The following is a 72,089-nucleotide window of genomic DNA, read 5'->3' on the forward strand; positions in this document are numbered from 1 at the left end:
CCCCCCTCCTGGGCCACTTCTAGCCCCAGGGACCCCATCTCCCGGGGCTGGCCCTCTTCGTTGGGGACAGTGGAGGGGTCCCATATCCCCCCACGGTCCCTGCTGGCTCCTTGCGTCCTGCGGGAGCTGGCGTTGCTTTTATATGATTTTACTTTTGATTTTCTCAGGAACTACTGAACGGATTTACACCATTTAACAGACAGCGTGATCTGTGAACCAAACTCTACATTTTTGCCAAATTTGATATAATTAAAGTTCAGCAGCTCGGGCTGTAGCCGCGGCTAAAGGTCCCAAGGGAAAATTGCATGGGAAAACATGTCTTGGGACCCCCCTTTTTTCTCAGCCCCCGCTTGACTAATCACCCCAAAACTTTCAGGATCGGAGCGGAGCGGAGCGCCCCATCTTCTTGGGGAATTTTGTGCAGATTTCGTTGACCGGTGCCAAAGTTATTCCAAATAGAATGTTGTGGATTTCCCTTGGAAACTAGGTCCTAACTATATCTACCTACTGGTGACCGCCAGTAGGTCATATATATATGACCTACTGGCGGTCGCCAGTAGGTAGATAGAGGTAAAACCTAGTTTTCATAGGAAATCCGCTCCATTCTATTTGGAATAACTTTGGCGCTGATGGACGAATGTTCGCGAATTTCTCCAAGACAATGGCGTGCTCCCCTCCACTGTACTACATGCCACTCCACTCTATGACACGTCATTCCACTTGAAAACTGTCCACTCCATGTTACAACAGTCCATTCCACTCTACGACACTGCACACTACTTTACTCATTGACACACGATTCTATTCTATGACACACCACTCCACTCTTCCACATGCCACTGCACCCCACACTGGTTCATGACACTCTATGACACTCCATTCCTCTCCACTCTACGACATGCTGCTCTCCTCTACCACCCGGCACTCTACTCTAGGACACACCACTCCACTCATCTCTATTAAACTCCACTCCACTCTGCAGTATTCCGCTCCACTTTGAGCCACCCTACCCCACTTTACTGCTCTCTACTTAATAACACCCTACTATTAGACTATACTCCACAGTACTAAAGTACTCCAACCAATAGCACACCACTCTGCATCAATGTATTCCACTACACTCTATTGAGCAGTCTATTCCACTCCCATCTAAGACAGCGTACAACATTCCATTCCATTCCACTCTACACTACTCCACTTTATAACCCTCTTCTCTATTTTATGTGCATTCACCACTGAATGCCACTCTGACACCAATGCACAGAATAGCATTGCACTTCACAGTACGATACACCACTCCACTCTATGACATTCCACTGAATTTTATGACAGACCACTAAAATGTATACTATTCTAGTCTGCAACACTCCAGTTTATGCCACTCCACTCTTTGCCACATATTTCACAAAACAATACGATATGACACTCCACTCTATGGCAACAACTGTATACCCATCACTCCACCCTATTACATGTCACTCTGCTGTATGATATGCCACTGCACTGTATGGCACTCCACTCCACTCCACTCTATGACACTCCACACCACTCCACTCTGCGAGATGTCACTCCACTGTGTGACAAGCCATCTCATTCTACGACATAAGATTCCATTCTATGGTACTCCATTTTATACCCCTCTACTCTAAGACACTGTATGACATCCCCAGCTATGATACACAACTCCACTGTACTTTATGACACGCCACTATGCTCTATGCCGCTCCAATCTACTTAACTACACGAAACCTGACAATAAGCCACTCCACTCCGCTCTTCTCCACTCCCCTCTACACCATTCTACTCAATGTCACTCCACTCTACGCGTCTCCACTGTATGCTATGACACTCTAAGCCAAGGCATTCTATGTCATGACACTCTCTGCCACATCACCTATGACCCTCCACCTTATGACACTTCATACCACTTTATGCCCCTCTAAAACACTGTTCAAGGACAGTCTATGGTATACTCTCCATGCCCACTTTACTCCACTCTACACCACCACTCCACTCTACGACAGCTCACTGCACTCTATGCCTCTCCACTGTATGACAGTGCGCTCAACTGTAAGACATTCAACTCTTCTCTATGAATCTCCACGACACCTCGATCTATGTCATGACACTCCACTCTATTACACTTCTTTCTTTGACATGCAGATCCTCTGTAACATACACCTCTCGAGTCTGAGACATGTCAATTCAATGTACTCTACTCAAATCTATGACATCCCTGTTCACTCTGCACCATTGCACCCTGTGCCCTTCTACTTGAAGACACTATAGCATATGCCACTCTATGACATGCTACTCCACTCTACTGTATGACAAAGCACTGCACTCTATGCCACTCCACTCTACAACACTCTACTCCACTCTATGTCCCTACACTCTATGCCAATGCACTCCACTAATTGAATATGTACAACCCGCCACTCTATGACTCTCCAGTCCATTCTACTGTATAACAAACTACTCCACTCTGTGCCACTGCACTCTGCTCTACTGTATGCCATCACACTCTTTGCAACGTTATTCCACACTAGAACACTGCATGACATGCCACTCCTCTCCACTCTAGGACACATCCCTCCACTCTGTGACATGCCACACCACTCTACATACTCAACTCTACAGTACCACCAGCCACTCCAATCTACGACACACCACTCCACTCTACGTTACTCCACTCTACGATGCACCATGCCACTCCACTTGATGTCACTTAACTGTATGTTGCAACATAACGCTGTACCCCACTCCTTTCTATTCCACTCTATGACACTCCACTTTACATCAATACACTCTTCATCACTCTCCTTCAATGTAATCTACAACACTTCACTGAATGACACTCTACCTGAAAACCTTCCACTCTGATTTAAAACACATTTTTATTTTAAAAACACATTGAAATTGAGGGAAACAACCTCATTTTAAAGCTTAGTTATATCTATTCTTTCTATACACCCCCAAAGTAAACTACACAGACATTAGAAATTCTAAAGTTGCAGTTATAACTTAAGTTTATAATTTACTCACCCCCGTCATTTCAGTATGAATGGCGCACCTCTACACACTATGTTTTCAACTCACTAGGCATACTACATTTAATATAGTTAGCACTGTACCATGACAGTGTTCTCATAAATAACATCATATGAAATTATTCCACATGGTATAAGTAATGTATTATGAACGGGTGTAAGCACTTCATCTTAATAGCTTGACTTATAGGTACTATAGAATTGTAACTACAAGATATGAGCCCTAGCTATCAGAGACAGTAAAGATATTTGATGCAAGTAACTTTCTAGGGTCCAGTACAATGCGCAATAGATCTTCATTAACTGCCTGAAATTCTGTTAGAGGCATGAACTTAGTGCTGAAATTTCATGTATCTAATGCCGTCCACCATTATCTCTCTTAACATAATAAACTAAACTCTTTTATAAAGTATTGAGAGTTTACATTTCAGGATAGACTTTCTGTCCATTATTATAAATGCTGTAAATTTTCAGGCACTACCAAGTTGGAAAGTCAGTTACAGGATACCAAATGCATCAAACTTTGCAGATGTCTTCCTTTTTTCTCTTCATTGACCAAAGATGCAAAATGTCATAGTGATTCATTGAGGGGGTGAATAGAAAAATGGGGGAGGGGGGCTAAAATACATTTTTTACCAATGTATTTTCCATAGTCTATTGAGATATATGTAGTGCCAAAATGCAAGTCAGATTTCTTTTAAAATTGGCAAGAATATAGTTTATGGGGTAAAAAAGGGTAATTTAGGAAGTAGATGTCATATGGTTATGAAGTTTAAACGTTTGAAAACACAAAATCTTAGTAATATATTTGGGAACAGTATAGGGCAGCATTTTTGCGCTATACCGTGGAACATGCCAATGGCAAAGCTGTATATGATTGGGTAATAAAAACCCTTACTAAATGTTATAAAGCCATGTTTGTTAGCCCACACTTATGGGCTGATTAAGATCTCGGTTGGTAAGCCTCCGACCGCTAGTCAGAAGCTTTCCGACCAACACAGTTGGTTTCCGGTCTGACCACGGAATTACGATGTCAGTTGTCAGGGCATGAACCAGCTGGTCATTCTGACGTTGTTCCGACTGACTCTCAGAGTCTTGTGGCTGGTCCGAACCACAACATAATCCCCTTTGGACTGTGTTTCCACCATCAGGATTATGATTTCGGTTTTCCACAAGCTTTCCATGCCGGCCTTTCCAACACTGAGAGGTTGTCAGAAGGCGACTTTTGGGGCCCCTAGCACGGCCCCCTTGCCTCTGCGGCCTACAGTTGGTGACCAAAGAGGTACCTCGGTTGCCCCTCTGTTAATCCATGCACTGTGTGGCAGGCACCATGGAATGCCTGCCACAGGGTGCAGTGTTTTAAACCCCGCCCATTTCTTCATGGGAGCCTGTATTACTGTTGGTTTATGGCCTTAACACATGCTCACATAGAGAAATGTGGGAGTCCAACTGAAGAGTGTTTGGTCATTTTGTAATCAGGTGATCGAAACCGTCGACCCGAGGTCAGTCAAGCCCAAGACCGATATGGTGTCGGACAGAGGCAACTTCGACCAACATCTTAATAAGCCCCTTAGTCTGTGATATTGGGTTTAAGTTGAATTATAGTGTACTGCGGTTTTATAAGTACATAGGAAGGAACCAGGCACTCTAGGTAGGTCAGTAATTATAGGGAAAAGTAATCTCCTTACTTTACAATTATTTTGAAAAGTTTAGAGTACTGTGGTACACTCTAGAAATTAACATGGCAAGTAAAAACTAATTAAAAAAAGTATACACATGGAAAAGTTTAAAAGACATATTATTATACTATATATCCCCTTGAAATCCAGAACACAGACTATGTGGTCTAAACAATATTTCACCCCTACAGAATTAAAAGGCAGCCATATTGTTTAGACCACACTGTCCGAATTCTGGCTTTAAGAGGAAATGAAGGGCCAGATGTATAATGGTTTTTTGCAAGCTTAAATGGGTTTAAGACCTGTTTGCGCCCTCAAAACAATGCTGGCCCGTGTACTAATCCTATTTTGCGAGTCACAAATCACTTTTCGACTCGCACAATAGGATTAGCGACTCGCTATTAGGAAGGGGCGTACCAAGAGCGTCCCTTCCGAATAGCAACTCCTTAAGCTATGCAAGAATGTTTTGCGACTGCAATTGTAGATGCAAAACACTCACAGTTTACCACCCATCTCAGAGGGTGGTAAAGCAGTCGCAAACGGGAAGGCATCCCCAGGGGACCCTTTCCTATTTGTAAATGCATGCACACATATTTTAAGGGCAGGTAGTAGTCCCAGGGACTACTGCCTGCCTTTAAAAAATGAAACTGAAACTGAAAAGTTGAATTTTTATTTTTTAAATGCATCCCGTTTTCATATAAGGAAAACAAGCTGTTTTAAAAAAAATTACTTTATTTAAAAGCAGTCCCAGACATGGAGATCTGCTGACCCCAGCATGCCACCTTCCCTGGGAGTGCCACCCATTCCCAATGGGGTCGCAAATTGCGACAGCCTCATTAATGTGTGTTAGACTTGGTTTCTTTTGGCCTGTTTCCCCTGAGTTTTTGCTTTCTGACCTACCGTTCTTGCTGGGGTAATGATTCTGCGCACTTTTCTCACTGCTGTCCAGTGGTAAAGTGCAAGTGCTCCTGTATAAAATGTTTTATGGATTGGCGTTTCCATGATTGGCCTATTTTATTTATGTGTCAGTCCCTTGTAAAGTGCACTGTGAGTGCAGGGGCCTATAAATCAAATGCTGTTGGTGGGCTGTAGCACTGGATTGTGCCACCCCCCACGCAAACATCCCGTAAAGTGTAACTCTGGCCTGCCTTCGCAGAGCCTTTGTGCAGCCTGGGGCTGCCATGTCGACTTTGCAAGTGCACATACTTGCAGTTCCCTAACCCTTCCCTTTTCTCCATGTAAGTCGCCCCTAAGGTAGGCCCAAGGTACCCACATGGGCAGGTTGCATTGCATGTGAAAGGCAGGACATGCCCTGGTGTGGGTGGAATGTCCTGATAGTGTATAACAGCCTACTTCGTTTTTCACTATTGCAAGGAGACCTGTTCCCCATAGGCCAGAGTGGGCAGTTTGATTATAACATCATATAATCCTAACTCACACTGGGAACATGGTAGAAATTCGAGTTTAGTATGCCTGAATAGAGAATTATAAAATACATATTTTAGTGAAGTTGGCTTTTACATTCTGCGTTTATAAATGACACTTTTAGAAAGTAGGTATTTTCTGACCTAACCATCCAGCCTGCCTCTGCTAGCTTGTGTATTTTGTGTCTGGTTTGTGAGTGACAGGTGCTGGAGGAGACTCCAGGAGACAGGGTGAGTCAGCACAGGGCTGAATAGGCACATCTACACATAGATGGGTGGGAGGAGTAGCACCTGGGTCTGAATAGGGCTGGGCTCGCATCCCCACAATGCTAGCTCCACCTCCTGTGGTGCTTCTGAGGACCCTGGCCCACACTGACATAGTAAGAAGTTGCATACTGGCAGAATGCACCCCAAACTGGTTTGAATTAGGTCCAGGCCCCTCTGCCTTCAGAGGACAAAGGAATTGCTGGTATAAATATTGGGGCCCAGACCCCAAGACTTTAGAACTCGGTGGAATCAAGGAACCTGCAAAGAAGAAGAGCTGAAAGAGCTGCCAGGAGGAGTAGTGCCCCTTTGCTGTGTTGTTGCTTTGTTGGTTTGTCCTGCAGCAGCTGCTTCTGCCTTGAGCAGTGAAAGTACTGGAATTAACTTTCTCTACTTGTGCTGAGTATCTCCAAGGGCCTGGAACTGAGCTTGCCTCCTGTTATGAAGTCTCAGGGACTGCAAAGACTTCACCAACCTCTGGGTACTTCTCCTGGAACTGCTGTTTCAGTTGCCACAGAGAAGAGGGAACCACGACCGACCCCGTCATCCGACTCCACCGCTGATCTTGTGTCCTGAAGGCATCGCAGGCTGCACCGGCTCACCCTGCACTACTCACCTTGGTCTCACCGAGGCCGTCCCCATGATTGTCACCGAGCCGCTGCCTGCACCGCATCGAGAGGCACCTCAACCAGCACCGGCTCACTTCACTTTGCTGGCCTGGTCTCCTTTACACTGTTGCCGCTGGCTCCACACTTTTCACCTCCTCATTATGCACAGCTGTCCGGCTCGGCCAGCACCGATTCCCGCCAACCGGCTCTGTCGCTGCATTGCAACTTGCCAGCACCTCATCGAGCAACGTTTTGCCCTGCACCACCCACCTTAGTCTCACCGATGCCATCTGGACAGTCGTCACCGAGCTGCTGCTCGCACCGCATCGAGGGACACCACACTGTGCACCGCTTCCATTTTGCACCATAACCGGGACGGATGCCACGACCAGCTCTGTCACCTGCACTGCAACCTGCCAGCACCAAATCAAGCATCATCTTGCCCTGCACCACCCGCCTTGGTCTCATCAACGTCATCTGGACTATCGTAACCGCACCACATCGAGGGACATTGCACCATGAACCGCTTCCACTTTGCATCGCAACTGCGATGGATGCCAAGACCGACTCACACCTCCGTGTGAGCCTCACTAAGAAAGGTACTGTTAACGAGTCTGTCCCACTGTTGCTGGTCCATACCAACGCTGTCAGCTGGAACTGTGAGACTCTGTTGTTTTCAGCATTGTGGTAGACTCGGACAGAGCTACCGACTCCTACGAACTGTGTTTTCAATGTATTTTTGTCATTTAAAGGCATCTGGTGAAAAAACTATTTTGAAAGTACTGTTTTGTGGATTTTTATTGTATGTGGTCTTGTTTTAAGTATATAAAAATAATGGTTATTTTTCTAAACTGGTATGGTGTCCGTTTGTGGTGCTTACATTGTATTACTGTTGGTTTCGTGCAAATGCTTTACTCACTGCCTCTAAGATAAGCCTGCCTGCTCCTGCCAAGCTACCAAGGGGGTGAGCAGGGGTTATTTTAGGAGTGTAACTCCCTTATCCTGACTAGAGTGGTGGTTTCTGCCTGGCTTTGGTTCAAACCTTGACCAACCTGGAATCCCATTTCTAATAATATGCATGAGGCATGCAATTTGCAACCCCATTGGGTATCGCAAATAGTGTCTCAAATGCAACGCAATTTGCGACTCGCTAATTCAGGGTCATACATCTGGCCCATAGTGTACTAGAGTGTATTTTTTACATTTGTTTACATATTGTTTTTTTCAATTTCTGAAACTACTGTGCTACTTTCTGAGAACTAGCAGGGTACACCATAATATTAAAAAAAATATTTAAAGTTAAAAAAAAAATACTTTTCAATACCGTTCCAAAGGTACCAAAACTGTTATTCCGTACTATGCACTCATAGTACATTAGTACTAGCGGTGGGTGTAATTTCCCCCCACAGAATTCCACAGAGTTACAAAAAAAGTCAGCATGATTTGTGGAGTTTCACTAAGGAGAAGAAATAGGTATGTCTTGCTGCTTGCTCTGTGATTAACAACAAATGGCGCCACCAGGTGTGCCAGAGGGCGCACCTGCTCAAGTCGGGTTTGCTACCATGCGAGTAGATTTTTTACTTGAGCAGCAGCTTTCTGACTTCGAATGGTTGTGACCACTCGTGATGCCTGTGTTGGAAAAATCCCACCAAGGTCTCCTCCTAGTGACCAACCATAGAACAAGGGGGCACCCAATCTCGCTTGCACTCTCCAAGTTAGAGGAAAAAAAATCTGGCACTTGGTGGATTTTTGTGTTACAAGTGTAATGCGGAGTTATCAAAATTCAGATGATTCCTCCAGCAGAGCGAAATATTTCGCCTAACCTAATTAGTACATTATATTTCCACTGTTTACTGTGGAGTACTGTTTTTAGGGGAATATTTGGTGAGTGTGCTGGTATACAGGCCTAGTGTTCTCGCATGTCAAAGCAGAACACTTTTCTACTGCCATTTTAGGTGACAGTCTAGTCGCCGAAGTGGGATACCATTTAGATGTGACTCTTGGGCGGTCAAGTTTAGGTGGCAACCTGCTGGCATGCCAAAGGCAAGCCTGTGTGCGCCTATTTGTGCTCCGACCATGCTCTGACTCAGCACAGCACCAGACCCCCTGATGGATTTGTCTCCCATCACATCCAGATGTTAAGTTATGATAGAGAAGAGCTACTAGTCCAGAATACCACAAGTAAGGATGCTACCTGAACTGGACTAGATCCTGGTGCTATGGCGCAAGCTTTTAAAATGGCATGTCTGGTATGTAACTTCTCGATAGATAGCCCTGGGACACTTAGTTGTAGTAAGATGCCCGTAGCTAATATGCGGACTGATCCCCTCTATAAATACAGGGAAGATAAAGTTACTTGTGCTTTCAATAAATCAAGGTAACTAGTGAAACATCAAATAGAATTTCCAAACATTCTTGAAAATCACAAACTAGATTTTGTTTATTTAACTGAAGCCTTGGCTGATCCCTTTTTGGGCCCAGATATGGTCACAGAAATTCCCCTGGTTACTCTATGAATAGATTAGATAATACCCAGAAAAGAGGTGGAGGATTAAATGTCATATATCAGAATAACATGTCAGCAATCTTTTTACCATTTCCTTCCTTTGACTCTGAAGCACTCTCCTTCGATATCGAACTATCTAAAACACAATTTTTTAATGGGTTGCTAGTGTATTGTCTTCCTGGGTATCAAAACACGTTTGTACAGGCTGTCAGCTCTTTCTCAGAACTGTGTTTATTTTCTTTGGATTATTCAGTTTTAGGCGATTCAATTTTCACTTGGAGGCCCTTGCAGAAAAATATAAGGAGGTTTTAATTGATGGCAGGTCTTTCCTTGGCCTCTGTCAAGAGGTGAACGGCCCAATCCACTGAGTGGGTCACACTGTAGATGGTGTTTTCACAGATAACCCGCCTTTTAACTCAAACAAGAGCCTTAACTTTGACTTGGTCAGATCACAAAGCAGTGATGTTTGAAATAAACATCTCTCACAAATGGCCCTTTGCCATTCCCACACACTGCCTCCAAACTTCACGGACTTGGCATAAGGTTCAATGTGATCAAATTAATTAACTTTTGCCTGGATTTCAGCCCGAGTGTGCAGAGGAGCATGATCAACAAACTCTTAATTATACAAACTGGCTGAGCTCCACTGTACTCTCGCACGCACCTGAGCAATCATCTTAGAAGTATACAATTGACACCGTGGTTAAGGACAAACTGAGGAGCCAGCAACAAGAGCGTATGAGACAGGAGAATAAATGGGGAAAGGAATATATACATTTAGAGAAAGACAAATATAAGTAAATCGTTGAAAAGTATAAGATTCTGCTGAAGAAAGAAAGTTTGCTACTTTACCCCAAAAATGTAATCATCACAGAATTTGGTGAAATAACTATTCCATCCAGTTAATAATCTCACTAATGTCCCTATTAATAGCATGGTAGGGAGTACTCAATCCTTATGCAACACCCTTACTAATATCTTTCAAAATAAAGTTGAACAGGTATATTACAGGTTCTCCTCAAACATCAATACTAATTTGGAGGAAAATAATCTAACCCTTTTAACTCAGAGAAGTACACCTTTAGTTAATTTACCCCCCTCTAGCCGAGCAGGTAAAACTGCAAATTTATTCAATGAAATCAGGTGTCCCCAATTGATCTCTGCCTCCCATCGGTTGTACAATTAGCGCCTGATACCATTGCAAATCATATATTTGGAATTTTCTATAAAATGTTCATATCACGATACTTCCATGAACAGTGGAAAATAGCTCCAATAATTCCTTTATTAAAAACTCGAATTTTCATCCCATTGATTTAAATAGTTATCATCCAATTTTTCGGTTTTTGCTCCTGGCAAAGATCATGGAGAAATCTATGAATCAGCAACTAGCCACTTTCATACATAATGACCATCTCCTGGATCCCACTCAGTTCAGATTCAGGAGCGGTCTCACCACCAAAACTACCATGATAGTGCAAACTGAGGAGACTAGGGCAGCCCTTGATCAGGGAACAAAAGCAGCACTTATCTAATTAGACCTCTCTGCTGCATTTGATACAGTCAATCACAAATTACTGATTGACTGTCTCGACAACATTGGGGTCAAAAGGGCTGCACTGGCCCTTTTAAGATCATCAATCTTTAGCACTGAAGAAGTTCATATTGCAACTCTTTTCCTTACCCTGCAGGATCCCTCGGGTGTACTCACTGAGTCCAACGTTGCTTAACATTTATGTAACCTCTTCTGCCATTCTGATTAAATCATTTAGCTTTTTCTTGACATCGTAAGCCGATGACACTCAGATAGTCATCTCCCTTTCCAACAACACCATTAATACTGGAAACAGATTCCATAATTGCATGCAGGCAGTGAGCAACTGAATGAATAATAATTAGTTGAAATTAAACTCTGGGAAGACAGAGGCCGTCCTGTTTGATAAGCTGTTCTCTTTTTGGTCCCTGTCATGGTCGTCTCATGAGACAACTTAAAAGTTATACTAGATACCAACCTAGTCTACGGAGATCTAGTGAATACTATTATATCATCTATTTTCTATGCTCTAATGCTTATAAAGAAAATTCTCCCTTACATTCCACTTAACAGAACACTGTTGTGAAAGACTTAGATTTGTCCAAAATAGATTATTGTAATCGTGTCTATCTAAACATGCACCAGCAGTTATTGAATGAGCTCCAAACGCTGCAGAATGCTGCTGCATGCATGTTGCTCACGATACCCACATTTCATTTGCCACCTGAAGCTTTACTTAAGCTTATTGACTACCGTTCAAGACACGGATTACCTTAAAGGCCTGGAGCATTGCCAATAAGGTTCTTCTCAACACAGGCCGGGAGTATTTGAAACCTTCATAAAACGTGTTGTTCATAATGAAGTGATTCGGAAGAAAATTCTTAATGTCTTTGGAATTAATAAAGGTTTTGAGTACTATCCTAGCAGGTCTTTACGTTGTACTGGGCCAAAGTTTTCCTGGCTCCTAAATTCAAACACTCTTTCTGTGGAGGGACACGTTTTGTCATTTGTACATCTAAATTATGGAAAATCTTCCCCTAAAAATCAAATCCATGACCAATCTTCTATCTTTCAGGAAGGTTCCAAAAACTTTGCTCTTCAGTAATCAGTAATGGTTTATTTTCTTGACCTCTTTGGACAGAGGCAGTGCCAAAACAACTCAGAGTGTTTACGTGCTTTAGCTGTATTAATAATATGACATAACATAACATAACACTTAAATCCAAGCTTGCAGACTAACTGTGGACTAAACAATATGGATTATTTTTTATTTTATAAGGGCTTAAATAACCCAATCAAATTGCTGTTTTGTTATCACAATGTACCCTGGTATACCATGAAATTACTGCAGTATGCAGCTTCCTAATATATAGCTAAGTTTCGTACCTTATAACTTTAAAACTCTGAACCAGTCTAGAACTACTTCTAAAAATGACCCTATGAACACCAAAATCTATATTTTGGCTACATTTCATCTATATTCATCTAGCCATTTTCTAGCAGGGTCTATTTAAACAACTCTCTACGACACCCTACTCGACTTTACTGCACCACAGGCCACTCCACTCTATGACAGGTCACTCCACTTGACAACTGCCCACTCCAGTCTAAGACAGTCCAGTCCACTCTACGAAACTACATACCACTTTATTCAATGACACGCCACTCCATTCTACGAGATACCACTCCACTCTAACACACGCCACTCCACCCCACACTAGTTTATGCCACTCCACGCCACTCCATACCCCTCCACTCTATGACACACTGCTCTACTCTACCTCCCGACACTCTAGGACACACCACTCCACTCAACTCTATTAATCTCCACTCCACTCTGCAATATGCCACTCCAATTTTGGCTACCCTACACCACTGTACTGTTTTCTTCCCTATGACAACCTACTATTATACTATACTTCACAGTACTACAGTACTGCAACCAATAACACACCACTCTGCACCACTGTATTCCACTTTTCTCTATTGAGCAGTCTATTCCACTCCCAACTAATACAGCGTACAATATTTCATTCCATTCCACTCTACACTACTCCACTTTAGAACACTCTACTCCAATCTATGCCCCTTCAGTGCACGTCACATATTTCACATTCCACTCTATGCCAACACTGTAGACCCGTTTCTCTATCCTATTACATGCCACTCCACTGTATGATATACCACTGCACTGTACTCCACTCCACTCCACTCTATGACACTCCACACCACTCATCTCTGCGAGATGTCACTCCACTGTACAAGAAGCCATTCAATTCTACAACATGCCACTCCACTCTACCGCACTCCATTTTATACCCCTCTCCTCTAAGACACTCTTTGACATCCCCAGCTATGACACACAACTCCACTTTATGACATGCCACTATGCTCTAAGCCACTCCAATCTACTCAACAACATGAAACCTGACAATAAGCCACTCCACTCTTCTCTACTCTACACTATTCTAGTTAATGGCACTCCACTCTACGCCTCTTCACTGTATGCTATGACACTCTAAGTCATGACACCTATGTCACGACACTCTATGCCAAAACACCCTATGACACAACAGTCTATGACACTCCAGTCTATGAGGCATCATCTATGAACTCCACCTTACGACACTCTACACCACTTTATACCACTATAAAACACTGTTCTCCAGTCTACAACAATCTATGGTATACTCTCCACTCCCCACCACCCACTTTACTCCACTCTACTCCGCTCTACACCACCACTTCACTCTATGACAGGTCACTGCACTCCATGCCTCTCCACTGTTTGACATTCCACTGAACTCTAAGACAGTCAACTCCACTCTATGACTCTCCATGACACGTCACTCTGTACCATACCAATTCTCTTCATGATACTTCTTTCTATGACACGCAGCTCCACTCTAACAAACGACTCTCAAGTCTGAGACATGCCACTCCAATATACACTGCACAAATCAATGGCATCCCTGTTCACTCTGCACCATTAAATCCTGTGTCCTTCCACTTGAAGACACTATGCCATATGCCACTCTATGACATGCTACTTCACTCTACTATATGACACACCTCTGCACTGTATGTCACTCCACTCTACAACACTCTTCTCCACCCTATGCCCCTTCACTCTATGCCAATGCACTCCACTATATGAGTATGTACAACAGACCACTCTATGACCCTCCAGTCCATTCTACTGTATAACACACAATTCCATCTGCGCCACTGCACTCTACAGCACTTTGCTCCACTGTATGCCATCACACTCTTTGCCACTTTATTCCACACTACAACACTGTATGACATGTCACTCCCCTCCACTCTAGGACACATCCCTCCACACTGTGACATGCCACAACACTACAACACTCAACTCTACACTACCACCAGCCACTCCAATCTACGACACACCACTCCACTCTATGTTACTCCACTCTACGATGCACCATGTCACTCCACTTGATGCCACTTAACTATATGTTACTCCATTACACTGTACACCACTCCTCTTTATTCCACTCTACGACACTCCACTTTACAACAATACACTCTACAACGATCTCCTTCAAAGTAATCTACGAGACTTCACTTAACGACACTCTACCTGACAACATTTCACTCAATGATTTAAAGCACATTTTTATTTATAAAAAACACTTTGAAATTGAGTGAAACAACCTAATGTTAAAACTTAGTTATATCTATTCTTTCTATATGCCCCAAACAACTACACAAACATTAGACATTCTGAAGTGGCAGTTATACTGTAAGTTTATAATTTACGTACCACCTTCATATCAGTCTGCATGGCGCACCTCCACAGACAATGTTGTCACCTCGCTAGCCATACTACATTAAATATAACTTATCACTGTACCATGACAGTATTCTCATAAATGACATCATATAAGATGTCATGAATGTTGTTATGAATGCTATGATTTCACATGGTATAAGTAATGTAATATGAAAGGGTTTAAGCACTGCATCTTAATGGCATGAGTTATAGGTAATATAGAAAAGTAACAACGATAAATGAGCCTTGGCTATCATAGAAAGTACTCCCATCACATACTCACAACCCATATTTAAAAAAAATGTATTTGATGCAAGTAACTTATTAGGGTCCAGTACAATGAAAAATGGATCTTCATGAACTGCCTGACATTCAGTTAGAGGCGTGAAGTGGGTGCTGAGATTTCATGTATCTAATACCATGCAAGAACATCCCTCTTAACACAATAAACTAAAGACTTTTATAAACTCTTTTATAAAGTATTGAGAGTTTATAATTTAAGATAGTCTTTCTATCCTTTACTATAAATGCTGTAAATATTTAGGCACTCTAAGGTGCTATGAAAGAACTGTGCTAACACGGTTCAGCTTAGTTTGAAGTTCTCTAACGCCTGAGATGAGAGCTTTGAGAGCAACACAGAGATTGGCCTGAGTGGGCTGATTTGATTCTCCACTCAGGACAGGGAGTCTGGGCTGTTTCGTAAACGCGGCTGTTCAATACAGCCTGATTGGAGAAATCTAACTGCACAAGTGTGTTTTGCTGGTGGACAAACACACATGCACATTTATAAGTGCACACACCAGTCTTCCTTCTCCCTTCGAACACCCTGGCCTTTCCCCTCCCTGCAAACGCTGGCTCAGAGCCGGTAAATGACAAATAAAATGATTATAGTATACCGTTTTATCTCCTCCTGCTGTCTCTGGGACAGTGGGGTGATGCTCCTCCACAATTGCGGAGGAGCTGCCCCTACTAAGCTAGCTCTTAGGGCATGATTACCGTAAAATAGCGTTCTTTGTGCAATTGCAATTCCTGATTGTGAATGAATTGCAATGTTACTAAACCCAGTAATTACCAGAAGAAAAAAAACTGCACTTGCAGTTAAATTTCAGCCGGTCAACTTCCACAAGGGGAAAAGGATTGTATTGTGGTGAGCAACAAAATCCACATCATTCCTCAGAAACACCTTGGTGTCAAATGTTTATCAGAGATGATAGTCATTGCATCCAACCGGGCTGACTTGTATTCAAACCCTTAAAGTGTTATTTGGGAATTTTTATTACTGCAGTCTAACTTTTGCAAGCCACAAGTAAAAGCTGCACTTTTCTGCTAAGGTGATGTTTTAGGTTACTATGAGCAAAAGAGGTCAGGAGATTGGCAAAATAGGTCATTAGTGGGTAAAAGAGGTCAGGAAGAAATTGTATCTAGTTTGTGAAAAGTTAAATGTGAGAATTGATCGGGAGACCCTACAAGTAGACGTAAGAAAGAGCGAACTCTGAACTCTAGGGAATGAATGGTCTAATATGGAAGACATGGTGTATTTGAGAAAGAAAGAGTCAGTGAAATTTATGATAGCTAGTTGGGAGAAAGAAATTTGGTTCCCCTATTTGGACATATTACCCAATCAATGGCTTAGATCGAATGTTTTTAGATTGAGACTTAGTTTTAATTTTGGTATGATTAACAGGGAAAGTAAAAGCAGAAATGAGGCAACCCGATGGTAAATGTAAATGTAGGCTGGGCACAAAATGCGATAATTTACACCTATTAGTGGACTGCTCAAAAGTGCAAGCCTTGCGGAAACAGTTCTTACAACCGATGTTTTTTAAATATATGACGTGCACAAGCAATTGAACGTCTCACTGATGTGACAAATCTTGAAATTTCAGTAGCCATTGCCAAAGTACATGGAGGCCGCCAAAAGGTTTTTCATGGAACAGGTAATGGATGACTGAGAGGGGAAACAACAGTTACAACGCAACTGTTACAACTGACTACTTTTACAACGCAACTACTACAATGCAGGATCCTTTACAACGCATGCCTTTACAACGCATGCCTTTACAACGCATGACATTACATAGCAGATGCTATTACAACGCATGCCATTACAATGTAAGTATAGGTAAGTTTATCTTTTTTAAAACATTTATTTAATTTGGGTTTTGAGGTATAGGGGTATTTTTAGAGTTCAGGGCTAGGTTTGGGTTATGGGGTACAGGGGTATTTTTAGGGTTCAGGGCTAGGTTTGGGTTATGGGGTACAGGGGTATTTTTAGGGTTCAGGGCTAGGTTTGGGTTTTGGGGTACAGGGGTTCAGGGCTAGGTTTGGGTTTTGGGGTACAGGGGTATTTTTAGGGTTCAGGGCTATGTTTGGGTTTTGGGGTACAGGGGTATTTTTAGGGTTCAGGGCTAGGTTTGGGTTATGGGGTACAGGGGTATTTTTAGGGTTCAGGGCTAGGTTTGCGTTATGGGGTACAGGGGTATTTTTAAGTGTCAGGGCTAGGATTGGGTTATGGGGTACAGGGGTATTTTTAGGGTTCAGGGCTAGGTTTGGGTTTTGGGGTACAGGGGTATTTTTAGGGTTCAGGGTTAGGTTTGGGTTTTGGAGTACAGGGGTATTTTTAGGGTTCAGGGCTAGGTTTGGGTTATGGGGTACAGGGGTATTTTTAGGGTTCAGGGCTAACTTTGGGTTATGGGGTACAGGGGTATTTTTAGGGTTCAGGGCTAGGTTTGGGTTATGGGGTACAGGGGTATTTTTAGGGTTCAGGGCTAGGTTTGGGGTTTGGGGTACAGGGGTAGCTTTAGGGATTAGGGATAGGTTTTGGGTATAGGAGTACAGGGGTATTTTAAGGGTTCAGTTTTTTAAAAAACGACTCTAAATAAATTAAATTAATTAAATAAAATTAAATAAATTAAATAAATTAAATATTTATTAATTACAATTTTTAAAAAAAAGATATACTTACCTATACTTACGTTGTAATGGTATGCGTTGTAATAGCATCTGCTATGTAATGACATGCGTTGTAAAGGCATGCGTTGTCAAGGATCCTGAGTTGTAAAAATCGCGTTGTAAAAGTTTGCGTTTTCACGTCATACATCCACTGAGAGATATGATGGAAATTAGAATAGCTTCCTTTATAGACAAAGCCTTATGTGTCTTATCTTATTAAAGGAAAATATTTTATAATAGAAATGCGTATTGTTTTTAAAAATGTGATGTCATTTTATAAATGTGTGCATGTATTACAGTAAACTAGGGAAAACATTCTTTGAAATTGGATAATTCAATTGGAAGTTATGATGAATTGAGCACATTTTAATATTTATTGTAAAGGGCAATGTTTTATGGGTTTAAAGACCTAATGGTCCAAATAAACTTCATGTTTGACTGACTAGGTTACTATGTGGATGAATACCTTAAGCTATAATTACTTCATTGGGGCTGGGAACTGAATCTCATTTCAGAATGGGGGAGGGTGAACCTAAAACAAAAGGTGGTAGTGCAACTGGTGCTCTATATAGGATTCTGCTGACAGTTAATCTGAAGTCGCAAAATGACATGTACTATCTACTTTCACAGAGACAACCTTTGCTCCATGGGGTTAACCATTATGATTTCAAGGGAGTGAAGACAGTGTTTTAATATTCATAATCTTACTTACAATTGAACAAACACTAAGGCCTGATTTAGAACTTGGCGGACAGGTTACTCTATCACAGTGTTGATGGATATCCCGTCCACCGAAATCGAAATGCCATAGGATATAATGGGTTTTATATTTCGATGGACGAGTTATCCGTCACCACTGTGACAGAGAAACCCATCCGCCAAGATCTAAATCAGGCTCTATGTCATAGACAGACACTATCTCATGGGGTTAAACAGGGTCCAGCTGGAACAGTAAATAGGCCTGGGCCACCAAAATAAAAGTGGCCCGTCAATAGTGAATTAAGTAGATAATTAACGTCCAATGTTTGTAAATTGGGCAGTTTTGGACACCCTGTATAAGCAGTTTTGCAAGGTATGGAAGACTGCATGGATTTGAACTTGCTGAAGGCAATGTTTGTTCAATCCCAGAGAAGTCAACAATAAAAAGTTGTCCGCAAACACCCAAAAAACACCCACACACAATGACCTGTCTAACTAGCCCATCAGGCACTGCCTGTTTGCCCAGTGGGCCAGTCCAACCCTAGTACTAAACAAGGGTTCGGAAGAGCCAAGCCAAATTATACAAACCAAAGGCAATAGGTGCTCAGTTCTCACATTTTTCTTGGGAGATGAAACTGGGTTGATCCTTCGGATAGTGGATAGTGTCTTTAGCAATGGTCAGTGGATCAAATTGATGTGAGATTCTGCAGATTTATTTTTGCAGGGCACTATCATTTTGGAGGCTTCATTTGTCTCCTCAGTCCTATTACAAGGCAGCCTACTGGAAGAGGTTGAAGTTAAAGTGTCACTTGCCAAAGGCTAATTGCCAAGATCAGCCTCATGTTGTTGTACGTATGATTCCTGCATGTATGACATCACTTTTCAATAGAGAAACAGGTTAGGACACAAATCCAAAATATTTTCAAATATGAATGCAACAGGAGATTTCATAGTTTGAGAATCTTCCTCTCTCATCCACTCCAGTAACACATAAATCAAACTTCAATATAAGTAAAACAACCAATCCAATGACAGCTTTATAATGCACATCTTTTATACATGAGATCAAAAAAACGGAAAAGATTCTTACTTGGCGGTTTGAAGACAATCATCCAATGTAAAAACCAAGTGCTCAATAGCATATTTTCCCCTTGTGGGCACTATTATAAAGGACTTTCACCAAATCAGAATTGCCCAGGCTTTGACAGGTATGGAGGCTTGACTTGTGTGTGGCACAAGGACATTCAGGGTTTGGAGTCAGCACAAACAAATCAATCATGAATGTAACATGGGGGGAGAAGAAGGGCTCTAGTACAATGTCCTCTCTTATCACTTGTTCTACCAGTGCCCACGCTGAATGCAGCACAGCCATTTTATGTAGAACTTATTCACACACCCCTGAAATAAGGATTGTAATGGAGGAGTGTGTGGGCAGAGGCTTTTGGTGCTGGTAATTCCTTGAGCAAGCAAAATAAAGATACCATCGAGCAGGTTCTCCAAGCCAACATGCTTTTAGCTATTTTAGCTTAACTTCTTTAGTCTGTTCTATTTTAATTAGTTAGCTTAAACTGCTTTAAAAGAAATGCTAATTTTCTCAAAATTTTTAAAAAATAGTTTTAGAAAAAATACTCATGAATACGAACACCAGTTACTCATTTAGTGGACTGGTAGAAGAAAGATCTTGGCATATAATCAGCAATAACATTCAACATCCCTGGCACTAGAGCATTCTTTCCACCAGAGATGTTTGTGCAGTTAGAGCAGTGATGGCGCACAATCCAGCCCTGGCATAGGATGACTCCAGGTAAACAGAGCCCCAGAAGGCCAAGGGTCCCTGTGATTCAAACCATCTCTCGATGAAGAGCAGACCTGGCACATAGAGCGTGGCTAGTATATCAGCTGGTATGGGGCTTGGAATGCCGCAGGCACCAGAGACTGCCTGGCACATAGAGCTGGGTTAGTACATCAGATGGTAGATAACTTGGAAAGCCCATTTACCAGAGACTGCCTGGCATATAGAGCAGGGTTGGTACATCAGATGGTGTGAAACATAGAACACCCCGGGCACCAGAGACTGCCTGGCACATGGAGCAGTGTTGGTACATCAGATGGTATAGGAGTTGACATGTTATGTTATGTTAGGAGTATTTATAAAGCACATGGCTGCCCCAACATCGGGGCGTCCCAACGGTAGCAGACAAAGGGGTTCAGAGCGAATGAGCTAAGTGGAAGAAAAAAGCCAGGGTGTAATAAATTTCCTAAATGCCCAATGATCTTGTGTGCTCTGCACAGCAAGAGGGGCTTCATTCCATAGGGCGCGGGCCAATGCCTTTAAGGAGCGTCCACCCGCTCTTTTCCCTCCACTCTTGGAGTACTAGCCATGTGCAGATTGGCAGAGCGCAGAGCCCACCCTGGAACGTATTAAGAGCAGAGCCCTTGCAGGATTTGAGGGGCTTGGCCATGTAAGATCCAATGCGGGGTGCAAAGAGTCTTGAACTGGGCTCTCAGAACAATCGGCAGCCAGTGTAGACAGCGGAGATGATGGGAAGCATGACAGTGCTTCGGTAGGGCAAAAAGGGTACGTGCTGCCGGATTCTGTGCCCCTGGGAGTCTTTTGATGACAGCTTTATTAACTTCAAGTAGGAGCCCATTACAGTAGTCCAGACAGGACAGCACAATTAATTGGACAATTGTTTGGCGGATAGATGCATCAAAGAATCTCAGGATGGGTTTCAGACTGCGTAAGAGGCGGACACAAGTCACCTCACTTTTTTCACGTGGTTCTGGAATGAGAGGGTATTGTCCATAAGGACCCCTAAGTTCTTAACTGCAATTTTCGGTTAGGGAAGAGTGCCTATAGCCTTTGGCCATGATTGATTGTCCCATGGATGGATATCCCTACCTACCAGGAGCACCTCTGACTTGGTAGAGTTCGATTGTGGGCAGTTGTCTGCCATCCAGTCTGAGATGGCCAGAAGGTCCTCTTGGAATTTCACTTGATCCTGTTTAACATTGTTTGAAAAGTACACACCAGCTGGGTATCATCAGTGTATGATACCATCTTGATGTTCCATGCTTTTTTGCCAAGAGGGCCAATGGGCGGACATAAACGTTAAACAGCATGGGGCTCAGGGCAGAGCCTTGCGGGACACCACAGCTGAGGGGGCAGACACTGGATCGATAGCGAGGGGTGTGGATCTGAAAGGTGCATTCAGTCAGGAAAGATGCAAATTAGGCTAGAGCCTTGCCTTTGACCCCATTCTTCCCCAGCCCTTGAAGTAAGATCTCATGGGAGACATTATCAAAGGCTGCACTGAGGTCAAGTAAAACCAATGCTGAGGTGTTACCTTCACAGTGCAAAGCTCGCAACTGCTCTATTACTGCCAGTAGGGCAGATTCCGTGCTGTGTCTGGACTGGAAGCCATTTTGTGATCCGTCCAGAATCTCATTTGCTTCCAGATAGTGAGTCAGGAGGGTGCTTACATGGGACCACAGGCAATGGAGACTGCCTGGCACATAGAGCTGGGTTGGTACATCAGATGGTATGGCACATAGAACGCCCCATGCCCTATAACCTGTCTGGCAAATAATGCAGGGTTAGTAAATCATATGGTTTGGCACATAGAATGCCGCAGGCACCAGAGACTGCCTGACACATGTAGAATGATTAGTATATCAGATGGTGTGGCACACACAATGCCCAATGCCCCATCGACTGCCTGGCATATATTCATGGGTTTGTACATCAGATGGTGTGGCACGTAGAATGTCCCATGCCCTATAACCTGCCTGGCACATAGAGCAGGGCTAGTACATCAGATGGTGTGGCACGTAGAACGCCCCATGCACCAGAGAATGCCAGGCGCATAGAGCAGGTTTTGTATATAAGATGCTATAGCACTTTGAATGCCCCTGGCACCAGAGACTCCCTGGAAGATAGAGCAACTTTGGTCCCGGAAATAGCAAATCCTGCAGGAGCACAGCTGGAGAAAAGAGCAGCATCTGGTGCCTGCCACTCAGAGGAGCTGGGAACAAAAATGGACCATCATTGCCATAAACACTGGGGCATTTCTAAAGCCTTACGGGATACTACTGCTGGTCATGTAGAAACATCAATCAGAGAACCTACTGCTTTTTCAAAATCTTTTTCATGATTTTACCTTTTTAACCTTTGCAGTAACGAGCAGAATCCAAACATTACTATCACAACAGGCAGGCATTGGCATCTTAAAAGTATAGTCACATGGACATGTTAAACAGTCAAGCATGAACTCTAATATCTTGATTTTCATGTAATGCCTTCAAAGCCCATATAGATTTACATCAACACTACACTGATTGATTTCGGATGTATGTCGTTACAACGCATACTTTTACTCCGCATACCATTACAACGCGGTTTTTACAACGCATACCATTACAACGCATAGCGCTTTGAGGTGCTGGATAGTGGTAAGTATAATTTACTATTCTAACTCCAGTCCCCGTGGACCCTAGGGAAGGTGTTGGATAGTAAATTAAACTTACCTCTTATCCTAGAGCGCCCCCCAGCGCAATGCGTTGTAATGTCATGCGTTGTAATGCCTGCGTTGTAATGGTAGTGCGGAGTAAAAGTTGCGTTGTAACGGGTGTATACCATTGATTTCACCTACAGCGATCTACTGTTAGGTGAAAATATTAGGATATTGTCCTGCTCAGTTTTATCACCTCTTCTTGCTGTATACAGATTAATATCTTGAGTTTCTGCCCGTTCTTGCTCATCACTTACCACATATCCAAGTTTGAGGTCATTATTAAAAACCATTTACCAGCTGTTCAACTTGTCACTAACAATGGCTCTAGGGACATCAATGTGATATTAACATTCCTAGATTTAGTTTTCAGTCCCTGTAAACATGATCTGAGCTGCCTACCTAGTTCTGTCCTATGCTTTTTGTTTATTCTACTATAGTTATATGACCCTCCCTTAGTATTCATCGGGGCTAATGTAGGTCTGTTAGTTATAGTGCACTGAAACAGAGAAATGGTAGTGGCGAGCATTAAAGAAAAGAAAATTATTATGAATGCCCTGGTCCTTGTGAAAAGTGGGCCCATGTGATATTTCAGTTGCACTTGCATAATTTTGTTTAACGTCAGTAATTTTGAGTTAGGCTTGCTGTATGAATTCCAGAAATGATGTTATTATGCCACACCACATGATTTCATGCCATTCAAAAGCCAGGTCTTGAGGAGTCTTCTGAAGGTGAGTAGGTCTTGGGTCTGCCATAGGTGGGTAGGGAGGGTGTTTCAGGTCTTGGCGGCGAGGTAGGAGGATATGCCACCGGAGGTTGTTCATTGGATGTGGGGGGCGGCAGCGAGGGTGAGGCCGGCGGAGCAGAACTGGTGGGTGGGGGTGTAGAAGCTGAGTCTGCTGTTTAGGTAGGCTGGTCCGGCATTGTGAAGTGCTTTGTGTGCGTGGGTGAGGAGCTTGAAGGTGATCCTTTTGTCAACGGGTAGCCAGTGTAGATCTCTCTGGTGGGGGGTAGAGATGTCAGCAAATGTGTTCAAAATCCCAAGAACAAGATAGCTTATGTTTCTGAAGAGACACCCAAAATATGTAAATGCACTTGTGTTACTGGGACTTCTAGTATTGAGGAGAAAAAGGGATTTGTTGATTATCTTACTGAAGATGTTTCTAACCTCAATGACTCTGTTGAAGATAAGTCTATAAAGAAACCCATATGTGAGATGTTTGTGTTGGGACTTAAAATTGATCTTATGGCAGATTTGGTTCGCCGTGGACGATAATCTCTAAGGATTATTTTGATGAGCGTTTAGGTTCTGTTCTGGATTTGATTGATATTTTGCCATCTGATGTATGTCCTTTGAGCTTTAATGGATCTAAAATTGACATGATAGGGTTTTTCCTGGTTGATCTTACCTTCAGATCTAGGTGTGTTAAAGTTAAACTATATGTTGCTGTCAAGGGTGTAAATGTCATAGGTTGGAAAGACCAGTGGAAATTTGGGAATATTCTTAATCCTAGTGCAAAAGATCCGGTTTCGTTAGATCAAACACTTGTTTTTGATAATATTTCTTCCATTGTATCTGAAAAGAATACTGATAACATCAAATCTGAATTCGAAGATGTTTTTTCTGACAAGTTGGGAATGATACAGAATTTTCCACACAAAATAAAACTCAAATTGGGTGTTTCTCCAGTAAAACAGAGGTTAAGGGGGGTACCAATTAATGTTAGAGAAGAACTAAAAAAAAGTCTTTTCCACCCTCGATCTAAGATCTGCCTATCACCAGAATCCCCTGACTGATGATTCAAAATGTCTTACGGCATTTATCACTCCTCAAGGGCTGTATCAATATACAAGAATGCCGTTCGGTTTAGCATCGGCCGCCTCTGTTTTTCAAAGATTTATGTTTATTATTTTTAGGGATGTTGACCAATTCGTCAAGTGTTTTCAGGATGACATTCTGATTTATTCTGGTACTACTGAGGAACATTTTTTACATTTGCACTGTGTTTGTGAGAAGTTGAGGAAAAGTGGTTTGACTTTAAAGTCGAGTAAAAGTAAACTGTTTCAAGACTCCGTTGAATATCTTGGTCACACATTATCTAGAAATGGGGTGGTACCAAAGAAGTCCAATGTAGAAGGTATTAGTAATGCTCCTCCTCCCTGCAACAAAGAACAGTTACTTTCTAGCGCAGGTATGTGCGAGTATTATAGTAAATTTTTTAACAACTTTGCAGCAAAAATTGGAACCCCTTAGGAAACTTCTCAGACATGGTAATGCTTTTGAATGGGGAAGTGAACAATAGTATGCTTTTGAACATATTAAATCAGAGATTTTACATGCTCCCACACTTAAGCCTTTCTGTTTAAATAAGACATGCATCATTACGGTGGGTGCAAGCATGTATGGCATTGGTTCAGTCCTATCTCAGACATCTGGTAAAGAAGAACGGAATATCTGCTTCGCATCATGAACTTTAAATGAAAGCGAACGCAGATATGCTGTTATAGAAAAAGAACTTTTGACCTGTGTTTGGGCGATTGAACATTTCATGAAACTACATTTGGGGCAGTAAATTTGTTTTGAACACGGATCACAAACCGTTAGTCAACATTCTTTCTCCAGGAGGGGATTGGAATTCGACTGCACGTATTGCCAGACTGACCTCTAGATTACAAGAGTATTGCTTCACACCCAAATTTGTTCAAGGAAAAAAAAATGTGGTTGCTGATTTCATGTCTCGCCTTCCTTGCCAAATCTCTTTCAATAATATTCCTGATGACACTGATGTTGTCACATGTTTACAAGATGTTTTGTTGGGTACGTTTGAAGATATTTCTGAAGGGGCCTGGACTCTTGCAGATAATCAAGATCTTTCTTTGCAGACCATCAAAAAATATATTTTGGAAGGTTGGCCTGATAAGAAAAACATAACAGAAAATGTCATGCCTATGTTTAAGGTATATAATGAATTGGAATTAGAAACGAATTTAGTGTTCAAATCTGTAAAATGTGTACCACGATTTGCTATCTAAAATGTCATTTTAGAACTTGCTCATAAGACGCATCAGGGAATGTCTGCAATGAAACGTTTAATAAGAAATTATTTTCGGTGGCCAGGTTTAGATCGCATGGTTGATCGAAAAGTAAGAGAGTGTGAGGTTTGTATGGGTAGTGAGAAGATGTTAAAAGTGAATGTTCCTCCGTTGAAGAATAGGCCCTGGTCCACTGATCCCTGGAAAAAAATTAGCATTCAATATTTCAGGTCCATTTATGTGTATACCCAATGATTCTCGTTATGCTTTTTTCTCATTGACTACCACTCTAAATGGCCTGAAGTCAAATTTTTTCTGCTGCTTCAACCAGTAGTGTAATTGAATTCTTTAAGGAAGTCTTTTCAAGAGAAGGTTGTCCTTCGACACTTGTCACTGACAATGGGGTTAAGTTGACTTCATTAGAAATGGAGGATTTCCTCAAACGACAGAATATAGTACATCATACTGTTTCTGTTTATGAACCCCATGAAAATGGTTTAGTTGAGCGTTTCAACAAGGTTTTGAAAGGATTTATATCTGATGCTATCAAGTCGGGGTCCAATTGGAAAAATCTTTTGAGAGAAACGCTTTGGCTTTATCGCATAAATCCACACTCAACTACTGAGGTTAGTCCCTTTCGTCTTCTTAAAGGGCGATATCCTGCTTCTAATATTTGTCCTTGGTGGCTCAGGGAAAAATGTTCTAATAACTCTTTTTAAAAGGTGCTTATTAAGGATGTTGCCCATAAAGTTGAATATAAACAAGCTAAAACAAAGAGTGGTATGATAGTAAGTGGAATACTAAAAACTTCCAATTTGTCTGTGGGTGAGTGGGTTAGGATTCGAAGGCCAGGTTTCCTAACTAAATGCTCAGATAAATTTGGTAAACCTATGAAACTGGTTAAAGTTTTTAGTAACAGTGTCATCACATAAGATGGTAAGTTGTGGAACATCAAACGCGTTGCTAAGTGTCCTGATGTTCATTATACTAAGTTTCTTGATCCACAACGGAAAACTATGGAATCTATTGCATCTTGGGTTAAGTCTTTTTTCCGACCAAAATGTGTTCCAAGGAAATTTGCTGACTATGATTCATAACCATCTTCTTTGACTATATTTTATAACCATCTTCTTTCCCAGAGTTTTATTTTGTATTTAGGTTTTGATATGTTTACATTAGTTTTTCTTAATGAAGGGAGATGTGTTACATTCTTCGTTCACATGTATTTTCTTACTCTGTATCTTTAAATGGTTATGTATTCATTTGTATGCTTAGAGTTCCATTTGGAACTCAAGGGAGCTGCAAGGCGACACAGTCAGTTGCCTGTCTCTTCCTGCACTGTGGCTGTCTTCATCTGTTGATGTGCCGTTTTTAAATAAACCATCTGATTTCACCATTTGTTCCCATCTACTTTATAACACTGCCCACTGTAATTTTAAAAAGTGCACCTCTTTAAAATAGCTCTGTACTTCATTTTTTTAGAAGAGATACAAATTGAGTACTTTGCACACCTACCAGATTGCGCACTACTCCCGGGGTCCCTATTAGTAGTGCAGAACCGCCATCTTGGGAGAACTCAGGGTAGCGGGCTAGTCTGTTACCCCCAGATTATATTTAAAAAGAGGCTTGCGCAGGCGTGCTCATTGAAGCCCTCCTGGGGCTTGAGCCGGGAGTGCCACCGAAACGATATTGTTACATTTTTAAAATGCACCTTTTTAAAATTGCTCAGTACTTTATTTTATTTTTTAAAGAAATACAACTTGCGTACTTTGCACACATAACAGATTACTCACGACTCCCGGGTCCGCATTAGTAGTGTGGGATCGCCATCTTGGGAGAACTCAGGGTAGCGGGCTAGTCTTTGCCCCCCTGATTATATTTTAAAAAGAGGCTGGTGCGAGCGCGGTCATTGAAGTCCTCCTGAGGCTTGAGCCGGGAGTGACCATGGAAATGGTATTGTTAGCCCTAGTAATTTTAAACTACACCTTTTTAAAATTGCCAGTACTTTATTTTTTTATAAAAGAAATACGTTTGTATTTTGTACACCTACCAGATTGCTCACTACTCCTAGTCTTTGGCCCCCTGATTATATTTAAAAAAAGGCTGGCCCATGCGTGCAGAGGACGAGCCCATTCTGCTGCTGGTAACACCATTTTGACGACTACTCTAGCAGCATGCTAAACAGTCTACCACTTGTTTAAACCCCGAATGCATATGTATTCAGCTCGGCACCTGGCCTCCACATGCCCGATTCACCTGTCCCGGTTGCAACACGGAATTACGGGAGCTTCTGTTTCTGCAGGTTAAAGAGACACAAAACACAGGTATGGACAGAAGAGGCCCTGGGGATGGAAATACATTGAAATCTGTTCTTTTTAACGCAAAATCCTTTGTTAAACACAGTATTGACTGCACCTCACTTACTGAGGAAGAGGAAATTAATTTCGCATTAATTACCGAATCCTGGATGGACAACGCTTCCGGTCCGGATTTTATTAAAGTAACACCACCTGATTATCTCTGTTACACATTAAGTAGGCCTTACAAGAAAGTTATCTACCGCAAGTCAGTAACTGTATCTTTTTTCTCTTCGTTGAATGCCGAATGTGAAGCTCTGGATTTTTGTTTCTATCTCTAGGACATTATACCTTTAGAGGCATTTATAGGACACCAGTCCCCAGAAGCCCATTCATAACACAAGTTGGCAGTATGCTCTAAAGTATCTTAGTGCCGGCTCACAGACTATATTAGGAGACTTTAACTTCCATCAGGAGGCGCTTGCTGATCCAGATACCATAAACCTGCTGGACCTGATGAGCAATCTTGACTTAAAGCAATTGCTCATTGGCGCCACTCACAAGGCAGGCCACACATTGGAAGGCACACTAGGAAACGAGCAACTTAACAGCTGCTGAGCAGAGCATGAAATAAGGTAAAAGCTGAGAAATTACAGGAAGTGTTAAATTCCACATCATTCACTCTATCTACAGATCTTAATGAGGCCACACTTCTTAATACAAATTGCTGGAAACAGCTGGTAATAAGCTTGCTCTCAAGAAACTCTGTCAACCCAACAGGACACAACCCTCCTCTCTATGTTATACCCAAGAACTTAGAGATCAAAAACTGGCCAGGAAGCACCTTGAAAGAATCTGGAGGAAGGAGGACAATGATAAAGGAAAAAAAATATTACATAATAGGTCTACCTCAGTACAAACAGATGCTTCAAGAAACAAAGCAAACATTTTTTGCTAAGATAATTCATTTGGCAAAGAAATCTATTAAAGAACAGTTTAAAACAGTAACCACCTTAGCACATCCTGCCCCTCCCCCCATTCCGGCTAGCCAAGAACTTTGTGATAAAATAACAAAATCTTTTGTTGACAAAGTAAATGCCATTTTTGCCACATTCATTAGCTCAACAATGAAAACGTCCTCGGACCACACACCCGATCCTAAGTTAAGAACATGCTCTGGCCCACAATTTGATAACGTTGCCCCGGTTAAAACATCAGACATTCCCAATCCTCTTATGACCGTGATATCAGGCTCACCATATGTCCAGTTTCTATACTAAAGATAGCGCCTGTACCAGACATTTTAACCTTGACTTCCATCATAAATGCCATGTTCACGGAAGGGTATTTTCACTCCAATCATTTTATACATATATCTAGACTCCTGCTCCCTGCCATATTCACAGAGAAAATCATGAATGATCAACTTAGCTCTTTCCTGGAAGTCGCTCAGGTGTTGGATCCCACACAGTATGGGTTCCGAGGGTGGCACAGCACGAAGACCGCCCTGTTAAATCTACTGAAGAGATCAGGGCGACACTTGACCGGCGAGGCAAAGCCACTAAGATTATGTTGGACCTCTCAGCAGCCTTTGATACGGTCCATCATGGTTTGTGATGGACCGGCTGCAAGAGATTAGTGTCCAGGGCTCCACCTGGAAACTAATCAAATCCTTCCTGTCAAACAGACTAGAAATTGTCTCCTTCGGCGAATTCTCTACCAAACCATTTTCTTCGCCCTGTGGTGTTCCCCCGGGGTCATCCTTGAGCCCAACAATTTCTAACATTTATGTGTCACTGTTGGCTCCCCTGATCAAATCCTATGGCTGCAGCTGATACCCAAACTGTGGTCTCGCTGATGCCAGGTAAGCTGCAGGGCACAGCGTCCCGATTCCATAACTATATTACTGCTGTGGGTAACTGGATAGCCCGAAATTGCCTTAAATTAAACTCCAGCAAAATGGAGGTTGTGTTGTTCGGAAATGATGCCAATTTCTGGACCCTGGCTTGGTGGTCTGATACATTGAGTCCCCTTTCCTCCCCTATCAAAAAGGTAAAAAATCTAGGAGTCTGGAAAGACAACAAACTCAGTTTTAGGGACCAAGAGAATACGGTGGTCTATTCTACTTCGTATATTTTAAGATATTACAAGAAAATCATGCCATTCTTACTCAAAGAATGAATGAATGAATGAATGAATGAATGGAGTCTTGTAATGCGCAACTTAGCCCAAGGGCATCAAGGCGCCGGAAAGATCGTACAACTTGTAAATTTTCTAATGCAGAACTACGGGTACGCCTCTACAAAGAGCCAGGGTTTTAGTGCTTTACGAAAGAGCATAATAGAGGGTTGTTGGACCAAATCAGGGAGAAGAGTGTTCCACAGCCTGGGCGCCAGGGAAGAGAAGGCTCTCCCTCCCCACCTCGCTTTGTGAAAGCAAGGGATTACCAGAAGATTTTTACTGGAAGAGCGAAGAGATCTACAGGGAGAGTAAGCATGTAAGAAGGACCTGATGCCCTCTGAGCCTGAGCCATACAAGGCCCCATGGGCAAGACACAGGATCTTAAACGAGACCCTAGACTGGATGTAAAGCCAGTGTAGATTCTTCCTGGCCAAAGAGGCTGAGGAGAGTCTAGGAAGATTAAGAACCATTCTGGCCACCACATTTTGTACAATCTGTAAGCGCTGAATAAGATTCTTATTAATGGCTGAGTAAAGTGCATTACAATAATCAAGTCTCGAGGAGACGAGAGCAACAGTGACTTGCTTCCGAGCTTCAGGAGAGAGGTAATGAGCGATCTTTCTCAAAATCCTGATGATACCACAGCAGGTGGAGACCGTCCTTCTGACCTGACGATCGAAGGAGAGCGAGGTATCTATCATCACACCCAGGTTCCTAGCATATTGAGAGGGAAGGGGACAAGCCCCAAAGGAAGATGGCCACTAGTCACTCGACTAGATATCCTGGTCGCCCCCAAAGATCAGAACTTCTGTCTTCTCTCCGTTTAACTTCAAGGAATTCTGGATCATCCATTGGGAGACTGCATCCATACAATTCCTGAAGTTAAGAGCGGAGGAACTCACCGAATGGGAGAGGGAGACCATGATCTGGGTGTCATCGGCGTATGACAGTACCTCCAACCCAAAAGATTTTACAAACCTGCCGAGTGGGGCCACATAAATGTTAAAAAGAGTGGGGCTCAGGGAAGATCCCTGGGGCACCCCACACTAAACAGGTTTGGAGGGGGAAAGGAATTCGCCCAGCTTCACCCTCTGTTCTCTTTGATTGAGAAAGGAGGTCAGGAGGCTCAGAGCTGCACCTCCGACACCAATCTCCCTGAGACGAGTGGCCAGGACAGAGGGAGACAAGGTGTCGAAGGCTGCCGTAAGGTCGAGCAGGACCAAGCGGGTAGTCTGGCCCATGTCGACCTTCGAGCGGATGTTATTGATGACCACCGTAAAGGCGGACTCAGTGCTGTGAGCTCTACGAAAACCATGTTGTGATGGATCCAGCAAGCTGGAGTCATCCAAAAAAGAACTTAGGTAAAAGTTAAGGTGTGACTCCAGTATATTTGCTGGAGCGGGTAGCAAAGATATAGGGTGAAAGTTCTTCATCACCCCAGGGTCCAACGAGGCCTTTTTAAGGAAAGGTTTAATCACCGCCAATTTTTAAGAAAGTGGGAAAGTTCCTTCCAAGATTGCTAGGTTCATCGCCTTTAAAAGAGGAGGAATTAACACCTCCCTACAATTCTTGAGTATCTTAAGAGGGCAGGGATCCAGAGGGGAGCCCGATTTGGTTTCATCGAGAAGCAGGTTAATCCTTTCCAGGGTAAGAAGAGGGAATTTTAGAAAACTGGGGCAGGAATCCTTCGACCGACAGTCAAGAGTGGAAGGGGCAATAGTAGGGGGTGCAGGCAAATTAACATTAAGTGATTGTAGTGATGTATAGATATCAGCTATTTTAGGATGAAAGAAGATGGAAATCTTATCACAGAGCTCCTGAGAGCCCACTAAAGGGTCCGATATCTGAGGAACGGAAAGGGAGTCTATAATCTTGAACAGATCTCTGGGAGAGTGAGGGAGGCTGTCAGATTAAGAAAATGAGCCGTCTTTTCCTCCATTATGGCCAGTTTATATTCTTTAAGGAGGCGTTTGTGAATATCTCTCTACTTAGGATCAAAATGAGCCCACCAACACCTCTCCTGTTTTCTACAGCCCTGCCTTAGCAACTTAAGGGAGTCGGAGAACCAGGGTGCTGAGGGACTCTTTCTGGCAGAGTAATGCTGTTTAACAGGGGCCAAGATGTCTACTGCTCCAGAGATGGAGTTGGAAACTTCGAGGGCAGCGGCATCAGTATCCCTCAGGATGAGAGGCCTTAGTCTGTTCATAAATTGAGCAAGTGTCTCGTTGTTGATCTCCCTATAGCTCCTTCTTATTTCCCAGTTACTACAGTCGGTAGAGATGGGGACAGAAGGAGAGAATTTAAGCTCCAGGGGAACGGCCAGGTGATCTGACCACACCAAAGGGATAGGGGAACCCATCTTTAGTCTGGGATCATTAGAGAAAACTCCGTCCAGCGTGTGGCCGGCAGCATGAGTGGGACTGTCAACAAGCTGGCTCAGGCCACACGAGGCTAAAGTTTCCTCCAAAAAAGAAGTGTCACTGGAGTTTGAGTTTTCAAGGTGAAAATTAAAGTCACCCAGAAGGTTGATGTTGGGTCTGTCAATAAAAGATTCTAACATCTTTAGTAGTTCGTGGCTAAAGGCTGACCTAGGTCCAGGAGGCCTATAGAACAAAAGACGGGAGAAAGAAACTGTGGGGGTAGAATTAAGAGAGAAATACATAGCCTGAAAATAATCTGTGGGGGGTGGACAGGTGTTTGGTACAGCAGACGGAGGAACTTTTATGTAATATACCCAGTCCTCCTCCCCTTTGCCCAATTCTGTCCATCCGAGATAAAGTGTAGCCCTCAGGAATAGCATCAACAAGCTCGGGCCTGGGGACTCCGATGCCCAGATTTCCCTAATAAATACCCAGGACGGTTTCCTGGAGGAAACGAAGTCTTTAAAGGCGATGTTATTTTTAATTAAGGACCTGGTGGACAGGTGTTTGGTACAGCAGACGGAGGAACTTTTATGTAATATACCCAGTCCTCCTCCCCTTCGCCCAATTCTGTCCATCCGAGATAAAGTGTAGCCCTCAGGAATAGCATCAACAAGCTCGGGACCTGGGGTTTCGGATGCCCAGATTTCCGTAATAAATACCCAGGACGGTTTCCTGGAGGAAACGAAGTCTTTAAAGGCAATGTTATTTTTAATTAATGACCTGGTAATAATAAGAAAGCCCTCTTCAATAACCAGAGGAGGGGAGTCAGGAATCTCAGTGGTAGACTTGATCTTTAGAGTACTCAGTATTTTAAGGCAATTGTATTTGTCTTTACAGCTGCAAGTAGGAGCATGTAAAAGTGCCTATGGGGAAAGTGAGTAGTGGCAAGGCTTTCTGGGGGGATTCAAGGCCAAGAGAGCTTCGAAGGAGTAAAGCGCACTTACTTGGGAACAGAGAGAAATAGGGACAGCATCCGTGGCCCCTGGCGCACACTCAGAGCGGATGGGCGCAGATGGGCTGGACTTAGGCAGGACCTCGGGGCGTGCCCGCTGCACGCGTCAGAAGCCATAGAGCCTAAATAAGGTTGGGCCTGAGTGTCGAGCCCCGTGTGACCGTCTGAGGCCAATGAGGGCAGGGACACCAAATGTTTGCCGGCGCCCTCCACAGCAAACGGGAAAACCCGTGGTGGACCGGGGCGCTGGCAGGAGGAACGTGAAGCAGGTAAGAAACACGAGGGGATGTGCAAAAAGGCAAAGTAACGACACAGTTTTTAAAATATACCACTAAAACAGGACGACATAGTAATCATGAAGCCAAATGCAATTTTTAAAAGCAGCTCTGTTAAAATCAGCAGCAGTGTTAAGATTGAGGCAGCATTATCATGGACTCAAATTACAAGGGACCGTCAACAAACTACTTTAGCCATGTGTTAGAAGGGGCGATCCCAGAGGGCCAGCATATGCTCTCCCGACCACTCCGTGACCCACCTTTCCCAAGAACAAGGCCGAGTCTAGGATTGTATACACTGAGCGCACACCACACTTATGAACGAACACTACACCGTGGATTTCAGTAAGCAAGTTCTTTATCACACAATAGAGATTTAGGAAAAATGAACACGTATTTACAAGTGATCAGGGGATCGTAAAGTCTCAGTGGCAGGGAGGAGGGAAGCGGGACAGTCTCAGTATTAGGCCAGTACGAAGCGTACCCTGCGCACAGGTCTCAATCCTCGAGCCGGGGGATACGGAAGCTGGTAATCGTACTGGCTGCTCCACTCACTTCTTCTCGAACAAGGTTGTGTTGGTAGCGTCGATGGTCCCGCCGGACCGGAGTACTCCTCGAGCCGCGACAAGGTCAGCAGGGCTCGATCCGGAGTGAACAGAGTGTCTGTCGGTTCTTGAGGAGCCGCGACCACGTCAGCAGGGCTCAGGGTGTTCAACGAATGTCCTTAGAGTTCAAGGATGAGCCGCGACGAGTTCAGCAGGGCTCCGAAGTTCCAGTTACTTCTTCACGAGGATGAGCCACGACAGCGTCAGCAGGGCTTGATAAGTTCTGAGTTTCAGTCTTCTCCCCAAGGATTGAGCCGTGATCAGATCAGCAGGGCTCTCTTGTCCAGGATACAATTGCCCGCTAGTTCCTGGATGGGCCTTGATATAGCGCAGTGGCCCTTTGATGTCCGGACCCTCGCAGGCGGAGATCTCATGCCTCAGGGCTGGTCATCGGAGTGTTCCGTCGGTTGGCCCTTTGATCCTTTAGAAGATGCGTCTGGGAATTCCCAGATGCCCAGCAGGGTCTGGAGCTAGCGCTCGGGGAGGCCAGAGGTGCGATCGAAACCAGACCACAGGGGAAGGCCAGAGGTGTGAAAGAAGCCAGTCCCCCAGGGGATGGCAGAGGTGCAATTATAATTCCTTGGTCTTATCTCACTCGGGGAGCCCTCTAACCCCCAGCCGGGCATGGCACGTCTGAAGCCTAAGTTTTGCTGGGGCCGGGGTCAGGCAAGGCCTAGGAGTCAGGGACCTCGGGAAGGGTAATGGCGGCCGGGGGCCCTGGGGGAGATGCAGGTTCTGGGCGCCCGGTACAGGGAAGAGGGATGGCAGAATGCGGGGATGGTCGTCTGTTGGTAGGGTTGTGTAGGGAGCGGGGCAGACAGGGAACGGGACGACCAGGGGTTACTGGGTGCAGGGCTAGGCTAACGGGGTGCTGAGGAACAGGGGAAGCCATGCCACAAGGATAGGTCCAACACCATGTCAAGACTGGATTATGGCAATAGCCTCTATTCAATATCCAGGAAGGACATATGAATAAACTGCAACTTCTGCAGAATGCAGCAGCCAGACTGCTCATCCGCATACCAAAAACACACCTCAATCTCAGCTGAGATCAGAAGCCTTCATTGGCTGTCCGTTAGAAAACGGGTTCAATTTAAGGCTATGTGCATGGGGCCCGATTCACAGAACTGACTTCAGACAAAATCCTAAACTTACTACCATTTTGGTATTCACAGAAGGCACTTTCTCATTTTGGAATTCACAGAAGGCACTTACTCATTGATGAGTATGTGCCTTCTATGAATACCAAAACGAGTAAGTGTACTTACTCAGTTTGGTATTCACAGAGGGCACTTACTCATCAATTAGTGAGTGCCTTCTGTGAATACCAAAATCAGAAAATGCCTTCTGTGAATACCAAAATGAGTAAATGGTAGCAAGTTTAGGATTTTGTCTTATGTTAGTTCTGTGAATCGGGCCTGCCGTTCATAAGGCCTTTCATGGATCCGGGCCCAATTCCTTAAATTGCAATTCCATTTATATGCACCATAAAGACTACTGTGCTCCTCGGATGGTAAGATGGTATCGGTGCCCTTTGTAAAAAACATAAATGGGGTGGCAGAAGTTTTGTGGTGGGAGCAGCCAAGCCTTGGAATGGCCTTTCATTGCATCTTAGGTGCATGATAAACCTACTTGCCTTCAGGAAGGCTTTGAAATCTTGGCTCTTTTCTATTCATTTACTTCTCCTCTCTTTAGGCCTCTGTAAGACTTCACTTAGCGCTAGGCCACCTCCGGGTAACAGTCGAGCTTTAGAAATGTCAATAACATTAACATTAACAAGGCCACAACAGGTAAAACATGCGGGTGGAAGACCTTGAGGAATAAGGGGGAATGGTTTGTTTCTCTGAGTATACAAAATCTCTCTTTCAGTACGGACACGGCCAAAGCTTTGACCCTGATGTTGACACTCATGTAGTGTTTTACCGACAAAGTGTGACAATAGGCACTGCCTCCAGCTTGAATCCATTATGCATAAACCATTGCAACTCTAGTAGGTGCAACACATTGTTGCACCTATTAGCTCCCAAGCTCACTGACCTTTGATTTGCTAAACACAGTTTAATATTAAAAAATTATTTGCTGTGAGAATTGGGGGCATTTTTGGTTGTCGATAGTTTCTGATGATGAGGAGTATCAAGTTCTAGAAATGTTTGTCAGGAGGGGGTCCTTACGCCTAAAAATGTATGACAAGGGGGTCTAAGCATCAAAAAGTTTGATGACCTCTGCCTTAGGGTGTGTGCATACACCACTTGTTTCGGGTCTCCCTTGGCCCTAACTGGTCCTGAAGAAAGCCGCCTTAGATAGATTTGATTGGCTAAAACGTGGACCATTTCTGGATGCGTGGGATCATTTTTTCACTTTCTGATCCACCCTTGTTTTTAATTCTACCCCAGGAGAATCATTATTAAATGTATCCTGATCTGAGAGATTTTCCTGGAGGTAGTTTTAAGGTTCACATTCACAAAATGTCACTTTTTTCACTAACAGAAAATCCTGCTCTGCTGTAATCAGGCATCGCACCACACTGAGGAGGCACTCGGCCCACCAGGTGGGAACCCAATGAGGAAGTATACCAATGACTAGGTTTGTTGGTGAGGGTTCTTTAAAAAACCTGATGAGTTTTCGTCTTTGAGACTACTCAAAGTTAACAGGATGCTAGTTTCTTCATATGGTATTCAGCTAGTTCTTTTTGTTTGTTACAAGCAGTTAGCACAGCACACTGAAACATCCTTCCTATTGTTATATCCCCGAGTTAGGCCCAAATAACAAGGCGGCTTAGTCCTTATATTGTCCGAGAAAATAATGTTTCAGCTGTGACCTTTTGCACATATTTGCATGCACGACAATGTTGGACCAGTTTCTCTGAAACTACTTTGTTTATACATCCAGCTTCGCACACCATTGTCACGATGCCCCGAACATCATGTACTAGGCTTCTCTATGTACTAGTACCACAAGTTGTCCCATCTTCATCCACGAGAAGCGCTAGCCATATATCCATAACATCACTAATGTAGCACGTACATTTCAAAGGCTGCTTTTATTATAAATAATAGGCCTCCTGATAGATTGGCAGAGCGGCATGTCTGCTTACACTGAGGATCCATGCATGCTGAGAATCCATCACGCACTGGTCAGACATTCTGTGAAGGGTGTCCAACTCGAGACTTAGACTATATCTGCTCAGGTAAAGTGGTTGGATCATCGCTTGGGGGGATTCTTGGCTTTACACCAACAGAAACACTAGGTACACTTAGAGTAGGGTTCGAATAGTAGGAGTACGTTAGATTACCGCATTATATATGTGCCTGCATATATTCATTGATTTAGCACCAAGGAAGAAATATGTCTAATGTTTACTCTTTTAGTGCTTGTTAGAAATGGGATCTCTGGTTTGGCTGAGGCTTGCGCCAAAGCCAGGCAGATACCACCACTCTAGTCAGGGCAAGGGAGTTACACGCCAAGAATAACCCCTGCTCACCCCCTTGGCTATGCGACACGAGCAGTAAGGCTTATCCCGGAGGCAATGTGTAAAGCATTTGCCACACAACCACCAGCAACAACATCCCAGGCCATCCACAAGAGGAACTTCACACAAGGTTATATCAAAAATAGTCTTTGTATTCTCAAAACACATCAGATAGTAATCACACCATATACATTGTGCCAACTGGCACGGGCAATAATTACAAGGGATTGTGTACACCTGACAGGGCCACGTGGACCACTGTCAGAATCAGCACTTGGTAAAGAAATAGTAAAGGAATATATGGACTTAGAGCACAGCCAGTAATCACTGGCAGGCACTATACTCAGCATCAACCTGTAATATAAATCTTCACAGGCACAATATCTCACATGTCTAAATACATTAGACCCTAACCACCTAAGTAAGAATTACACTAGGGGCGCAAAGCACACAGGGAAGTACAATCTCCCTAAACCAAACCTAAACAGGTAAAACAACTTCCCAGGCATAAATCATATCTAGAGGGGCGTGGCTTAGGAGCCGTCGGAGATGGCCGCGGCTTTCAGGTGTGCTCCAGGCCTCCTTTTCTCATTTTGGACCGCAATCTTCGCTTATTCAAGTGTCGGAACAGGGTCTACATGTGACCTGACAAGAAACGCACTCTATACCTTTTTTTCTTCAAGTTAATGAGGCACGATTTTGCGGCCGCCATTTTGTTTTTCCAGCGCTACCGCAAAGGACAGTCTCATGTGCGTGAGAGGAATGTTTCCCTCAGATAACACGCACTTTCGATTAAAATAGCCCTTTTCCCTAATTTTTTACATCTTTTTTCTTCATTTCCCCTGTATGTGGAATATCAACCCCTTTTAAACTGTTTCCTGCTCCTTCAAGACATTTGTACTGCAGCTATAAATTGATGCTTTAGAAACCTGCATTTGCCTTTCCTCGGCAGTATCTTTTGTGTGGTTTCCCATGGCGACGCCCCGCAGCAACCGCAGTGGGTCTCTTCTGCAGATTGGCAGATTTTAATCCATTCAGTGTCCTACAAGAACCTATGGAGGATCCTCTTAAAGACTCTAATGTTCCCAAGGGGTCTATGTCATCCTCTGGTTCTCGTCCAGTTGCTAAACAAAATGCTAAAATTTCCTCTGCGTCACCATCTGTATCTGGCAAAAGAGCGAAAGTTAATGTGCCTTCTCCCACTAACTTGAATTCCTCTATTTCCATGGAGCTCCTTCTTGAGGAAATTCAGGGCTCTAAGCCACATATGGAGGGAAATAATACTAGACTGCAAAACTTGAAAACCTCCTTGTCCCTCACTAACAAAGAGTTGGGGACTTGGAGAATCGTGTAGACTTGGTTCAAGAAATTACTACTCAAGTTCCTCTTATGTCTAAGGAGATATTTTAGATAAGAAATCTGTGTCTCGCTTTTCTCCCTCTCACATTCACACCTAATTTACTGCCACTATATCCCAAAGGTCTCTGGTGGATTCTTGGAGACTTTGCAACCCTACCTTACAAGAATACACATATTTTTCACCTGCCCATTCCTCCGAATCTCGATTGGATTACATTTTTATTTCTAAAGCTTTTTCCCAACACATCACTCATTCTGATATTGATTCTATTTTACTCTTTGACCATGCCCCTGTATCCCTACATCTTGACCTACTCCCACCTATTAAGGGCGCTAGGAGGTGGAGATTTAATTACTCGATTTACTAATGCTTTCCATGATTTTACCTCTCACTTTTTCCCTGAGAATGAGTCTCCTCAATCGTCTCCTCAGCTGATTTTGGACACTTTTAAGCTGCTTCTAGAGATTTCATTATTTCCTATGTTGCTAAGAAAAAATGTCATGCTAATCTCTCTTTATTGTCACTGACCTCCCAGATTAAGCGACTAGAACATTCTTATTATTCAACCAAATCCAAATCTGATCTTACTCAGCTTAAATGCAAAACTTTCCTTTTAAATAAATTATCCACAAATTCTGCCAATTTGTTTTTACTCAAATCCAGTGCCAAATATTACTCCACTCAAAATAAAGCTGGGAATGTTCTTGCCAACTACCTTAAAGTTAAAAAAGAGTGAACGAAGATTGAATCAATCGTCTCTTCTTCCAAGACTGTTTTCCATAAAGACGAGGATATTTTTGCAGAATTTATTAATTTCTATCAAACTCTTTATACTCCGGAATCACCTCCCTTATCATCTGACATTGATCAGTACTTATCCTCCATTCCTTCCCCCCAGTTACCTGATGTAGAATTTCCTCCTTAGATAAAGATATTTGTTCTAAAGACATTTTGGAAGCCATTCATGTTCTAAAAAAGGCAAGGCTCCTGGCCCAGATGGGTTCTCCATAGAATTTTATTCCCATTTCTCCAACTTACTTGTTCCCAAACTCCATCAGCTATTTTCATTTTTCATTGCCTCTCAGATGTCTGAAGGATCTTTTCAAGAAGCTCTGATCTGCCTCCTTTCCAAGGATAACAAAGACCATACCTTATATAAAAACTATAGACCGATCTCATTGATGAATCTTGAATATAAAATATTTGCAAAAATCTTAGCTTTACATCTAGATAAAATCCTACCCCAACTGATTTGGTAGGGTGCAATGTGGTTTTGTTAAGGGGCATCACCTTTCAGATAATACTCGTCTTTTCTTCAATGTTCTTAGTAAATCCCATTCTTTTCCTCAGTTACTAGCAGCTATTGCATTAAACCCTTCGCTGAAGCGGCTATTCCGCCGCAGCGCTAAGGGGGTGGGGCGGCCGCGCGGTGGTTCCGTGCTTGTGACGGAACCGCACCGTCACGGCTCGTGGATGAGCTGTGCTTGTGACGGAACGGTTCCGTCACGGCCCTACCCGTTCTTCAGAACGTCAGCGCAGGCGCGGAATTCGCGCTGGGCAGGCGCGGCGGCAGGGCCGTGACGGAACCGTTCCGTTACCAGCACAGCCCACCCGTGGCTCATGACGGAACGGTTCCGTCACGAGCATGGAAGAGGGTAAATGCTGAAAAAGCCTTTTTATAGGGTCAATTGGACTTTTATTTTCTCTACTCTCACATGGTTTTGTTTTGGCTCTAAATTTCTCTCTTATGTCTTGTTGCTATATTCCTTTCCTAGATCCTTTACCTTTGTATCGTCTTCTTTTCCTCTTTTTCGAGGTGTTCGTCAAGGATGTCCTCTTTCTCCACTTCTTTTTATTCTAGCATTAGAATCTTTTCTGACAAAGATTTGCTTGAATAACTCTATCACTGGTTTTCCTTATGGTAAAGCCCATTTAAAATTATCTGCTTATGCAGATGGCATTCTTTTATTCATTTACAATCCTCAATCCTCTATCCCAGCTTTTCTATCTGAAGTCTCACGGTTTGCAGCAGTATCTGGCTATAAACTCAATGTAGATAAATGTGAAATTATTCCTCTTAATAAATGTTGTTTTCACGCTGATGTTTTAGCCTCCTTCTTTCAATAGAGTCCAACAAAGATAAAATACTTAGGCCTATGGTTCACACCCTCTATTAAAGATACGGTGGATCTCAACATTAAACATCTTCATACCACTTTATCAGACTCTACCACGAGATGGCACCCCTTATTCTTATATTGGTGGGGTAGCCAAGACTCTATTAAAATGATGTTAGTCCCTATAATTTTATTTTTTCCTATCCAATCTTCCTGTTAACATTCCTCAGTCCTACTATAAAACCATTTACTCCATTTTATCTCATTTTCTTTGGCAAGGTAAGACAGCGAGGATGTCCTTTTCCAAACTCAAGCATCCTGTATCTTTAGGTGGAGTTAATTTCCCAGATTTTTCTTCCTATCATAACTCATTTTTCTTTCTCATTCCGTTTCTTCTTGTTTGATTCCCCTTCGGAGACTGTTTCTCCTCCGTTATGGACGGAGGTTGAAGCTTCCTTTTTTCACCCTTTTACTTTTAAAGAATTTGTTTCCCTTTCACGTATTCCACAGAAATTGTCTCTTCCTATTCTTCAATTCTCTAGGAAAATATTTTCTTCGGTATTTCTAGTGGGTCCTGATGATCGTGCCAGATTTTTACTAACTCCTATATGGTACAATCCTTTTATTAAAATTCAAAATAGGACTTTTTTCTGGAAAGAATGGCATGATTGTGGGCTTATTTGGACGCGTCAGCTGCTCCCAGATGGTGGTTGCGTTCCTTTTTCCTTTCTCCAATCTTCTTTCTCTATTCCTTCATCTTCCCTCCCTAAATATAATCTATTACGTACTGCTATCCAACTTAGTTATGATTCTCTTTCCGCTACCGCTTCTCAATCTAAAGTTCCTGCGCTTCCCGGTCTTACTGTCCCCTTCCTTTTATCTGCTCCTTCAGCTTCATAAATATACAAAAAGTTACAAGACATTCCCACTGTTAGAGGAAAGTCAACAGTGGAACAAGCTTGGGAAACGGATTTAGGTGTATCACTGGCTCTCCCACTATGGCAGCAAATATGGACCAAAATAAGGAAATCATCTAGAGCAGCAAATACTACCCAAACTTTATTTTTTATTTATAATAGACTTTTGATCACTCCCTCTAAATTACACAAAATAGATCCTTCTATTCCTTCCACTTGTTGGTCATGTTCAAACACACAAGCGGATCTCAAACACATGTTTTTCACATGTCCTCTGATCCATGCTTTTTGGTCAAAAGTGTGGCAGCAAATTAATAAAATCTTTTCCACTCAGTTTCCCTTTTCCCTTCTTCACATTTTTCTAGGCAGCCTTGCTGACATATGGACATCTGTCCCCTCTAAAACCTCTATTGTTGATCTTCTTTTGGCGGTGGCTTTTCAACAGGTTACTAAAGCCTGGAAAAATACATCCTCTGTCTCATTTCAGGCTTGGTGGAATGATGTTTGCCTTAGCCATACACTATATAGAGCATATGTATATCCTGTTTCACTCGCTATTAAACGGGATCTGTTATGGTTACCTCTCACTACTTTTATGGATGTTTCAGCTGATAATTTCCCATTACATTACCCCCGTTTGGAAGAAGTACCCAAACCTCCATGATGTTGATATTTATAATTTTATCATTGTACCACTTGTTGTTTTGTACTTCTTTATTTCTTAGTTGCATACACATTGTTATTACTCTTTTTCCTTTTCTTTGAAGATTTAAGTAGTGTGCTTGATTAATTTTTTATTTAGAGATTGTGCTATATGTTGCTTATCCACTCTCCCCATTTTCCTTTTTCCCCCTTTTATTTCTCTCCCATTTTTTCTCCCATAGTTCACTAGCCTGTTCTCATTGTGCATTGCATTGTATTTCGTTTTGACATTGTATTATATTTTTTCTGTTGCATTTTTTCTGCTTAATAAAGCTCCTTTGAAACTTAAAAAAATAAACCATATCTAGATGTAGCAAAACAGGGTGTGCAAAACATAGTATAAACCATACATTTCCTAGCACCCAAAAGCATTAGCACATAAACCACATTAGCACATAAATCACATTACGGCCTGCGCCCTATAAATGTAACAATCCCCCCGGCCAACTGGCTATCTAAAAAGGGGCTCAAATGCCCTATGTCCAGAGAGTCAAGGCTGCTGCCTAGGCAGCGAAAGTCAAGGTTGCGCCACTGCGCCAACACCTAAATGTTGCAGCTGCCCAATACTTTCTGGGCAGCTGAGAACTGGAGGCCTAAACTATGCAGCTGGCACTAAGTGCTGCACAGCTGTGCAGGCTAAGGTAGGGGCGAAGCAGTGCGTCTCTCTCCTAGATTAAAAAGCACAGGTCCCAGGGCATCCAGGGGGCTGGGCAGGACCCAGGGAGGCAAGCCTTCCCCTGGGCCCCAGCAGCAGCACGCCCCTGGTAGATTCAAGTAAGGAACAAGAACATTTTACATGGGGTCACAGCCCCTTTTTATACAGACATTTCCTTTGTCTCCAAAGGTAAAGACAAGGGGCGAACCAGATGCAACTGGTTCTGGAGCATTTTGTTTTGCTCATCCCCTCTCCCAATTCGGAGGACAGGGCAGGGACATCAAACATACCATAGGGGGTGTAGCCAGCATTGTGGAGGGAAGGTCCAGCCCTATTTAGGTCCTAATTGCAACTCTTCCCTCCCATCAACATGCAGATCTCTCTATTCACCACCGGACAGACACATCCTGACTCCTGGAGCCAAGCACACCAGCCAGCTCCAGCCAATCACAACCCAGACAGTCAATTCACATTCACTGCACAGACATGTCAACTTCTAAAAGTGGCACTTCTCCTCTAGACACAATAAATCTGCGCACATCATCGCGCAGCATTTAATCTCACGAGCTTGAACATACCAAACTCGACCCTGCACTCCCCACACATCAGGAACTACCATGGACACACATATTCCCCATGCATATGGGAGGGCAAGCCAATCTCACCACACACACTCAGAGAGCGCACACACTTTACAATGGGCCACAGTGCTAAAGTGCGCAGAGACCGGAAATCACTATCATCATGTGAGAGTTCAAGGCAAAAAGTTCAGGGGTGAACCTGCCAAAAGGGCCAAGTCCAACAGTGCTTGTAATCACCTTCATTTGTTTCTGTCTCCGAATAATTGCAGTGCAAGAATTTTATGCAAGAATAACATTGGTTCAATAAATATTATTAAAACATCCCACTGTGTTTTCTCCATATATTTCTACGGGAACAAGTGGGCATGAGTGTCTGAGCGAATGTTTCTGTACTGTTTCAATGATTCCTGAGGGCACAGGGTTGTCGTGCCCAGTGGTTATTTATTTATTTATTTTGGAATTTTGTAAAGCGCATGGTTACGCGCTCCGGCGTGTCCCCGCACTGAGAGAGAGCCTGTAAGAGGGATAGGAGTTACAGCAGTGCTAGGCGGAAAAGGTGGGTTTTGAGAGCTTTACGAAATTTGGTCTCAGAGGGTTCGAGGTGGAATTCAGCTGGGAGCAGGTTCCAGTGCTTGGCTGCAAGGAGCCTGAAAGATCTGCCTCCCATCCGAGCTTTACGGATTCTGGGGACAACAGCCAGACCCATGCCAGAGGATCTAAGCATCCGCTCTGGTCTATAGGGGGTGATGAGGTTGTTCAAAGGGCCGGGTGCTCTACCTCCAAAGATGCGATGGCACATGCATAAAGCTTTGAAGGTAATCCTTTCATGGATTGGAAGCCAGTGAAGGGACCTCAAGGCGGCTTTAGAGAGTGCTCTCCTAGGAAGCCTCAGCACCAGCCGGGCTGTGGCGTTTTGCAGTACTTGGAGACGGTTGAGACTTTTAGCCGTAATACCCATATATAATAGGTTGGCATAATCAAGTCTCAATGTAACCAAGGCATGCACAAGAGTTTGTCTAGCACCGACCGTCAGTAGATCAAGGACCTTTCTTAGGCTCTTAAGTATGCCAAAACACATACCAACCACCCAATTTACCTGGGGAGGGAAAGACAGATCAGAGTCGAATAGAACCCCAAGATTTTTCGCCTGTTGACCCGGCACGGGGGTTGAGCCTAGACAAACAGGCCACCATGCTGAGGACCACACAGACGGGCCCCCCCCATCACGAGCACTTCCGTTTTGGACCCATTCAACTTCAGGCAGTTGTTAGACATCCAGGAGGTAAGCTCCTGCATGCACGCACTGAAGTTGAGTGCCGCGGTTTCGGGTGCCCGTGACAGAGAGATGACCAGCTGTGTGTCGTCAGCATACGATACCAGTTGGATACCATAACTTGCTACAATGGTGGCAACAGGGGAGGCGTAAAGGTTAAACAGGGTGGGGCTGAGGGCAGAGCCCTGGGGAACCCCTTGATCGAGATTGAACACACGGGACTAGTGTTCTCCCTGTCTGACCTGAAAGCCCCTCTCAGTCAGGAAGGACTGCATCCAACTGAGTGCCACCCCATTTACTCCGCCATTGTTAAGACACTGTAGCAAGGTGGAGTGTGCTACAGTGTCGAATGCGGCACTTAGGTCGAGTAAGATGAGAGCCATGGTATGCCCCTGATCTACTCCTTGCCTAATGGTCTCAGTTGCCAGAAGCATCGCAGACTCCGTTGAGTGACGTGCGCAAAATCCAAACTGACTCGGATGGAGAAGGTTGGCTTCTTCCACAAAAGCCATAAGTTGGAGATTGGCCACCTTCTCTGCCACTTTGGCCATGTAGGGAAGAAGGGAAATAGGCCGAAGATTGTCTAGCCTATCCCAACTGAGATTAGGTTTTTTTTGGAGCGGGAGCACAATCGCTTGCTTCCACTTTTTGGGTACGGTGCCGGTTTTAAAAGAAAGATCCAGAACCTTTCACTCCCTGGTAGGTTAGGAGGGCTTACAGCTAGCTAGTCTAAAGGCCAACATATCCTGTTGGCGTGTTCCGAATCAGTCTTGACACCAAACTCTTACTTTATGTTGTCCAAACAATGCGCAGATACTATGGATTAGTAGGAACTACACTGCACATATTAAATTGGAAAAAAGTTAAAACATGTGTTACTAATTATCATTTTCTGAATTTTTTCAAGAAATTGATTCTACTCAAAAACCTGCCTTCCATTTTATGAATTGCACATCTTATTAAATGCAAACCAGACTTTTGGGTGCCCTCTTCTTTTAAATGTTTTAAACTATTTAATGTATGCTCCGTTACCCAGTTCCACGAGCATTATTGTCCGGATTTTTAAAAATGGGGATCGTTCTCAACCTAATTGCTATAGGCCAATCTCCCTAATCGACAATACTTTAAACATTCTGGGCAGGATCCTTTACACTAAGATATTAGAGTGGTCTCAGGAAAGTGGCATCTTAGAGCACTTTCAATTAGGCTTTCGAAGCAAGGTTGGCACCAATGAAGAGTGCCTGAATCTTAACCTAATTGTGGGCAAATACACTATTGCGCGGGCCTCGCCAATCTATTTGGCCCTCATGGATTTGACCAATGCTTTCGACCTTGTCAATCGGTCAAAACTTTGGTCTATCCTTTTGGCCTATGGACTGTGCGAACCATTGGTGCATTTCCTGGTGCACCTTCACTAAGACCTTAAAGCCCGAGTTAGGATTGGCAGTGTGGTGAGGTCACTGAATTCCTTACGCACCTTAGTGCAGGGTTTTGTCAACCATATGGATAGTTTGGACCTATGTACTCTTTTTAATAAATCTTTTATAAAGTTGTGTGACCCTGGAAACGCCAACTCAGTTTTATATCTGTGGGTATTGTTATGTTAATGTTATGTTAATGACAGCACATGAATCACCCAGGGGCATCTCCGTGCTACCTAATCCAAATTTCCAAGAGAAGTGACAGAAACCCAGAGTGGATCATCAGTATAAAAAGGCTTTCAGATGTTTCCTGAAAATCAGATATGAGGGGGACTTTCGTAGCCCCTTCCGGGAGGGAATTCCAATATTTGGGGCCTACATATGAAAAGGCTTTGCCACCCAGACCATTCCGGTAAATGTGTAAAATTACTAAGAGGGCTTTACCATTCGATCTAAGATTACATGCTGATGCCAGTTTGCATATTTTAGCTTGTAGGTATTTTGGGCCTGTTTCCCTCATGGCTTTAAAGACCAGACAGCAAGTCTTAAAAAAAGCTCTCTTCCTTACCGGCAACCATTGCAATTCCTTCAATAGAGGGAGGTATGGGGTACCAGGAGGACGATTTAGGACCATCCGGGCTGCCGTATTTTGAATCACTTGGGGCTTTGCTAGCTGCGTAGTTCCTACTTCGGCCAGCAAAGCATTCCCATAATCCATCCTACTAATTACTAGGGCTTGGACTACCGTTCTGCGATGGCTCAGAGGGAGCTAGGGGATCATTTTCCTCAGCATACGTAAACTGTAATAGCATGAGCGCATGATGTTACTAACATTGTTTTTCATGGACAGGTTGTCATCGAGCTGGATACCCAGACTTTTCACTGAGTCCGAGGGGACAGGGGCAGCCCCCAGTTCTACTGGCCACCAGTCGCCCAGCACGAGTTTCTGTTTTTTCCCCAGAAACATAAACTCTGTCTCGCCTGGGTTTAAATGAAGACAGGACTCTGCCATCCAACTTGCGATGGCCAGCATTCCTTGTGCGAATCGGGCTCTTTCCTCTACCAGATTTTTCCCAATCGGGAAAATCAGTTGAGTGTTGTCTGCGTAAGAGACAACCTCAAACCTGTGCTGTCGCACTATTCTGGCCAGAGGGGCCATATAAATATTGAAGAGAGTCGGGCTTAGACACGCCCTGTGGGACCCCTCTCTCCAATAAATACTTCGATGATCTAAATGGATCCATCATAACTTGTTATTTCCTATTAACCTGGAAGTGGGCCAGCCACTTCAGTGCTAGGTCCGCTACACCGCAGTCCTGAAGCCTCTCCGCCAGCAGTTGATGAGATACAGTATCGATCAATCAATAGTGACTGTATTGGATGTGAGAAAGGGATGGACATTCCCTGGTTAGCAGGGGTGTACTAGAGCATATGTAGTGTTACCATCTTTCCTTACAGGATGATTCTTCCTGCTGATTTTTTCTCCTCTTTTTTTGAAAATAATCCCCTATCCTGGGCTCCTAATCAGTTTCTTTCAACATCCCTACAAGTGTTGTTTATTTCTATCAGCCCATCCTTTCATTCTTTCATCATCATTTTTTCTTTTATTCTATTTTTTCAAAGGTGATGATAATACAGTCGACTAGCTTTAAAAGTAATAAACGACCATGTAGTCAAGTCTTTTTATATTTATTTTTATTTTCTGTTTCAGTTTATTTAATTATTTTTTCACATTTGTCTTTATTAATATTGAAATATAAACATCAGTTTTTCACTGTCCCCCATGATGTGTTTACCAGTTTTGTTAGTGTTCCTTATCGCCTATAGTTCTTTCACCAATTCAGAGCAAAGTCAGTTTTTCCAATATGGCCCCCACGTTGTTCCAATTTGAGTCGGCCATCTTGAAATGAGCCTCGCACCATGCTTCCACAATCTAGCAGGGCGGGGACGTCCTTCTCTTGCTCATTACCCAGCAACCCAGCTAGACACAGAATTCACCGGTCGCGAGGGACGCCAAGTAGATTTACCAGCCGGGAGCACGCCCGCACCAAGTAAGATCCTTCCACCCACCTAGGCACCAAGGAGCAAGGGAGTGACTGTGTTTAAAACACACAGCACACCTGTGTGAAACCTGGAAAGAACAGCGTCGGAAAGTAATATGATTCTTTATTTCCACTAACAGATGGACCACGCGGACCTCCCCACCCCCCTTAGGTGACCTTGAGGCTTAGCAAAGGCTTCATATATACGTATGTGTAACGTTCTGCCATATTTGTGTGTTTCCTAGAGTGATTATACATGTGCGTGTGTCACTTTAAGCAACTTATTTTTTCGGGTCCGTTTTTAACGTTATTTCGCACTCGTACTTTAGAAAACATAAAGCACGAAGCATGTGGCATGCACAAGAAAAACTATGTATAAATGATGTTTTATTTTAATCACATGTGTGTAAACCTTGACCCGGTCACTCCACTACCGCACAGCCCCTGTGTGTCCGGATTCTGCTGCCGCTGCCTGCTTGGCCCTCTTGCTGCCGCCTCTCCTGAGGGCCCCTGCTCTCCAGGCTTGCCCAGGCTTAACCCTATCTCCAGGCTTGCACAGGCTTGCCCTCACTCTCCCCCTCTCCACTTTCCCGCTCTTTCCCCCCTCTGCTCCCTGCCGCTGCTCTCCTGCAGCCCCACCCCCCTCTCCTGTCTCCCACACCCAATTTGCTGCCCTGCTCCCGCCTCCCAGCTGATCCTCCCTCCCACTTCACCTGGACCGCGCCCAGCGCCAGGAACCCTGGTCCTCAACGATGCCAACCCACCCGACGGACCTACAATGCCGCCACCCTCCACGCACTCAACGCCGGCCAGAACCCCGCCTACTACCGAGCCACCCCGAAATGCACCCACGGACCCTTCACCTGCCAAGCCTGCCAATTCACCTGCCTCCAATCCTGCACCGCACCCGCCAAGCCGAGCACCAGCAACAACCACCTCAATTGCATCCTGCTCAACACTCGCTCCGTCCACAGGCACAACGTCGAACTACGAAACCTCCTCGCACAACAACACCAGACGTCGCCTTCCTCACAGAAACCTGGATGAATGCCTCCTCAGCCCCCGACATCACCATAGCCATCCTGGATGGCTACAAGATCACCCGGAGGGACCGCGTCAACCAAACCGGAGGAGGCATCGCCATCGTCCACAGAAAAACCATCTGCATCACGACCAACTCCGACGACACCTTCACCGCCGCCGAGCACCTTCACTTCCAGATACACACTGACCCCAAGACCACCCTCAGAGGCACTCTCATCTACAGACCCCCGGGACCACACACACAATTCAGCGAACCCATCGCAGACTTCATCAGTCCACACGCCCTCACCTCGTCAGACTACATCCTCCTAGGGGACCTCAACTTCCACCTAGAGAACAACAAGGACAGCAACACCGCCGCCCTGCTGAACAGCCTCACCAACCTCGGACTCAAGCAACTGGTGAACACCTCCACCCACTACGCCAGCCACACGCTTGATCCCGTCTTCTCCTCCAGCAAGCACATAATCTTCAGCCACCCCTCCGGACTACACTGGACAGATCACAGCTGCGTCCACTTCAACTTCAGGAGAACCACGACCCAGCACCACCCGCAGCAGATCACCCGCAGATAGTGGCGAAGATCACCACCGACCAGCTCACCACCGCCCTCAGCCAGAACCTACCCTCCAACATGACAGACCCCAGCAAAGCAGCCCGCAACCTCACACAGTGGCTCACCACCGGCGCAGACGACCTCGCACCACTGAAGAACCCTCCCAGCAGATCCGGCAGCAGGAAAGCCTCGTTGTTCACCAACGACCTCAAAAACTCCAAGAAAACCTGCCGCACCCTCGAGAAAGCCTGGCGCCACAACCAGACAACAGAAAACATGACAGTCCTCAAGAACGCCACCCGCAAACACCACCAGCTGATCCGCACCGCCAAAAGGACAACATTCAAAGAACAACTGGACAACAACACCCACAACAGCAAGGAACTCTTCAGCATCATTAAAGAGCTCTCCAACCCCAGCGCCTGCAACAATGATATCACACCCTCGCAACACTTCTGTGACTCACTCTCCTCGATCTTCTACCGCAAGATCGCCGACATACACAACAGCTTTGGCGCGCAGACTACGCACCCAACCACCGAACCAGCACCCCCCACCACCACCCTCTGCACCTGGACCCCTGTCAGCACCGAAGGCACCACCCGTATGATGAACACCATCCACTCCGGCTCCCCAACCGACCCCTGCCCACACCACATCTTCAACAAAGCTAACTCCATCATCGCACCCCAGCTCAGGCACATCATCAACAGCTCCTTCGCATCTGCCACCTTCCCGGAGAGTTGGAAACATGCCGAGCTGAGCGCCCTCCTGAAGAAACCCACTGCGGACCCCACGGACCTCAAGTACTTCCACCCCATCTCGCTCCTCCCCTTTCCAGCCAAAGTCATTGAGAAGACCGTCAACATACAACTCTCCGCCTTCCACGAGACCAACGGATCCCTCGACCCATCACAGTCCGGTTTCTGAGCAAACCACAGCACCGAGACCGCTCTCATTGCAGCTACCACAACATCAGATTCCTGCTTGACAACGGGGAAACTGCTGCCCTCATCCTCCTGGAGCTCTCAGCAGCCTTCGACACCGTATGCCACTGCACCCTGATCCAGCGCCTCAGCAACACCGGAATCCAAGGAGTGGCCCTGGAGTGGATCATCTTGTTCCTCGCCGGAAGAACCCAGAGAGTCCGCCTCCCCCGTTCCGATCCGCAGCCACCGAAGTCATCTGCGGCATCCCGCAAGGATCCTCACTCAGCCTCACCCCCTTCAACGTCTACATGAGCCCTCTCACTGCCATTGCATGCCAACACAACCATAACATCATCTCCTATGCCGATAACACTCAGCTGATCCTCTCCCTCACCAACGATCCCGCCACCTCCAAAGCCAGCCTCCAGGAAGGAATGAAAGACATCACGGAATGGATGAAGATCAGCCGTCTGAAACTGAACTCAGACAAGACGGAAGTCCTCATCCTTGGACCATCCCCTTCTGCCTGGGACGACTCCTGGTGGCCCCCTGCACTGGGCACCGCACCAAAGCCAACGGACCATTCACGCAACCTGGGCTTCATCCTGGACTCCTCCCTCACAATGACCAAGCAAGTCAACGCAGTCTCATCTTCCTGCTTCAACACCCTGCGCATGCTCCGAAAGATCTTCCGGTGGATCCCCACCGAAACTAGGAAGACGGTCACCCAGGCCCTCTTCACCAGCCGTCTGGACTACGGGAACACCCTCTACGCCGGAACCACAGCCAAACTCCAGAAAAGACTCCAGTGCATAAAGAACACTTCGGCACGACTCATCCTGGACATCCCTCGCCACAGCCAAATCTCTGCCCATCTGAAAGACCTGCACTGGCTCCCCATAACCAAGAGGATCACGTTCAGACTCCTCACCCACACACACAAGGCTCTCCACGACACGGGCCTGAAATACCTCAACAGCCGCCTCACATTCTACAGACCCACCCACCAGCTCCGATCCGCCAGCCTCGCCCTCGCCTCCGTCCCACTAATCCGCAAATCAACCGCCGGAGGAAGATCCTTCTCCTACCTGGTGGCCAAGATATGGAACTCCCTCCCCACCCACCTTCCGATGACCCAGGACCATCTCTCCTTTAGAAAGCAACTCAAGACCTGGCTGTTCGAGAAGTAGCGACTCCGCCCCTCCAAGCACCTTAAGACCCTAGCGGGTGAGTAGCGCGCTCTACAAATTTGCTGATTGATTGACATGAGATTGTTAAATCCACAGGATCGGCACTAAGAATTACGACTCATCGACTAGTTGATGCCACATCAAGAATGTACAATGTGGCGTTAATTAAAGACGGGCAGTCAATGCATTGTAACCTTGGTTTTTTTCCCCCCTTTCCTCAACAGATTGACCACAGAAATTCTGAGGAGTCATATGTATATATATATATACATATATATAATTTGAGTGCTCATTGCTAGGCATTATTTTCATGGTTTTTGGAGTGGAAATCACAGGGCTGGACCTTGTGATGTCCCGAGGAAGAGCTGAGGGGTAAAGCGCGAAACTAGTTGGCTATCTACTATATTCCCGGTCCCATTAGACAACCGGCTTTGCCTAGAGACCCACCCCACCTTTTATTATATCTGCTAGGAGCACGAGTAAAAGTATTTTTTCGCCCACTAGTAAGATATTTTTAATTTACACCACTCCACTCACTTTTTCACATTACACCACACATAGTCATCACTAATAGTGCTCCTACGTATTTCGCAAGTCGTAGCACGCCTCAACCCGCAGTGGGTTGAGATGGCCCCTATGATGAAACATGTCACCGTGAGGCAACTCTGGTGAGTGAGTGGACTCAAGAAAAAGAGTAATCTCCCCCTTTTTCCTTAATAACACATCTATTTAACATAGTGACCCTGACAACATAGCTAGGTTCTTTGTCCGATACTTCTGAGTGTGAGGACCCCCTGCCGCTCAGTCAAACAGCATGTATCTCAGCCAATTTGCAGGCTCAATGTTTTAAGACCTGGTGTCATCTTTCCGTAATCCCAGCACGTATCTATTGCTGGGGGGGCACTTCGGGGATACATCGCGGTTTGGGTTATTGGCTGCAGTAAACACAAATATGTTTGCTACCTGCCCGGGTCTCTCAAGTATTGTCTAAATTTGAACGACGATTGGAATCTATATTGGGTCATACAGTATCACTGACTCCCCAGGTTATAATGTTGGGGATTTCTAATCAAGCAATGATAGAAGCCAATAGGAAAATGGTATTTATTGCAATGTTTGGTTTAGAAAATTATTATCTACGTACGGAAGTACTAAAATAAATATACAATAGAGCTATACTTACCAATAGCCCATATACCTTATTTACCAAGAATAAGTCAGTCGGCAATGGAGAAGGTTCAATCGTTTATTTTGCAAAGCGCCCTATATAGGGGAGCCTCACTCTCGCTTTCAACCTCAAAGGTGCGCAGAGGAGACTGCTGGATTACATTCAAATCAGTGCATATATACTTTCAGCATACCTCATGGAAACCCCGTATATGGAAAAGTACCACTTCTCGTGAAGCCAACAGGAAGACCCATATAAGGCACAATTGATTGTTTCGAAACTCAGCTCAAGATATTCCGGGGGTAGGTCAGGAAAGGTGCCTCCCGCTCGTTCTGGGGCACGGGAGTACAGGCATGGCACCTGCAAGAATGTGCTCATCCTACAAAAAAGACAGATGCGACCTTGAGTTTCCTGAGTTAGAATCAATGGTCCTTTCATATCTCAGGCCGGCCTCTCAGGCTCTCTACACAGTAGCAGGTCATGTGCTTTCCTAACTAAAGGAAGAGACACAGGGAAATTAAACCAAAATGGTGTTCGTTCAGTTTAGGCCCACTTCTTCCTGTGGGCATGGTTCGAGTGTATTTAAAAGTGGTTTTCCTAAGGTTGTCGTGTTCTATCTAGGACCCCGATCAATATTGTGACCTTATGCCCCTATTCAGCTATAATCAATCCATACCCCTATAATGGCATAAATGATCAGAGCCATATTTCAGCTATATTTCAGAAACACGTCTCTGCAGCTCATTAAAGTACATGACACAGCAGAAGCCACTATCTTAGATTCCTAGATTACAACAGATAAAACCCCCAGCAACCTGGGAATGCCCCGCTTGCTATGTTTTGATTAGTAATAGAACTCTAATGAGCACTGTAAGAACGACCGGTTCTTAGTGACATCTTTATTGACGTCTTATGTCCAAAAACTTACGTCAAACAAGGCACCTTCCAGGTATAAATAATACCAACATTGCCTTAAGCAAACACAGCGGTGGTGGTGAATACAGGAGCAGAACAGCTGTCCCTTGCAGAGCCCAGCAGATGCGAGAAGCCCACGGACGCTGCCCATCCTCCTCCTTGACGCGCTGAGAAAGACGCTGTCTTTTCTCCTGCCGAGAAAATCCAGCTCTAGCGTTTCCAGCCTACCCTTGCGGGTAACTGGGATATCGAGTCCTGAGAGGAGATACAGTGTTGACTAAACCCTTATAGAGAATTCTTGAAGCAAACCCTTGGCAAAACAAACTTAACTTAAACTGCTACTTACTTACTCCCTCCCAAGTATTAGGCTTAGGTCAGATACACTGGGGTAGGCGTAGTTAGAAGCACCAGTTGAGAACGTTAGCTAAATGTATATATGAATGTATATATTTTATTCATTTTAACCATTGTATGGCTAAGAAACCATATCAATGCTTTTACAGTATTATTTCGCAATCCTCCTTTTACTGTACGCACTTTTTATAATAACAAGTCTTGCAATTGTGGCAATTCATTTCTCTTGCATGAGAAGAAAGACTGTTCAATAAATAATACCTTTTATTGAAAACGCCCGTCTCTCTATTCTCTGCATCTTGGTAATGTTTATGCGGTTGTTGGAAAACTGAATCCCTTCTTGTCTGTGCCTGGGACGCTGATCACTTCCTATTCAGTCAAGAAAGTTTCCAGTGACCTCTGAGCTAGTTGGTACAAACCCAATTAAGTTTAGCATAGTCAGTAAAGACCTGGAAGACCGCACTTCTATGTCTACACGGCTGTTTATGTTATTCCAATGCGCAGTGCCTATAGGGAAAATAGGAACTACACTACAAGGTAGCTTTGATATATTGGATACATTAAGCCAAAATTATATAATATCGATTTTATATTCCTTTAGACCGCCCCTTTGGCATGATGTAGCCAATATATAATATAACAGATTTTTCTAAACCAAGAACACACCTTCATCTATTTGTATAAGGTTGGTAACCTTCTTCTGCCCTAAATGCTTCTCAATTTTCACCTCTCGTGAAACTGTCAATGAAGAAGTGAGCTTGGCAGCGCAATAGGAGCAGCATTCCCGCCCACAATGAAGGCACAGGCAACAAACAAATACCACCCCAGGTGCTCCAGCAAGAATTATGAAGATTTTCCAGCCCCAGGTGGACAAGAGGTTCCAGAACCATCCAGTTAAGGACCAGGTACCAGTGTCAGCATGAACTTAAGCAGCTAAGCGATGTAATTTTTGAATGGCTAAGTGTATAGTTGGAGCAGAATCAAGAATATACACACAATAGGAGCTGGCGATCACGTGGCATGCTCCTCCTCGATCAGCTAGGATGACGTCAAGCACCATCTGATTTTGAAGCTAAAGGAGTCTCGTAGCCTGAAGCTCTACCGTCAGGTTAGTTAAAATTCCAGAAGTGGTTTGAACTACATTTTCCACTACTCTAGAGAAACGTCTGACATCTCTACAGGTAAAAATAGGACCCCATATAGGAAAGAGACCCTATGTCTACAAAGTGCTGTAAAGCAGTGTCAGTCTGGTCAGTGCTGTCAGTGTCGATACTTCTACTAACTCGGTGAGGATCTGAATTTCATTTAGTCAGCTGGTGTGTCTTATGATAATTAGAAGGGGCTATATATACTGGAGGATAAAGGAAAGACAAGTAACACTGCCCTGCCCATCCTCGGGGAAGCCAAGTATAAGCATTCTCACTGCAGACAAAATACACATTTGGCGGGGTTATCAATGGCGGGGTGCTATTTGTGTGTAAAGAGTAGGTGTAGTTACATCTACTATCTCCCACCCTTACATGACCCTGTCCTTTAATACAGAATGAAGCAGTACTATTCAAAATAAAAACTGGCATTGCCTTGTCATCAGTAACATTACGGTCTTGGAAATACTGGAAATATTGTGTGGAGTTAAAGTGTTCAAAATCTAACATTTCTTCCTTCAACCAGGTAGCATTTTCATAAGTGGTATACATATTCATACAGGCATCTGGATCTAAAGATCCCTCTCCCTGGTTTCCCAGAACGTCAAATCCCTGATGTTGTTCTATATACCTTAAAACAGCTTCATAATCTCTTTTTCGGTATATCTTTTGGGGTCGGCTACATAATGCAGATACATAAGAGATAGCAACTAAAACCAGGCGAAATGAATAAATCATGACGATGCATTACAGATGGCAAAAGGCCACATACCTAACAGTGTGTCTTCTTTGTAGTGCTATGAGCTCCATGCAACATTTCAATAAACACATTTTTAGCACTTGTCTCTCAATGTCTTTCCTTATGGGGAGGCAAAGTATAAAAGAAATGCTCAGGTGGGGCTGCTGTAGTACCTAATACCTTATGCATAGGATATTGAAATTCTTAATACATAAACACACTCATTAATATTATCATAATTACTGTAATAGTTATTACAAAGGCTATCTTCACTCTGGTAGCCCAACGGAAAACATGGGAACATTTCAAGAAAAGGTCGGGAGCAAGGGGTCGTTCGTCCTCAAGGGCAAATCAGGCAAAGATGTACATCCTAACTAAAAGTCCAAACTAAGCTCGGAAAAGGGTGCAAGCCAACTGCCAGAGGGTTTCTTCTCCCTGTGTCCGTCTAGAGCCTCACAGGCAGGCTCCTATTGTTCATCCAAAGAAACATTCTTCACTTTAATTCCACTGTTGCAATTTAGGCCCTTAATGTAACACTGTCTTTCTTTCTGAACAGAGCAATGTGACAGTTCCAAGCTCTCAACGCGTTCAGTCCAGTGTCTTGCTCAGTACCCCAGTAAAGAGCTATCTCCAACCCTACAGCTCAAGTCTTTCCCTATCTCCTAAAATCCGAAATTGGGGTACAGCGTTGTTTTCGGGGCTGTAAATTGTATCGAAGATGGCCAGGTTGTTCCTGGTCATGAAACAACACAGCAGCAGGGACATTCGGTGCAACAAGATTTTCAGAAGCCTCTGAGGAATCAGCCAAATCAAAAGATTCAGAAAATGAGGCTGATTCGTCTCCTTGCGTCGTCAACAATCCTTCCTCTTGCCCGATTTCAATGGCATCCGAGAAAGGCACAAAACTCAACCTCCGTTCTCCTTCTTGCGTTAGAACTCTGTCTCGGTTCTGCTGATCAAAAGGGAGCGTTAGGGGCAATTTCTTCACGTGCGAAACATGCATCCAGTGCTTCTGCCCGTCCACTTTCACAGCTGTCCATGTTGCCAAAAGGAATTGGTAGGGACGGCTCCACCTTGTTTTCAAACTCGATTTCCGCTGATAACTTCGAACGAGGACCCACTGTCCTGGCTTCAAGCGATGTCCGTGACCCTCTGGCAGCAGCTGCAATACAGCTGATACCTGTTGATGAATGGAACGCAAATCTTTAGTTAAAGCGTACAGATAGTCTATCATCACAGGATAATCAAGGTCTCGGAAGGACCTAGGTCTCGGGACACCCCACACATTGGCTGGTTGACCAAAAAGGTGACCTCATAAGGTGACAGCCCAGTCGGAGAATGGGGGGTTACTCTTAATGACATCAGTGCTAGGGACACTGCATCAGGCCAGCTCAAGCCCGTGCTCTCTTGAATCTTTGCCATCTTTAGTTTCAGTATGCCATTATATTTTTCAACCAGTCCTGCAGACTGCAGATGCCGTGCTGCATGAAATTTCTGTTTTATCTGTAACCCATTACAAATATGTTTGACAAGGTCTGCATTAAAGTGTACCCCGTTGTCTGTCCAAATAACTCGAGGCAAACCAAATCGAGGCAAGAACTCTTTAATAAGTGCTTTTGCAGTGGCCATAGCGGTATTGTCTTTAGTAGAATATGCTTCAACCCATTCACTAAAAGCGCATAACACCACAAGCACATATTTGAAGTTATTTACCCTTTTGAGTTGAATATAATCCATTTGGATTAATTCAAACGGTAAAGAAGGAGGTGCAAAATTTCCAGTAAGAACTGTCTCCCTCCTTCCAGGATTATGCTGTAAGCAAACCATGCAGTATTTAACCACGTGGGCAGCATTTTTTGGAATATTTGGGTTATTCCACACAGGGTCTAGCAATGCACAAATACCTTTTGCACCAATGTGAGTGGGACCATGGGCCATCACAACTACGGTGTACACCAGTGCATTGGGCAACAGCCATCGCTGTTTTTCAGTCAAATCAGTCCAACAATAGTTTTTATCCAACCGCCCTATTTCCTGTTCCCATTTCCGTAGTTCATCAGGAGTGGCTTCTTTCTGTAATTCTCTAACACTTTCAATGGTATTGTCAAACACTGTGGTCTCCGTCACCCATCTGGCTGATACACTGGGGAACATAGTAGACATTTTAGTTTGCGCTGCATCTTTCGCTACTTGATCAGCAAATGCATTTCCCTCCCCTGTAGTATCAATGATTTTCTAGTGGGCACTACACTTAAAGATGGCCACCTTCTCTGGTAAGGTTAATGCATTCAACAATCTTTCGATCAAAGGGCCATGTTGTATTCTTTGACCATGGGAGGTAAGAAATCCTCGTTCCCTCCACAGCCGCCCAAAACTATGGGCCACGCCAAAGGCGTACTGGCTATCTGTAAAAATATTTACTCTTAAACCTTCGCTCAGTTCACATGCTCCTAATAATGCTATTAGTTCACCTGCTTGCGCTGAATGATGGGAAACCCGAGCAGTCTCCACTACTGTTCTGAGAGTAGCTATAGCATAACTGTTGTCATGCCATCTGGTAACTTAAAACATGAGCCATCCACATACAACTCCCCTTGGGGTTCAGATAAAGGGGTGTCAGTGAGGTCTACACGTCCCTTTGTTTCTTCTTCAGTCCGAAATATACATGGACATCGTCCTTTTGATCACTCGAAGGGAGGGGTAGTAACGTGGCTGGATTCGGAGTGGCACATCGTTTAATAGTAATGCGGGGCGCAAATAGAGTTAATTTGTAACTAGTCAATCGTGCACTTGTAAGGTGCTGGGTTTTTGTCCGGTTTAGTAATATATCCACAGCATGCGGTACCATCACTGTGAGGTCAGCATTCAAAACAATCCCCTCCGACTGTCGAATGGCCACCGCCACAGAGCAGTAGCCCCTAAACAGCTATGAAGGGCTCTGGCAACATTATCCAATACTGCCGAAAATATGCACATGGTCTTTGCTTTCCGCCGAAACCTTGTGTTAACACTGAAAGTGAAATACAGTCCACCTCATGCACGTAAAGTACAAAAGGTTTTCGGTAGTCCCGAGTACCCAAGACGGGTGCAGAGCAAAGAGCAGATTTCAAAGAATAAAAAGCATGCTGACATTCATCTGTCCCGGGCAAGGGTTCATGCACATCTTTGGTAGTCAAATGCAACAAGGGTTTAGCCAGAAGAGAAAAATTAGGAATCCATTGGCGACAGTAAGAGGTTATGCCAAGAAAAGCACGAACATCACGTTGAGTACGGGGCACAGACATGTTAGTAATAACAGTTATTCGTTCAGGAGTCAGTCTCCTCCCCACTTTCGACAGTAAATGACCAAGATAGGTCACTTCCTGTCGACAATATTGAAATTTGGATAAGGATACCTTATTACCATTAGCTGTGGCCTCTTTGCAACCGTCTGCTGTGTCTGACGCCACCAGTATGTCATCCACATATTGGATGAGAACATTACCAGAAGGTAGGACTAATTCATCTAGTACTGCTTTTAGTGCTTGTCTATAAATACTAGGACTCTTAGTGTAGCCTTGGGGAGGGCGACAAAATCGAAAACTGCGACCAGATATATGACAGCTGTCAGGGTGGATTGGAATGCTAAAGAAAGTATTCTTCAATTCTATTACTGAGAAATACTGGGTAGTAGGGGAAATCATAGTAAGAATTGCAGTGATATCCGGAACCACAGGATATTGGGGAATCACTATTTTATTAACCTCTCTGAGGTCAATTACAAAACGATAGGTATCTTTGTAGTCAGGGTCACCATCCAGTGGGGCCTTCTTCAAAATCGGTAAAATGGGGCTATTACAAACATTAGCAGCCGTTTCCTCCACCACTTCCTTCTTAATTAAGTCACGAATGATGTGCAATAAGGCATGTTCGCCCTCTGGCGAGATTTGATATTGGGGGATACGTGGCAAATGTGCATTTGGTTTCAAAGTAATTGATACAGGGGGTATTTTTAACAATCCTACATCTGTGTACCCTCGAACCCAAAGGGTCTGGGGAATCTTGGAAAATCCAGGTGGAAGATGTTAATTTTTGGCAAAATATTGAGACATGCATTTAGTAGGAGGCTGCATAGTTAAATAAACACCGTCAGGAGAACAATAAATACAAGCATGCAATTTCTTCAAAATATCCAATCCTAACAGGTTCTCGCCACAACTGGAAGTAAGCAGAAATGGAGAGTCCACAGTAACTGGACCGATAGTAAATGGAAGTGGCTTAGAAATGGGGCTTACTACGGGAATTCCTGAAAAACCCACTGATACATTATTTTTCCCAGACAGAGCAGCCCCTGGGACCAACAAATGAGCAACAGAACTATTCATTGCTCCAGTATCCACCAAAAACTTCTCAGATGTCCCCATCAATTGCCCCCGGACATAAGGCCCCTGTTGGTCAACTGGTACTGATATGTGGCCCCTGCTCTGTCCGTGGCTGTCTCATTCATAACCATTTCCATCATAACCATCCTCTCGATAATCGTCATTGTAATATTGTCTCCCTTGAGGACCAGCAAAATAATTCCTCCCTGTCTCGCCACTGGACATGTCCCCACGTCTCACACTATTCCGATCACTACCGCCTCGTCCTCTTCCTTTTCCCCTATTAAAATTTCCCCGACCACATAATAATGTACATTGAGCTCACCAGTGTCCCTCCTGTCTACAATTGGAACACTGATTTATCCCTATGCTCGGAGTCGGACCCATTTCTTCGCCCCGACCCATCATTGCCCTTCTTGGAAATGAACCTCTTCCCCCTCTTCCAGCATTTTGTCCCTTACTAACTTGTTGCAACAGCACTCTGGTCTTTAACTCCTTAATCTTTTTATCAGACTTATCCTTGCTCTCATTCTCTCGATGTTCATAATACTGGACCATGCTGAGAATAACTGGAGGGGTCGAAGTAGTCCATGTACTCTCAGCAGCCTGTAATTCGTGCCATTACTTCAGGCAACAAATTAGTGACAAATCTTTTCACAAATAATCGTATGCCACCTTCCGTGGACAGGTCTTGCCCACTAAAGTCAATAAATACTTTCTCAAACCTGGTGAAGAAGTCAGATACACTTTCATCCTTTTTCTGTTTACAAGCCATTAATTTGTCCCCATCCACTTTTCGCGGTGGAATAAGAGTTTGCATGTATGTTATGATTCGAGCGGGTATACCTAAAATCTCATCCTTAGGTTTATCACCCTGTTTCCGATCTTTGTACCATGCTTTAATCTGATCCCAGGTCCCTCCAAGTTCTGCAGCATGATCCGAGTCATGTACCTGTCTCCATATATCTACTGGGATCAAGAGGCAGAAAAATAGTTCGATGTCGGCTAAAGTCATAACAGCCGAGTTTGTGGCTTCTGTTAGTTCTTTATAATAGGCTGTAGGATTTTTACGTGGGTCAGGAAGTTGGGCTTTTAAAGTAAGAATCTCACTTCGTTTCCAAGGGGTATAAACCCATTTCTCTTAGAAACGTGCCTCTACACAGTTTCTGGTCACTGTACTTCCCCAATCTCTTTATTCGGGAATCTCTGGATGGATGTTGCGCCCCCCATTCTGAACACTTCCTATGCATTCATTATCGGTATTGTGTCAGGGTCTCAACATTGTGGAACACCTCCTCGACTTGCATTTTGAACTTAAAAGCTCAATCCCTGATATCACATAATATCTGAGGAGCAAGCCCTTCCTCAAAACATTGTTCCCATAAAGAAATTAATCGGATCGCCATGTGTTCTAATGCCAATTGTTGCGTAACTGGTTCGAAATCTTTCATAGTACTTCAAATATCCTCTAGAGTATAAATCGGATTCCGCATCCATTGGGATGCCTTAACCACAATAGCCCGTCTCTCTTCAGATCCTAAGGATGATCGAGTAAAAACGAATCGGCCTCCTAAATCCCCTACGGGGCGTCGCGGCATCACATCTGAAGAGGCAGTGGTCATTCCCATAGGGGAGACTGTTGATCCTACGGCTGGGGATGTCAAAACCACCTGGGACAAGGGAGAAGCAGCCACCGGCTCAGGTAGCAACGTAATCAAATCTGAGGTAGTTGGACGAAGGGTAGGAGGAGAAAACAACGGAGCCGGAGTGTGCACGGCTACCGGTGCAGTAGCGACTGAGGGCACCGGTGCGGAAGATGGGGCTCCAGCCCTCCCTGTCCTAGCTTTTGGAACCGCAGGATATAAACTTTGAGGAGCATATGGGGGTGGTGTATGGGCTTCAAATAATTCCTCTATCTCATCTTCTGCATCAGTCCGTGTCACATAACTCTTATGTGTCTGCAATCGAAATTGTCTATCCATTTGTTCAATATTTTTCTCTACCTTTTCTTTTTCATATGCTACTGCTTTTTGGGTAACAGTCGGGCCAGATTTAATTTTTCCCAACTTTTTCTCTCTTATCCGCCGCCGTTTCGCCTCCTTTAACCATAGGTTCAGGGAGTCGAACATAGTTCGACGGTTCCTCTTCATAAACAATTTGTTCTGCAAATAATTCATCTTTCTTTCATCAAAAGACCCCGTTAATGGCCATTGTAATTCTGAGTTATCCTTAGTATATTTGTTCCATAATGTATTGAACAAGATGGGAGAAATACCATGTTTGACATGCATATCAAAACTGGGGCTGCCTTCTGGAGGAGCAGGCTGTCTTTCTTACAGACGTCCACTCTGACGACGGCAGCACCCAAAACATAATTTACTAAAAAACGACATGTTTTACTCTTTCACTCCTAACTCATATGATCTCACTTACTTAACATACATAAAGTGCATACATTTTGATCAATAGAAACAATTTGGTCATGAACTCAAAATACCAAATGACATGTCTTATACTCGAACAGAGCCCGTGGACTCCTGTTCGGGGAATCGATCACCCCAGATTCCAGACCACCAAGGATTCACAAAAGAGACAGTCCAAAGACTGCCCTGAGATCACCAGACAGGTGACCCACGAACCCTCTTACAGACCATCCCATAGTCCTGTGCTGGTTGGGACGGGCGTCTGGGCATGTAGCTCTAGAACCCAAGCTTACCCAGTTGCTCCTAGGGCTTTTCCGAAGAGGATTCGGCCGAGTGAGCACCCTTCGTGCAGCACTAAGGCATCCGATGTTCACTCAAATAGTCACCAAACAAGTCTGTGGGGCATTAGCCCGTGCAGTCACTCCACTGCCACGTCAGACCCCCAGATTCCCTGTGGTTCACTAACCACCAAATTCCATACACAGTTAACTGTTTCTCTGAGCCACTTCTCCAAAGTGCTCGTTCCAAAGTCAACAAAGGACTAACAATACAATTCACTCACCCGGTGCACTCAGGTCTGACTGCGCGTTCTCCACTGCCGACTCCTTTATTGACCAAAGTGGTCAGCTGTTCCGGGTTAAGCCCGAAGGACTCCGGCAAAGGGTTAATTGGCAGCTGGGAAGGTCACTGGGCTCGAGGGTGGAATTTCCTTTTCTACCACAAACTGGTTTCTCAATCAGGAGCCTCTTTCAATCCACCCACTCGACCAGAACCCCTCCCCGTCCCTCTTCTCCTGTTTACAGGAGGGGACAACCCTATTGCGGAGTCCCGGCGGAGTCGCCAACTGAAGTACTAAAAAAAGATATACCATAGAGCTATACTTACCAATCGCCCATATACTTTATTTACCAAGAATAAGTCTGTCGGCAATGGAGAAGGTTCAATCGTTTATTTTGCAAATAGGGGAGCCTCACTCTCGCCTTCACCGTCAAAGGTGCGCAGAGGAGACTGCTGGATTACATTCAAAACAGTGCATATATACTTTCAGCATACCTCATGGAAACCCCGTACATGGAAAAGTACCACTTCCCCTGAAGCCAATAGGAAGACCCATAAAAGGCACAATTGATTGATTCGAAACTCAGCTCAAGGTATTCCGGAGGTAGGTCAGTAAAGGTTCCTCCCGTTCGTTCTGGGGCACGGGAGTACAGGCATGCTGCCTGCAAGAATGTGCTCATCCTGTTATGGTATATAACCATGTGAGTTTAGATTTGTTTGTTTTTTCCAGAAGGCTGGATCCACTGGGGGGGGGGGAGAAAAAAAAAGAAAAAAAAAGTTTTTACTTGGGTTCCTAAATACTAATCAGTCCTAAGTGTTGCAATTCGTGGGAGGAAAGGTGATGTCGTCATTGATGAATGAGGCCGAACAACAATTGGCAGAGGACTCTTTTAGCTTGTGAACAGGTGACAGCCAGGATCTGTCAAAGAGCCTAGAAGATCTCTGATTGTATTGTTACCTACAATGGAAGAATAAATGTTTCATTCACAAATGCCTGCATACAATTTTCTCAGCCTTTAGGAGTTTTCCACTGTGTTAGAGTCTAGCGGTGTGTGATCCCAAAGAGTAGGTCATACATTTTAGATCCTTTGCTGAGTTCTCCATTGAAAAAAAGTCTCCTTTCTCATTAAACGAGGCACTGTATTTTTCTCGAGACATATTACTCAATAACAGTTCAACCAAACGGTCTGAGGATGGTAAAAATGATTCAGTGGGTGGTGGCTGTGGTGTTTCAGAGTCAGAAGCATATACAGTCAGCTTATTTTCTCCTCCAACCCTTATCAAAATTTGTTTACAAAGTTATGTGAACTGTTGAGTATAACCTGGCTTTGTTGTGGGTTGTTTCATTTCAGCATCCAGTTGCTATGTCTTGTTTTTTCTTAAGTCCGAGTCCTACCATGTAGCGGATCCCAAATTTTCGAAATGATGTCAGGATATCAAACACATCTTCTGTGTGCTTCACCAGTTTCCACCCGATACGGCTGCTCAAAGTGCTATATCAAATGTATCCTTTGAATCTTGTAAACTTTCTCTAAGGTTCCTGTACTTCTATTCTACACCCAGTACTTGTGATAACCGTTCCATATCAATATGTGTTCATTTGCTGGCCTGCTGCTTTTAGCACATGTCCTTCCTGGTGGGTATACCAGACATTTAACTAGGCAGAAGTACTCACTGTGGTCATTACAATCTTAATAAATGATGTATGCATGTCCTAGCAGGAATATTTCATCCTGTTTATATAAGGATTCAGACTTGTGTAATCCTAGTAGTGTATTTGTTGACTACCAATGCAGACTTATTACCATTATTACAACCCCAAGCAAGGCATCAAAGGGCTCATTAGGCTCCGGCAATTCCTTGCTTCTGGTAAAACACATAAGCTCTTCTTTTGATCTTACAATACTTAGCCGCAGATTCTCCCACAAGGATCTCATAACAACACCATGGTTCTTGTTATAATGTGCCTTTAACTAGGTCCAGAGGTACAGTTGCTCAAAGAGACTACCCAGCAGACTATTATACTCATGTGCTTCATAGCAGTGGGAACAGCCATAATAAAAACACCTGTTTTATTCAAAAGTGGTCAGCACACCGTTAACAATAGCATATCGATCTAGGAAATACAGCCCCACCTGATATTCACCACCGCTGACTTTGAGACTCAGGTCTGGTGTACAACTGTCTGACTGAACATTTTACAGTGCATGTCACACTGGTGATTAGACTTTGTGTTATACATATGATCATTATGAGGACAGATACATTTCACATATTTGTTTTTATGTGATTGAAATGCTTGCCATGGTGTACAACAAACACAGCCTTAGCTCTTAAATGTTGTCTAGACATGATGTACATCCACAACCTATTATATTAGAGAACTTTAATGGTCACAGCCGAGTAATTTTCAAACAAACCCAGTACACCCAAGTCTTGTGGGATAATTCAAGATCAACATGAGTTTTTAAGGCCATAAACCATATACGCGTGTTTGATATGCTACTATCTGAAAGCATCACTATAATACTTGCTGCCAAAAAGATTTTGTTCTCATCATGCTTACAACTGAGTAATTAACACAGCATTTATTTTTCTCAAAGATTTTACTGTCCAAGGTACTCTTTAAGGTTTTGGACATACCACCTTCTCTCCCGCGAATGCTGAGGGATATTATTGTGAAGGGACAAGGGCTGTGATTTCCGCTTTACTTTGTAAAAGTATTGCAATGTTTTCCACATCCCACCGCATCAAATAAATCTCTTTGTGAAAGTCTTAGGACTTTTTAGAACCTGTCTGCTGAAAGAGTTGGAAAAAAACATTTAGGCCTAAATTTAGTGAAAGAAAATCTATAGGCTCTTGTTTAGTTAAATACATATCTACAATCTTTGTTCTGTAGATCTTATTCACTCAAAGTTAACAAAACAAAATATTTCACAAAACTCTGTAGCATGAAATCTCCTGAATATTTCTCTGCTATATTCTTATACTTTAAAGACATATGTCCGAAGAGACTGAAAATGATGGGTCAGGAGGTGATGCTGGCCTCAGCACTGGGGTCTTCAAAGAAGACTCTTGAGCAGTCTTTTTATGTGTCTCGTAAAGTTTAAGATTAAACAAATATGATTGGTCTCTAGAACAGGATAGTTCTTTGAGGCCAGTGCCCTTTGCCATGACTACATCTTTTGGCTTGGGTGAACACATTTGTTTTGCCCTACCTTCCACTCTTTGGTTTCGAAGCTGGTGAGCACTTGCATTTGGAGAATGTTGGGCGTTACTTAGCTCCTGAACTTCTACAGACTTCCATTCTGATACTATTAAAGACTGAGGGCTGTCTCTATGAACTTTGTTTTTTCAAAAAATTACTATTAGGTACTCTTATTGTTGAATTCACTAGGATAAATAGAAAGCATGCCTGTATGTATACCCACAAAAGTATGCACACACACAGTCTCGCACACATACATATATCACATCCTTTCATATACACATTTGCCTTTCCTTTAATAAAGAAAATTGATCATACCTGCTAAGTAGTTCTTGTCATTAAAGAATATGATTAGATGTGTAGCATACACAGTTAATAGTTTTTAGGGCACATACATTTCTTTCCTACAAGTGCTTTTGGTGTTGTTTTCCTTCCTTTTTGAGAATGTGGCGATGATGACAGAGTAAACAAGTTGGTGAGAACCTGCCAATTGCTACTTGGTGGTTGCTTACCAGAGGCACATACCAAAAACACACATTTTTTATTCTCACACTTATGAGAATCACCTTTAGGACATGACCTGCTTTTACCTTTAAACACAGACCCGGGTGGGTTCATAAGTACGTACTAGATCCTCCCCCAATTAAAAAGAAGAAGTGGGTAACCCCTAAAACTCTGAGTTGATGTGTAATGTACAACAAGAGCTTTTTTGTATATGATAAAATAATTTGTGCCTATTTAAAAAAAATAATAATAATATTCCCCAAATATGCCTTGGGCTGCTTGGCCTCATTCCCCAAGCCATTTCTGGCAATGAAGACCCCATCTCCTGGGCCCTGATTTAGATAATAAGGGGAGGGGACATACAGCCCCCTCCCGAGACATATTCAGCTCAAGGGACTTCCTCCCCCGGGGTCCAAATGATTTAATAAAATGAGGGGGCTATACTTCCCTGTTCCCTGAGTTATATTCCCCATTCTCTGGGGACTGAAGTATATTTTAATCAAAGGAGGCCAATACACTGTTACAGGCAGGGAATTATATCAATAGATTTCTCTCGGGGAAGCCAGCTTGGCCAGCTGGTCCTGAGGCTCTCTGTATGGCCCCCAACATTCAGGGTACCCCCTATTTAAAAAGGAGGCCACAGGGGATGGAGTCACCAGAGCAAAAATAGACTTGGGGAGGTCACTGCATGAACCCCATCCCCTAAAATAAAATACAGTCCTGAGGGAGGGTTCCATAGTGCCTAATGAGGCTTGGGAATGGTGCCACATGGCCACTTCCCTTTAAATTACATAAGGCCCTGCGGGATGGAGTATACCGTGCCCAATGAGGCTGAGGTTGGTGGACTTTGGACCTCGTCTACTCTAAAAAAGGCCTGGAGAGGGAGTCCCCAGGACCTACTGAAGCTTAAGGAAGGTGCCACATGGGTTCCTGCCCCTTTAAAATACAAAATGCACTGGGGGATTAAGCCCTCGGGACCTAAGGATGCTCATGGAGGGGTGGCACATAAGTTCCCTCCCAGATTTTATTGGTTTGGCCCTGGGAAAAGGGATCCTCTTAAGCCTCAGGGAGGGTGACCACATGACACTCCTCCCATTAAAAAAATATATATTTGGCATCAGTTATAGGCTTCTCTGGCCTAATAAGGATTGAGGAGGGAGGCTGTATGCGCTCCTCCCACTAAATTATGGACCAGGGGGATGGGTATACAGGGGCTAATGATGCTTGTGATAGGGGCCATGTGGCCTCTCTCCCATTTCTTATTGTATTTGGCCCCTGGAGGTTGTGGTTCTCAAGACCTATTATGTCTTCATGGAGGCATGTTCCACCCCTGTTTATTTGTATTTGGCCCTGGGGGTGGGGTCCATGAGGCCAATTAAGGGTCAAGGAGGTGGGTCTCCCCTTCAATCAATCATTCGATCGGGACACATGTAAAGCGTACTACATACCCATGAGGATCTCAAGGCGGGGGGGTTGGGGAACGCTGCTACTGATCCAAGGGCCAGGTCTTGAGTAGTTTTCTGAAGGCCAGTAGGTCTTGGGTCTGTCGTAGGTTGGTGGGGAAGGTTTTCCAGGTCTTGGCGGCGAGGTGGGTGAAGGATCTGCCTCCGGCTGTCTTAGGAGTTTGGCCGATGCACCTGCGTAGAGGGCTTTACCGTATTCCAGCCTGCTGGTGATGAGACCTGGGTGACTGCTCTTCTTATTTCAGTGGGGATCCATTTGAAGATCCTGCATAGCATTCGGAGGGTGTTGAAGCAGGAGGAGGAGATGGCGTTGACCTGCTTAGTCATGGTGAGGGTGGAGTTGAGGACGACTGCAGGTTGCATGCGTGGTCTGTGGGAGTCGGCGCGGTTCCCAGTGCGGTTGGCCACCAGGAGTCGTCCCAGGCTGAAGGGGTGGACCCAAGGATGAGGACCTCCATCTTGTCCGAGTTCAGCTTCAGTCGACTGATCCTCATCCAGTCAGCAACAGCCTTCATTCCTTCGTGGAGGTTGGTTTTGGTCGTGTGAGTCTCTTTGGTGAGAGAGATGATCAGCTTGGTGTTGTCGGTGTAGGAGATGATGTTGGGGTTGTATCGATGGCCGATGTGGGCGAGGGGTGCCATGTAGATGTTGAACACAGTCGGGCTGAGGGACGCATTGGAGTGGAAGGGGGGAGGCAGATGCTCTGGGTTCTGCCGGTGAGGAAGGATGTGGTCCAGTCCAGGGCCTTCCCTTGGATTTGGGCGTTGTGTATGCGTGTGCGTATTGTGCAGTAGCAGACTGTGTCAAGGGTGGCTGATAGGTCCAGGAGGATGAGGGCTGCTGTTTCTCCGTTGTCTAGCAGGGTCCTGATGACATCCGTGGTGGCTCTGAGGGCGGTTTCGGTGTTGTGGTTGCTGTGGAAACAGGACTGGGATGGATCCAGGATGTTGTTGTCTTCGAGGTAGCGGGTTAGCTGTTTGTTGACTACTTTCTCTGTGACCTTGTCCGGAAATGGGAGCAGGGAGATGGGCCAGAAGTTCTTGAGGTCCTTTGGGTCCGCCTTTGGTTTCTTGAGTAAGGTATTGATCTCAACGTGTTTCCAGCTTTCCAGGAAGGTAGCTGTCTCAAAGGAGATGTTGATGGCCTTGCTGAGATGGGGTGCGGTGGATGCACTGGCTTTGTTGAAGATGTGGTGGGGGCATGGGTCCAGTGGTGAGCCGCAGTAGATGGTCTTTGTGATATCGATGGTGTCCTTAATGTTGATGCTTGTCCAGGAGAGTCGATGGTTTGAGCGTGTGGTGGTAGTGGTGGCGGTGGTCGTCGGGTTGTTGTGGTGTTAAAGCTGTCGTGGATGTCGGTGATCTTGCGGTGGAAGAAGGTAGTCAGAGATTCTCACAGGTCTTGTGATGGCGGGATGTAGTTAGCGTTGGAGCTGGGGTTGGAGAGTTCCTTCACGATGTTGAAGAGCTCTTTGCTATTGTGTGCATTATTGTCAAGGCGGTCCTTGAATGAGGCCCTCTTGGTGGCTCTAATGAGTTGGGGATGTTTACGGATGGCGTTCTTGTGGGCGGTGTAGCTGTCTGGTGATCGTTCGCGGAGCCAGTTCTTCTCCAATTTTGGGCATGTCCTTTTTCAGGCCTGGAGGTCTTTGGTAAACCAGGTGGCTTTCTTGCTGGTGTGGATTTTGGACGGTGTCTTGAGCGGGGTGAAGGTGTTGGTGCAGTTGTCGACCCATTGTCTGAGGTTGTGTGCGGCGGTGCCGGGGTTGGTGGTGTCGGCGGGTGGGTTCTGGGCGAGGGCGCTGGTGAGCTGGTCATCGTTGACTTTGCTCCAGCATCGTCTAAGCAGAAGTTGGGGGCGGTGTTGCTTGGTGGGCTTCCTGAAGGTGAAGTGGATGCAGAAGTGGTCAGTCCAGTGGGGTTCGGTTGTGCGGTTGAATGAGACGTGGGGGCTTGCATTGAAGATGGGGTTAAGCGTTTGGCCGACAATGTGGGTGGGTGTTGTCACAAGCTGTCTGAGTCTGAGGTTGGTGAGGTTGTCGAGCAGGGTGGTGGAGTTGGTGTCGTTGTTGTTCTCGAGAGGAAAGTACAGGTCTCCTAGGAGGATGTAGTCCGTGGAGTCGAGGGCGTGCATGCTGATGAAGTCTATGATGGAGTCGCTGAACTGTGGTCGGGGTCTAGGGGTTCTGTAGATGAGGATTCCT

The sequence above is a fragment of the Lissotriton vulgaris genome, chromosome 6, assembly GCF_964263255.1.
Source record: "Lissotriton vulgaris chromosome 6, aLisVul1.2, whole genome shotgun sequence".
NCBI classification, from domain to species: Eukaryota; Metazoa; Chordata; class Amphibia; order Caudata; family Salamandridae; genus Lissotriton; species Lissotriton vulgaris.